Here is a 60,453-nt window from a genome sequence, read left to right as displayed (position 1 = left end):
ACCTCAAAAGCCAATACTTGAGAGACAGGTGCTGATGAAGGTAAGACAGTTTATTCCAGTGCCATCAGCCTGAGAAGATAGTGGACTCCAGTCCTAAAGACCATCTTAACATCTCAGTGCAGGCAGCTGTTTTTATAAGGGAGAGGGGAAACAGAACAAAGAAATCCGGGGGGGGGGGGGGGGGGTGAAAGTTCTCTGTGAGTGAATCAGCACAGTCCATTCTGATGATTATCTCAAAACTGGTCAAGTGGAGGTCCAGTTTTTATGGTTGAGAGTCAGCAAGTCTCCCAGAGACAGAATATCTGATTCCTGGCATCAGCCTCCTCCCCTGAAGCTAATTCCTGAAACCCTTACACAAATATGCTGCTTATCCACAGGTTACATAGCAATTCATCTTTTACAAAAACACTTTCAACAGAAACAATATTAAAAGAATAAAGGGTTGGGTTATGCACGATTTAGCCTGTCTTCTTTCCACAATGGTTACAGTGTGAAAGAATAAAGAGAAATTGTGAAAGAGTTGGAATAAAGGAAAAAGAAGAGCTGCAAAATAGCACAGATGGGTAAGCATGGCCCACAGACATTTGCTGTTGGAAGACATGAGCCATGCATTTGGCTTCTCTGGAGAAGAACACAATTATTTACTAGCCTTTGGCATCTTCAAGATTCAAATAAAAGATTTTCAGAAGAAGCCCAGTTTCAGGATACTGACTCTCAAGAGAATATCAGCAAAGAAAACTGAAATGTGGTCAACATTGGCTACTGCTGTGTCCAGTTGGGAAACTCTCTTTTAGCAATTCCAAAGCTCTTTGAACGTCAAAGTCCTTGATTTATTCTGTCTCAGCAGGACTGAAGAAGAGACAGTACAGACTGGGTAGCTTAAACAACAGAAATTTATTTTCTCGCAGTTCTGGGGGCTGAAAATCAGAGATCAAGACATCAGTTTGGTTTCTCTCTCCTTGGCTTCAGATATCCAACTTCTTTCTGCATCCTCATAGGGTCTTTTCTTTGGGTGCTCACACTCCTGGTTATCTCTTCTTCTGATAAAGACATCGGTCCTATTGGATTAGGGCCCTACCCTTGTGACATTATTTAACCTTAATAATTACCTCTTTAAAGGCTCTATATCCAAACACCGTCATATTGGGGGTGAGGGTTTGAACATATGAATTATAGGGGAACATAACTCAGTCCATAACAGTGTCTGTGTCCAAAATTTCCCTTATTATTAGTTACTTCTGCAATAACTCTATTTCCAAGAAAGGTCACATTCTGAGGTACTGAGTCCTAACTTTAACATATGAATTGGGGAGGGGAGCACAATTTAACCTATAACAAAAAGAAATGTAAAATAACACAATATGTATTTTATTAAGTTTTTAAAATAAAAACAAGGCACAGTGCTTACCACTAAGTGTTAACAATTTTAAAATTCAAGATGTACTAAATTATAGTACATCTTATCTTCAGCTTTGAGATTTTACCCTCCCTATGTTCTGATTTTTGTTTTGGAAGAAGTTGAGAGAATATCTGGTTTAGAACTAGCAGAGAAATGTATGAATTCATTCAAGTTAACATTTCAAAATTGGTAGCTCAGGGGCTAAGAGTCTAGTCACTGGATTTTGGAGTCTCACTACAATTTGTGTGATCTTTGTGATGTTAAACTCCTTATAATTCAGTTTTCTCATCTGTCAAATGAAGCTAATAATAAAGTCTGTCTCCCCAGAGAACAGGTTGGTGGTTGTCAGTGGGGGCTGGAAAAAATGAGTGAAGGTGGTCAAAAGGTTCTAAGTTCCACTTGTAAAATGATTAAGTTTTGGAGATGTAATGTACAGCCTTGTGACTATGGTTGACAATACCGAATTGTATATTTGAGAGTTGCTGAGAGAGTAAATCTTAAAAGTTCTTATCACAAGAAAACAAAATTTTAACTATGTGAAGTGATGGATGTTAACTAAACTTATTGTGGTAATCATTTGGCTATTTATACGTATATCAAGTCATTATGTTGTATACCTTAAACTGATACAATATTATGTGTCAATTACATTTCAAAACTGAGGGAAAGGGATGTGCTGCTGATACAACAAAACAACATGAATGAATCTCAAAATAATTATGCTGAGTGAAAGAAGTCAGATAACGTCATTTATAGGACATCATAGAAAACACGAGATGATCAAAAGTGACACAAAGCAAATCATCAGTTGTCTGAGGGCACAAATAAACAAGTTCATTAACTTGATTGTGGTGATGGTTTCACAGGTGTACACATATGTCAAAACTTAGCAAATTATATGTTGTTAAATATGTGCTGTTTTTTACATTTCAATTATAGATCAATAGGTTTGTAAGAAAATGTTTGCATAGTGTATGGGAGATTGGTGACAAAGTAAACAAGATTGGCAAGGATACCTCTTCTCTGTAGGAGCTGATGGATCAAGAGGACATATGTGGCTAACTCACATAATAGAAGGTGATTTTTAAAAACCACAGTGTGTGCTTATTTTGCATTAGTTACATATATCTCCCCACCACCTTTACCTCTTCTCATTTTCTGCCCCCAACCCTCTCTCTGATTGATTGAAAAGCATTATTATTCAACTGGATAAAAGGAAGAAAGGAAGAGAGGGAGGAAGGGAAGGAGGAAGAGAGAGAGAGAGGGAGGGGAGGAGGAAAGTGAGCTACCCAAAGTCCTGGAAAATGCTCAGTGTTCAATAAATATTAGCTATTATTATTTACTGGGCATCCACCAAGTACTAGGCACTGTACTTGAAGTTGGAAGTACATACAACAATCAGCTATGGCATACCAAGAGCTCCCACTCTGGCAGAAAAAGAACCTCATGGAAAAAAAGTTTTACAGTATCTAATGGAAGTGCGCTCAAGGTGTGGTATGGAGACCAAGGAGAAAGCTCAATTCTGCAAGAAGGAAGGGTACATCAGAAAAACTGAGCAGAGAAGGCGAGTTAGAGTTCAGCATCCAGGCCCTAGAACAGTGGAAGTCCCTGGAATGAGCTTTCATTCAGTCTGGGCACTGAAAATAGTTCTTTTTAACCAAAGTGTTGGGCTCAAAAGAGGCGAAATAAGAGGGACTTAACAAGGGTAGTCAAGGCTAAACCAGATAAGAAAGGAATAGACCATGAGGACCTGTACATGAGCCAAAGACTTTAAACTTTAATTTGAGTGGTAGTAGGAAGCCTGGGTAGTTAGAAACAAGGGAGCCTAGAGCAGTATTTCCCAAAGTGTGGACCCTAGAAGAGCATCACCAACAGTATTTGGGAAACTGATGGAAATAAAAATTCTCTACCCCAGCCCAGACTTAGTAAATCAGAAAGTCTGGGTATGGGGCCCACAATCTGTTTTAACACACCCTCCAGGAGATTCTGATACATCCTAAAGTTTGAGAACCACTGGAGTTGAGTTAGAAAGAACACCTAGGCAATGTGTGGCAGGGATTCTGGGTAGGAAGCTATCACGATACTCCAGGTGCGGGAAGCCACGGCTTTCCCAATACTGTCATAAGAGTGCCCTGAGGAACGCAGAAGGCCGGTGGACCTTGGGCATTGGCAGGGCTAACGCTAAGCACCATTGTTTGTTTTGAGATAGCGGTGGCTCGAAGCAATTTCCTGACCTAATAGCCTCAAAGTAAATGTTTACTGGACCCTACTGACCTCTACTGATCTTTATTGACCTTAGAGTCTGCTACCTGTTTGCCGTGCTTTACTGAGGGCATGATGTGTACCTAAAATTGAATAAAAAGTGGATAAGGCCAGGTTTCGGTGTGCCTCTCCAAGAGAGAGGTCTCCATCTGCCCCCCCCGCCCCCACGGCTTCTAATTCATATTTCTTGTCTAGTATTTTCATTTGTGCATCGGCCCCTCCTTCAGATCCTGAACCAGCGCCATGCAGATTGCGGCATCCTGGAAATGAAATGGTGTGGATTCACTGATTCACTCAACAAATAGTCCCTGACCATCTACTATGTGCCAGATACTGTTCTAGACACTAAAGATACAGCAGTGAACAAAGCAGAGAAATACCTATGTGGTAATGAATGCATATTCTAATGAAAATAATAACATCTATCATTTATGTAGTTCTACATGCTGTCCAAAATGGTTTATATTTATTATTTCATCCTTACAACAACTAGATAGGTACAGTTTTTGTCTTCACTTTACAGGTAAGAAAACTGTAGTTAAGTAAGCAACTTGCAGAAGGTTATGTTGCTAGTGTTAGGACCCAGATTTAAATCTAAGATCATGACTTAGACACCATACTACTGGCCACCATGGTATACTGCTTCCACAGTGTCATAGTGGCATTGGTGGGGATGGTAGTAGTGAATGTGGTGGTAAAACAGATTCATGTAGTATGTATTGCTTTAGTACCTACTGTGTAGTAGGCACTGTTCTAGGAGTTTCATTAATAAAATCTCTGTCCTTTGATTTCAGACAGGAAGGGAGAGGGAGAGAGAGATAGAAACATCAATGATGAGAGGAAATCATTGATCGGTTGCCTCCTGCACTCCCTCTACTGGGAATTGAGCCCGCAACCCAGGCATGTGCCCAGGCATGGGGAATTGAACCTTGACCTCCTGATTCATAGGTTTGACACTCAACCACTGAGCCACACAGGCTGGACTAAGATCTCTGTCTTTATAAAATTACACTGTAGCAGAAAATAAACAATAACATTAGAAAACAAGCAATTTAAATAGTATTAGATGACAATTGCTATGGAAAAAAGAAACACTAGAACATAGTAAGGAGGATAGAGAGCATGATGGAAGAGCAAAATAGAGAGGTAGGGAAGGGCAAGTTGAAACATTAGCAAAGCCTTGAAGATGAAGAAGTTAGCCAAAGGGATAACAGGAGGAAGACCCTTCCAGGCAGAGGGAGAAGCTACAAACAAGGCCCTAATGTGGGAGCTACTCTAAGCACAGCCAGGAGGCCATGGTGGCTGGAGAGGAGTGATCCAGGACTACAGAGCAAGGAAGGAGAGGTTGTGTACCAGTCTTGGTACAGGGCTTTGCTGGCCATGTAAAGACTCTGGTTTTTACTCTATAAAATGGAGAACCATTGCAGGACTGTGAGCAGAGGAGTGACCTAACCTGACTTATATTTTATTTGTTTGTTTGTTTTTGTTAATCCTCACCTGAGGATATTTTTTTCCATTGATTTTTAGAGTGAATGGAAGGGAGGAAGGGGGGGGAGAGTGAGAGAGAGAGAGAGAGAGAGAGAGAAAGAGAGAGAGAGAAACACTGATGTGAGAGACACATCGATTGGTTGTCTCCCTCACAAACCCTGACCCGGCCAGGGATGGACCTGCAATCCAGATATGTGCCCTTGACTGGGAATTGAACCTGAGGTGCTCAGGGCAATGTTCTAACCACTGCACACACTGGCCAGGGCCTAACTTATGTTTTATTTATTTATTTATTAATTTTTTTTATAGATTTTATTGATTTTTTACAGAGAGGAAGGGAGAGAGATAGAGAGTCAGAAACATCGATGAGAGAGAAACATCGATTAGCTGCCTTCTGCACATCTTCCACTGGGGATGTGCCCACAACCCAGGTACATGCCCTTGACCGGAATCGAACCCGGGACCTTTCAGGCCGCAGGCCGACGCTCTATCCACTGAGCCAAACCGGCTTCGGCCTAACTTATGTTTTAAACAAATCTCACTGATTATTGTATTGAGAATAGACTATGGGGTTCAAGAGAGAACTGTTGAGGATTATTAACCAGAGGGGATAAAATGATGGTGGCTTGGACTTGGGTGGCAGCAGTAAAGCCAATATGTTTTTGCCCTGGCTGGGTGTCTCAGTTGGTTGGAGCCTCATCCAGTGCACCCAAAGGTTGTGGATTCAATTCCCAGCCACAGCACAAACCTAGGTTTTGGTCCCATCCCCAGGCGCATAAGGAGGCAATCAAGTGACGTTTCTCTCTCACATCAGATGCTTCTCTCTTCTCTCTCTCTCTCTCTCAAATAAATAAACATATTCTCTGGTAAGGATAAAAAACAAAAAGGCCAACAGGCTTTGCTGATGGATGGATATTGAGGGTAAGAGAAAGAGTGAACTCTGGGAGGCATCTACTGAAAGGCGAAGACTGTGCAAGGAGTGGGTGTGGTGTGGGGGCATTTAGAGGGGGTTGTTTTGGACAATCAAGTGGATATGGGATATACAAATCTAGAGTTCAGAGAGAGATCTGGAAATCTGAGGCAATAAATTTGGAAGATGTAAGTAAACAGATTATTTTAAATATAATAATGAAGGTAATGTCAGGAAAAAATAAAGCTGTAGATGTCTTTTATTGTAGGTTTGCTAATTGTTAAGTATTTATGCAGGATCCTGTGGATTGGTTCATTTAATCCCAATAAAATGAGAAGGGAGGTAGGACAGACGCGAGATGTTCACTGTCAGGACAGAATCACCAATAGTCTCTGATCTCTGAGACACTTTTACAAGGAATTCTGCCTGGGCTTGAAGACCAGCAAATAACACTTTTCACCCTCCACCCCTTCTTGGGGTCGAGCCCTTTCAAGGGTCCCTCCCACACCGGGACCCACTTCAATGCCTCCTCCTCTTGGGACTGCAGCACCGCCCAAGCCGCGCGCTTGCGCACTGAGACTTGTGGGCGGGGGGCGGGACTTGGGTGGCCGCGCTCCGCTCGTTGCTAGGAGACGCAGGGGCGTCCTAAACCAAGGCGGTCGGCCTCTCGCTGCCCAGCCCACTGATCCCGAGAGGGGGCCACAGGCACCGCCGCGCTCTCCTGCGAGGTCCAGGTGGGGCGCCCAGGGAGGGTACCCGCGGAGGGCTGGGCCGGGGCGGGGAAGGCGGGGCTGAGGGGCCGCCCGCCGGTCCCGCCTCTGCGCTCCCCGGGAAACCCCCCCGCTCCCCGCCCCGCTCCAAGCCCGGCTCCGCCCCTTCCGTTTCTGCGCCCCTCGTCCATTTGGGGAGTCGTCGTGCTTGCTTCTGTGTGGATGTTACCTCGCGTTTGATCTCTTGACTTGCGGATTCTGATTCTCCGCAGTTTTCCAGCTGCCCTCACGCCCTTCGCTTTAGGCGCCGTGGTTCTGGGGCCTCCGTTCAGGGTTCCTCCGTGGGCCAATCACTGGATCCTCCGTTTTTAGAGAACCTCTCCCACCCCAGGGGGCAGTCCGAAGCTCCCCCCGCCCTATTGCACTTCCTTCTCTTTTTCCATCCACAGGTGTTAGGGGTGCATCATGGTGTAAAAGCTTTTCCTGCAGACTCCTGATCACTGTCCTTATGTTTCATAAACTTGACCCCTGATAAGTTTCTTTTCAGACTACCGGAACTGATACAGACACACAAAATAATTACAGCAGTCCCCCCGTTATCCGCAGTTTTGCTTTCCGTGGTTTCAGTTACCTGCAGTCAACCATGGTCTGAAAATATTAGTGGAAAATTCCAGAACAAACAATTCATGCGTTTTAAATTGCAGGCCGATCTGAGAAGCGTGATAAAATCTCTTGCCTGCCTGCTCCATCCCAGCCAGAACATCCCTTTGTCCAGTGTCTCCACACTACATGCTCCCTGCCCCTTAGTCACTCTTGGTTATCAGGTCGGTAATGCAAGAGAAACAGAGAGAGGGACAACTGCATACAAAATGTGATAACTATTTTTTTCTTGTGGTGGTCATATTTATTTATTTTTCTTTTTACTTTTTGACCCCCTTCACCCATTACATAAAAATGTAGCATTTTTATATGTATAGTTGACATGATTGTTTTGTTTGAAACTGACAAAAGGTTACATAGGTGAATAAACAATTACATGAACTAAAGGTTAATACTTGAATTTCAAATATTTGAAATTCGAGTGAATATGAGTAAAGCAAACATGACTCGGGTAAAGCAAAAATTAAGATTGTACCACTACTCTTAGAAAAAGTGTTTCATCTGTAAAAGAAATATAATACAGCCACTAAATTCATATAAAAACATGACTAATTTTGAAAATGTATTTAACATAGTGAATTAGCACCTTTTTTCCTTTCATGTTTCTTAGTGCCCTTTTTCCTAATATTATATATATATATATATATATATATATATATATTCATATGTTAATGGATTATTGGGCTATGCCATGTGTCCAACTCACTTGTTGGTCTTATCTGTCTCGTATGTTGTGCAGCAATGACACAGTGAACCTCACATTCAAATAAATAGAATTGAAGGACAAGAGTTTACTGAAATATGGTTTATCTATTATTTTGTAGGTATTCCAAATTTTACATAAATTTATACAGCAACATAACATTGTATTGTCTTAAAATGAAACATGAGCCTGAATCTAATTAATACAGATCAAAGATTTTAAAAATATCAAATTTATCATTACCTTAATTTTCTTTGGTCTAGTAAATATGTATGTTGGTATGCACATTGCAAAAAATGGAAAAAAACACTAATGATATGTCCACTTAGGTAGTTGCTACCTTGATCAGAGTAAGAACTGTATGACTCAGATGACTTCATTTCAATTCATTTCAATCTGGAGCTAAGTCCAAACAACTTTAAAATGTTAAATAAGTAATGTAACAAAAATCAACAGGAGGTAGGAGGAAGCATAAGACCAATGTCCTTCTTGTTGATAGACAAAAGTGAATTAGTATTTGTGTGTGATTTATACATGGAGTTAAAACAAATCACACAGCCTTCATTATGTTTTTTATTAACCACTAAAGGTCCGGTGCACAAAAATTTGTGCACTTGGGGTGGGGGGTGGTGGGGGGGCCCTCAGCCCGGCCTGTGCCCTCTCACAGTCTGGGACCCCTCGGGGGATGTCCATCTGTTGGCTTAGGTCTGCTCCCTGGGGGATCGGGCCTAAACTGGCAGTCAGACAACCCTCTGGCAGCCCGGGAGCCCTCGGGGGATGTCCACTTGCCAGCGGGGAGCAGGCCTAAGCTGTAGTCGGACATCCTTAGCACTGCTGAGGAGGTAGGAGAGGCTCCACCACCAGCCACCACCGCTGTGCTGGCAGCCGTTAGCCTGGCTTGTGGCTGAGCAGAGCTCCCCCTGTGGGAGCGCACTCACCACCAAGGGGCAACTCCTGCATTGAGTGTCTGCCCCCTGGTGGTCAGTGTGTGTCATAGTGACCAGTCATTCCCAGTTGTTCTGCTGTTAGGGTCAATTTGCATATTACCCTTTTATTATATAGGATTGAGGGAATTTTAGGCTCCATCTTTTATATTAAAGAAACATTTATCTGAAACTTAGCAATTCTGTCAATTTTATTTCCATTTCCTATTCCCCTCTCCCCATTAAATCCAGATAAAGCTAAATTTATTACACATGTAAAAACATTTATTATAAGACTCCTTTTAATAAAGTAAAAAAAAATTAATCTTTATTGTTGAGAGTATTACAGATGCCTCCCTTTTTTTCCCTATAGACCCCCCCCCTTCACCAGTTCCTGCCCCACCCCAAGCCCTTACCACCCTATTGTCTGTATCCATAGGTAAAACATATATGCATATAAGATCTTTGGTTAATCTCTTTTCACACCCCGTCACCCCTTCCCTCTGAGACTTGTCAGTCTGTTCCATATTTCCATGCCTCTGGTTCTGTTTTATTCCTCAGTTTATTTTGTTCATTAGATTTCTGGTTTGCTTATTTTGAGTTTTAGATTCAATTGTTGATAGATATGTATTTATTGCCATTTTATTGTTCATATTTCTTCTTCATCTTCCTCTTCCTCTTCTTAAAGAATACCCTTCAGCATTTCATATAATACTGGTTTGGTGGTGATGAACTCCTTTAGCTTTTTCTTATCTGGGAAGCTCTTTATCTGTCCTTCAATTCTAAATGATAACTTTGCTGGGTAGAGTAATCTTGGTTGTAGGTCCTTTCTATTCATCACTTTGAATATTTCTTGCCAATCCCTTCTGCCCTGCAAAGTTTCTGTTGTGAAATTAGCAGAGAGTCATATGGGCACTCCCTTGTAGGTTACTAACTGCTTTTCTCTTGCAGCTTTTAAGATTCTCTCTTCATCTTTAACCTTGGCATTATGATGTGTTTTGGTGTGGGCCTCTTTGGGTTCCCCTTGTTTGGGACTCTCTGACTCTCTGTGTTTCCTGGACATGTAAGCCTATTTCTTTCACAAGTACGGGAAGTATTCTGTCATTATTTTTTCAAATAAGTTTTCAATATCGTGCTCTTTCTCTTCTCCTTCTGGCACCCCATACTTCTAATTTGGTACGCTTGAAGTTGTCCCAGAGGCTTCTTACATTGTCTTCACATTTTTGGATTCTTTTTTCTTTTTGCTCTTCTGATTGGATGTTTTTTGCTTCCTCATATTCCAAATCACTGATATTATTCTTGGAATCCTCTAGTGTTTAATCCCTGTAAATTGTTCTTTATTTCAGTTAGTGTATGCTTAATTTCTGACTTGTCCTTCTTCATTTCTTTGACATTCTCACTAAGATCCTTGAAAGTCTCATTAAGTCCCTTAAAGCTCTCATTAAGTCCCTTGAAACTCATTAAGATCCTTGAGCAACCTTATAAGCATTGTTTTGAACTCTGTATTCAGTAGTTTGCTTACTTCCATTTGTTTCATGTGTGACATGTTTCTTTGTCTTCCCATTTTCGCTGCTTCCCTGTGTTTAATTCTATGTATTAGGTAGAGCTGTTATGTCTCCTGAAATTGGTAGAGTGGCCTTCTGTAATAGGTGTCCTGTAGGGCCATTGGCTCAGCCTCCCCAGTCACCTGAGATGGGCACTCTTGGTGCACCCCTGTGTGGGCTGTGTGCCCAGTGTTGTTGTAGTAGAGCCTTGATTGCTATTGTTATCACTGGGAGAAATTGATCTCCAGGCCAATTGGCTGTGAGGACCAGCTGTGACTATAGTGGAAGAGCTGTTCTGCAGGCGACACCTCTATGGAGCAGCACTTGGTTCATGAATTTGCATGTCATCTTGTGAGGGGCCATGCTAATCTTCTCTGCATTGTTTCAATTTTAGTATATGTGCTACTGAAGTGAGCACAGGTGGTGGGATATTATGATGTTCTACTGAGCAGTAAAAAATGTGTGATTTCAAAAATTTGTAAACTATTGCCTGGACCAACAGAATTAGTATCCAGCCTTTAGGAAATCACTCCATGACTGTGAATGCAATTTTATTTGATGAAGAAATAATAGGTTATCTATGTATTTTTCAGGACTTATTTTATTTCTAAAATAGAGCATGAATCCTTCTCAATCTTGGAATTGAATGATTACATTTTAATATATGTATTTTAACTTTTATTGATTTTATTGGGGTGACATTGGTTAATAAATTATACAGGTTTCAAGTGCACAATTCTATAATACATTATCTGTATATTGCATCATGAATTCACCACCCAAAGTCAAGTCTTCTTCCATTACCTTTTATCTCCCTTTTACCTTCTCCTACCTTCCACCACTCCTCTTCCAATTCTGGCAATCACCATACTTTGTCTGTGGGATTCTGGACTCTTAATTATTTTTAAATGCTAATTTTGTTCATTCTTAAAGGGACTTTCAAATTGTCACTATTATGTCATCTATTAATTTTGTTTTAACATCTTTCAGAATTAATTGGCAATAAGATCTCTGTAGCCATGGCTAGTTCTGACATGAAACCCAAATCAATAATTCGTGCCAAAAAATGGTCAGAAGAAATTGAAAATCTGTACAGATTTCAACAAGCAGGATATCGGGATGAAATTGAATATAAACAAGTAAAACAAGTTTCTGTGGTAAGTTTTATTCCTCTATAAATCTGAGCTCAAAATGAGTTTGTTCAATGGGGAAAGTTTTAAAATAAAACAAAGAACTAGAGGATAACTGAAAGGAAATTCTTATCCAGCTCTCTCATTTTATTGAGGAGTAGACTAAGGCCCCAAAAAAGTGATTTTTAGGCAGAATGAGGAAAGGGGTGGTCCCTCAGCATGGAAATATTAAGAAATTTATAGCTTTTATTGAACAACTATACTCTGCTAAATGCCAGTTTCATTTTAATTTTGACCACGAATTGTAAAGGGGTTAAATTCTGTTTATTATGGGGATTACATGTGACAAAAAACCATTAGAGAACAAGTCCTGACTTTGGTAGTCCTTTCTAGGTTCTCTTGACTTTGCTTTTCATAAACTAGATTAGAATCTAGACATGGCACCAGTTTATAATGGGGTTTTAAAAAATTCATTCTTTCTACCAGATACTAGGAGACAAGAGTTTTTAAGAATATGATATATAGTATTCATAAATGTGTTTTAAACATATTTTATTGATTTCTTACAGAGAGGAAGGGAGAGGGATAGAGAGTCAGAAACATCGATGAGAGAGAAACATCGATTAGCTGCCTCCTGCACACCCCCTACTGGGGATGTGCCCGCAACCAAGGTACATGCCCTTGACTGGAATCGAACCCGGGACCCTTCAGTCCCCAGGCCGACGCTCTATCCACTGAGCCAAACCGATCAAGGCCATAAATGTGTTTTAATGCTCAGATTTGGGGTTACAACAAAGTATTTATTCAATTATTTAATTTTTTTTTTTTTAGTATTAACTCTCCATTTTTTAGAGACTAATTCACATGTGTATTTTTCAGCTCTATATTTTCTTTTTCCTTTGATCTTTGCTTAATACTTCCTTTAAAAGTAGATAGGAAAAGAAATTGGAGGCATTACAGAGCTAACATATGCTAGACCCTTTAATGCATATTAATTTGACAGATATTAGTAGGGCTGGTGAGGAATGAAGTTATAAACACTGATAAAATTAATATTTGATGACTGTGATTTTCATATACAGTCATCCCTCAGTGTCCCAGGGGATTGGTTTCAGGATCCCTCAAGTCCCTTATATAAAACTAGAGGCCCGGTGCATGAGATTCATGCACTGGTGAGGGGCATGGCCTGCAGGGATTGGCCCACTGTGGGAGTGCTGCTCATCCCAGTCAGCCCAGCGGTGCTCCCACTGTGGGAGCACACTGACCACCAGGGGGAAGCTCCTGCATTGAGCATCTGCCCCCTGGTGGTCAGTACGTGTCATAGTGACTGGTCAACTGGTTGTTCTGGTCGTTTCACCGTTCGGTTGCTGGGCTTTTATTATATAGGATGGAATAGTATTTGCATATTATCTATATTTTCAGATAGGCTACAGCAGGATATACCTATACATCACTTCATTTGTGTGGATTCAGTGTAGTGCTTGGCATATGGAAAATTCAAGTTTTGCTTTTGGGAACTTTCTGAGATCATTTTTTCCAACATTTTCAATGAGCGATTAGTTGAAACTACAGATCCAAAACCCACAGATACAAAGGGTTAACTGTATCAATATTCTGACATCTCTTACCAAAAGGTATTCTTCATTACTGTATTATGTATGGATTTTAGACAGATAAAACACAAGCATGACTATTTTAATGCTATTCAAAAGCAAGCTTTATACCTTGCCTTAAGATTGGGATGCCCCTAAAAGGTATAAAAGACCCAGGATCATAGAGATGATGTGATCATATAGGCATAGCTGCACCTATACCCGCCCCCCCCCCCACATACACACACAATATTGTTGTAATTGAGGTAAAATCAGATTTAAGAGGACAATAAGAACATCCTTAAAGTGGAAGTCCCCAAAAGCACCTGAGAAGGTTGTGTGTGTGTGTGTGTGTGTGTGTGTGTATTATGAAGGAAAGAACAACCCTATTCACTGTATGACTTTACAGTTATGGAGAGTTTGCATTTCACTTCAGTAGTATGTTTATTGGGTACCTACCATGTGCAAATTTCTGTGCCAAGTGCTTTAGGAAATAAAAAATATAAGAACTTGCCTTCCCTGACCTCAAATTTGGTGGGCCAGTGGGAAGAGTACAGGATTTGCAATTGGTCTGTTCAAGGGTTGCGGCCTGGCTCTCCCCCTCACTAGCTGGGTAATCCCACACAAGGCTTTTAACTTCACTGAGCTCAACTGCAAGATTGTGATGGCAGTGCCTCCAACAGAAAATTGTCACAGGAATGAAATGAAGGCATGTGTTTAAAGTGCCTGACATTGCAGTGCTCAGTGATAATTTGTTGAGTAAATGAATAGTGTTTAATGAATGATAACATTTATTATTCTTATATCTTGAAGATTGAGAATGACAAAAACAATAAAACCTTATATGTCAAAATATATAGGGTATTCCAAAAAATGTATACACACACTTCAAATGATTACAAAGGCAGTGTTTATTAAATACATTTCATTTTCAAAATTGAGCTATCAGCTGTTAAAGTGTGTATACATTTTCTTGGGACACCCGGTATGCCTTAAAAGAAGCAGCACAGGAATCCAGAGGATGGTAAATATCACTTCCTTTGGGGACTTTCTTCCCAAAAGGGTTCATGTCCCCAGAGGCATTTGCTGTGGGCCTTAGAGGATGGATAGGGTGTTGACTGAAGACTTGCTTGGATTGGCATGTACCAGCGGTCTAAAGGGTATGAGTGAAGTTCCTTGTCCTGACCTGAGGCACTCACCTTTATGGGCAGTATTAGTGCTATTGCTCTCCCAGCCCCGGCTGAGGGGAATAGAGCTTGAGGACCTTATCTCTCCACTCCATATACTTTCAGGATGAAGATTTCCTAGATTGAATGGGAGTGATTAAGTAAAAATTCTAAGAAGAAAAAAAGATGAAATAGCAAAGATGTTGATAAGTGCAGAACCAATATAGCTGTTTGGAGGCCTTTTGTTCCATAGGAAGTAGTTTTGGATGTTCCGTAGAAGCAGCAGTTGTATATACTGTTTCTTCACTACATGAGATGATGTTCAAGACCCTAGTAAATGAACAAGAACCTGCTACTGGTCCCACGAGGAAGAGGGCTGTACGTGGTGACTTGAGAAGACCTTCCTTTCACTGCTGAGCGCAACAGAAGATACAAAAGACAGGCCTGACCTAAATGATAGAATTTATGACTTTTTTTCTATAGTGTATATGTCAGAGAGCCTGCTGAGGTTTTTCAGATATGCTGCCTCCTATTTTTGCTACTTGACAAATAAATGAGACAACAGAAGAAAATGAAAACGCACTGTTAAACATAAACGATGTGGATTCCTTTATATTCATGTTCCCATTGAAATGATGATTTATAAGAGGGGACTATGGGAAGTGAAGCTGCCTGTACAGATGGTGTTGAAGGACAGGGTTTTGTTTTCTAGACCATGAAACCTGAATAACAGACTTTTGGCAATGAGAGCACATCTCACAAAATCCAGAAAAAACAAACATACCTAACACACACAGAACACACTGACCTGATTAAGGGGGGCATAACATGAATTTGCAGAGGAATGGGAGAAAAATGTCCAAACTGGATCAGGCCAGACCATACAGTAAGCCAAGCAATAAGACATACTTGAAAGAATAGTGGGGGAAGGTAAGAAAGACTGCTGAGGACTATATTCATGACCTCCAATTTCTATTAAAAATTGACTTTCAAGGTAAACTCAATTCAGTTTCAAGTAAACTTGAAATATAGATGTGAGGAAATACACACAGCCCTTTAAATATATGAAGTCTAGCTGCTTCCTTTAGTCACTCTCGCACCATCAACAATCGGCTCTAGGTGCTTTCAGAATGGGGTCTGGGTGTAGCCCTAATCCCTCCTGGGGTATTACTTTTAGAAATTAAGAAGTAATAATGTTTGAAATCATTTTTAAACATCTGAATAAAGTTTAGAATATTTAAAATGTTTTTTCTATCTTGGCAAGTGAGTAAAAATTTAATCTAGAAATTGGAATCTAGAGAGCACCAAATTAGTCGTTTTGCTGTAAAAGGATATGACTTAAGATGTGTTTTGGGGTGTGTGTAACACTGTCATAAAAGGTCAAGTATTTTAAAACTTAACTCTATACTTTAACTTTTTATGTGAAAAATACTTTTAACTATTTGGTAGTAAAATATTATGTAAAATAAAACCGCATGACAATATTTGTATTCTGGTTTTTGATGTGTAGGTAGATCGTTGGCCAGAGACAGGATATGTGAAGAAACTTCAGAGAAGGGACAATACTTTCTATTACTACAACAAACAGAGGGAATGTGAGGACAAGGAAGTCCACAAAGTGAAAATTTATGCTTACTAGGCCTCTGTTCTTTGTGTTACTTATCATTACCTTTTAATATTTCATTGCTTCGTTCTGCATCATGTAAATGTTTGTCAATTTACAAAAGAATTCAAGATGTAGACTTCAACTGAATATTCTGAAACACAGAAGCCATGAAACTTGGTATCTGTTAGTCATCTCATTCTGTTCTAAAATGTAACTGCAGAAGCATTAAAATTGTACCTGTCTCGGTTCTGTTCTTTGGATTATTTTAACTGTGGCAAAATAGCCATCATGCACAGGAAAAATAGCCCCATTGGAAACTATCCCACTGGTTAGGCTTATCATGTATAGGTGACTGCTCTACCCTCACAGCCTTCAGCCTTTACCACTTTATAAGACCATGACTTTGAACGGCCAGATCTGCATTGTGCAGGCTGAGGAATCCTTTCTCTTGCCTCAGGAATCCTTTACCTCTTGCTGAGTAGACCAAAAATGTCAAGAGATGATGGCCTCTGGGAGCAACCTTCAGCCAATGACTGCTGGGGAGGAGATGGATAAATGCCCAGCAACCCAGCACCTCGGCAGGAATCCATCTCAAGTGTTTGTTTTATACGGGCACCCCATTTCCCCAGCAGAAACAAGCTTCAGTCACCTGCAGCTGCATCTGACTTGATCAAGGGGGATTTATTTTCAAGATGCAAGGCTGGTTCAATATTTACAAGTCTATTAACATGATACAACACATAAACAAAATGAAGAGTAAAAATTATACCAATACACGCAGAAAAAGCATTTGAAAAAATCCATTTATGATAAAATACCCTCAGCAGAGTGGGGATAAGGGAACATACCTCAACATAATAAAGGCCGTATATGACAAACTCACAGCTATCAGCATACTCAATGGTGAAAAGCTGAAAGTTTTTCTTTAAGATTATGAACAGGACAATTATTTCCACTTTCACCACTCTTATTCAGCATAGTACTCAAAGTCCTAGCCATAGCAATCATATATATATATATATATATACACACACAAATATATATGGCATCCAAATTAGAAAGAAATATGTAAAAATTGTCAGTTTTTGTAGATGACATGATACGATAGAGGGTGGTACAAAAGTAGGAAGACATCAGGTTCAGGCTGGTGACTCTAAAAACCCCTACCCAACTCCAGCAAGAGTAAAAACATCTCATACACTCCCCAAATCTGGGAATTATTTCTGGCTCCACTTCCTACTTTTTGCTTTGAATTATCTCCCTCTCCCCTGGATTTTTTTTTTTTTTTTGAGAGAGAGAGAGAGAGAGAGAGAGAAGTCATCGATGTGAAAGAGAAGCATCGATAGGTTGCCTCCTATATGCACCCTGACTGGGGATTGAACCTGCAACCTAGTATGTGCTCTGACTGGGAGTTGAACCCGCAACCCTTTTTGGTGTATGCGACAATACGCCAATCAACAGAGACACTGGCCAGGGCTCCCTGGATTTGAATCCACATTCTTTATCTCTGCATTGATGACTTTTTTGGATTGTGAGTCTTACTCTTTAATTCAGAGCATCATTTCTTCCCCAAGATACTGCTTCTCAGATTGGCCCATGGCTCCATGCACTGCAGCCTAAGAGCTGAGACTGCCCCAAACTGTGAAAGTTACCAGGTTCTCTGATACCATGACTGAACCTAGGTCTTACATGTCCAGGGGGAGGAAGGGGGGACTAAACATTAAGCCCGTGGTATGTAAGGTCATGCTACTTAAGAGATGGGAAACACTGGTAGAGCCTGTTATGCTAATTTTATGCTCGGCTATGGAGTTCCCAGATATTTGGTCAAACTTTATTCTGGTGTGTCTGAGAGGGTGTTTTTAGATGAGATTAACATGTGTCATGGTAGACTGAGTAAAGCAGATTGCCCTCTCTAATGTGGGTGAGTCTTGTCCAATCACTTGAAGGCCTAACTAGAACAAAAAGGCTTCCCTCCTGTGAGGAAGGGGGAACGCCTGCCTGATTTCTTGAGCTGGCCCATCAGTTTTCTCCTGTCTTCAGAGTGGAACTCCCCCAGCTTTGCTGACTGCAGATCTTGGAGCCTGTCAGCCTCCATCAATGCCTGAGCCAATTCCTTATAGGAAATTCCCTGTCTCCTGTTGGTTCTTTTTTCTAGAGAACCCCAAATAATACAACCCTCCTAGATCCCACAATCCAGTTAAGATAACAAAGTAAACTCATTATGTAATGAGTAACAGGGCCCAGTAGCATAAAGAGAAAAAGCATGAATTTTATAGACTAGAGAAATTAGGGAAAGCTTTTTTTGGAAAGTTTGGGACATGAGCTGAATTTTGAACAGATCAGAACTAGTTGTAGGTGCAGAACTCCCTAGGACTTACCAAGTAAATCTTAAATTGGGTTGGGTGGTCCCTTGGAGGGCAGGAATAATGGCTCATTCATGTTGGTCCCACTCTTCCTTCTCTGCTTAACTTGGCATCACTTCAGAGGAAGCCTTTCCTCATTTTCTCCAACTCCTTCTCTTGACGTGTTCTCACAGCACTTATTTTATTTCAGCACTTTATTACACTCTGTTTTAAAAGTCTATTTTCTTATGTTCCCTGCCTCCCTACAGGACTGAGTTCATGGAGGTAGAAGCCTACAGTGTTTATCTGTCATTGCATCTCTTAGCACCATAGTTCTAGTATGGATGGGTAGGTAGATAAATAAATGAGTAATAGAAATAATAACAAACTAGTAATAATATTACCTATTATTAATGAGTAACAAAATATAATTCTACCTGAGGCCCAGTGCACGAATTCATGCACAGGTGGGGGCCGGCTGGCCCGCCCTGATTAGGGCCAATAGGGCCGGACCAACCAGGGGAAGGGGCTGTGGGCAGTTGGCCGGCCGGCCCAGCCTCCTGGTCAAACTTCCAGTCGAGGGGATAATTTGCATATTAGCCTTTTATTAAAACTTTGATAGGACCCTATGATATAAAGGTAAAAATAATTTATTACCAGAACAAATTGTATACATTGGAAAATAGAATCCAAGTGGATTCCAAAATGGAAACATTGGATAAATATCTTTTCTTTTTCTTCTTTTCATTTGAAAGTGATACATGCTTATTAAAGAACATTTAAGAAAATACCCCAAGTAAAAAAATTAAAAATCACTTACGGTTCAATGCCCCAAACAAAGTATATTACAATTTTGTTATATTTCTTTCTGATCAAAAGGACTATAGTGCCCTAGCCGGTTTGGGTCAGTGGATAGAGCATCCGCCTGTGGACCAAAGGGTCCCTGATTTGATTCCAGTCAAGGGCACATACCTTGGTTGCAGGCCTCTCCCTGGCCAGGGCCCTGGTCAGGGCTCATGCAGGAGGCAACCAATTGACGTGTTTCTCTCTATCTTTCCCTCTCTTTTCCACTCTCCCTAAAAATCAATGAAAAAATATCCTTGGGTGAGGATTAACAAACAAAAAAGGACTATAGCTAACATTTGAGACTCATGATAACTCACAATAGGTTCAGTAACCGGCTCCAGGTCACAGAACTGGCTAAATGTTAGAGCCAAGCTATGGACCCAAACATCTTGGGTTCAAAGCCCTCACTATACCATTTCTATTCCTTTTATTATTGCACATAATCTATAAAACAAGGATGAAAGCTGTTTTTTCTCATGAAAATCCACCATGAGAGCCATCTGGAGACCCACTGCTGACAACTGCTGAGCATCTTTGTTCTACGGTCTTATTCCCCTGAAGGTACTAGGCAGTTTATGGGTGTCTTAGCATGAGACTTCTTGACCAGGCACAAATAAAACACACAAAATGAAAACCACCCCACAGAGAATGTTGTGACTTGCTGTTCAAAGTGTTAGATGTACAAGGTTTCTCAAAATTGCCATTTCTGGCACAGGAAGTGATTTCTTTCTTTTTTTCAATCTTTAATTTCTTTATTGATTAAGGTATTACATATATGTCCTCATCCCTCCATTAACCCCCAGCCCTCCCCCTCCCCCTACTCATGCTCTCATCCCCCTGTTTTCTGTGTCCATTGGTTAGGCTTATATGCACGCATACAAGTCCTTTGGTTGATCTCTACCCCTTACCCCCACCCTTCCCTACCTTCCCTCTGAGGTTTGACAATCTGATCGCTGCTTCTCTGTCTCTGGATCTGTCCCTGTTCATCAGTCTATGTTGTTCACTATATTCCACAAATGAGTGAGATCATGTGGTATTTATCTTTCTCTGACTGGCTTATTTCACTTAGCATAATGCTCTCCAGTTCCATCCATGCTATTGCAAATGGCAAGAATTCCTTCTTTTTTACCGCAGCATAGTATTCCATTGTGTAGATGCACCACAGTTTTTTAATCCACTCATCTGCTGATGGGCACTTAGGCTGTTTCCAAATCTTAGCTATGGTGAATTGTGCTGCTATGAACATAGGGGTGCATATATCCTTTCTGATTGGTGTTTCTGGCTTCTTGGGATATAGTCTAGAAGTGGGATCACTGGGTCAAATAGGAAGTCATTTCTGAAGTGGTTCTCAGAAGGCATGGAAATTAGCATGTTCTTATATTCAGAGAATTGGCAACTAAATTGGACCCTATGTTTCTATCTCTTATGAAAAACAGCTTCCTTCATTCTTACATTGTTACAGAAGACCAAAGAAATACCAAGCACGCTTACTAGAGAAAGGGAGGGACCCCGTTTATTAATACTAGTGGACTCCAGGAATAATTTCCAAATCAGAGTGAAGAAACACACAGAGGGCTTCACTTTTTATAACCTTCTGGGGTCTTTGTCTTGCAGATATGGTTCCGCCCCCTTTCACGGGCTTACAGGAAGGCCCCAGGTGTTGAGGATCCCCAGGCCATATCCAATGATCTGTCCTGGGGCCAGCGATAATGAATCCCGCCCCCGCCAGGGCAGTGCATTGTTCACAGTTTTTATGGCCTGACATGCCTTGCAAGACCAGTTTCCTCCTCAACATTTATCAAGGAAGTTAAGTATTGAACTCACTTAACAATTTTACTGACTGTGATATTATATATGTAGCAGGAATATTGCTAGAAATTAGTGGTTCCCTAATTTTTAAGGTTTATAAATTTGGATTTCTGGGCATATTTAATCAAAATAATAGGTGATTGTACAGGTCAAATCCTTTTATGACTTTAAATCTAGGCATCTAAGCATGACTGATTCCTTTCCTTATCATTATTAGAATATGTATAGTAACAAAGAGGTAGGGAAGGAGGAAGGGAGGGAGGGACGGAGGAAGGAGGAAGAAAGAGAGAAGAAAGAGGAGGAGGAGATATAGAAAAGGAGGGAGAGATATAGAGAAGGAAAGACAAGAGAGGGAGGGGGGAGGGGAGAGAGAGAGAAAGAGAAAGAGAGAGAGAGGGAGAGAGAGAGAGAGAGAGACATCAATTGGTTGCCTCGTGTAAACGTCCTGACAGGGGATGGAACCTACAACCTAGATATATGCCCCGACAGAGATCAAGGCTACGACTTTTTGGTGCACAGGATGACAGACACTCCAGCTAACTGAGCCACACCAGCTAGGGTGAAGCATTGATTGTTAAAGCTGGAGTTATTCAGTGAACCTCCTAGAGGTAGGAGGTGAGTAGGAGCTAGGAGAGAATGCAGTGGGGAGGGGGGACTTCTAGGAACACAGAGAAACAAAATTATAGAAAAGGAAGCCGCAGAGCAGAGAAAGTTGGTTTGTTAGAATGCTGACGTTCCAAGTTCTGGGAATGGCGCAAATACCACCATCTCCTGTGCTCACCCGTCAAGAGCATCTTACTTTCTTTCTGTGGTGCAGCATTGAGACCCCAGGAGGAAGTGTGGTGGTAGAATTGAGCCCTTGGTAAGAGAGGGGAACCACAGGCATATAACCTACCATTTTCCAACTTGAAAAGTCACAAAAATCAAAGGGTGTTGTGTGGCAGGGAAGCTAGGGAAATTCCTGGGAAAGTGGAATGGGGAAACCGAGATAAGAAAGTTAAACAAGGCCAAATAGTTTGGGCAGCCTGCAGCTAGCTTATGAATTGCAACCTTATCTTCCCCAACTAAGGCCACTTTAGAGGAAATGATTTATAGCTCTCTTCCCCAACCAGAGAATATGTAGCTTAAATCATCCTGGCCTAGGAAATGTTGAATAACGACACTTACCCAGCACCCTCCTACAGTGATTGTGTTTGTGCAGCGGCTGCAACAGGGCCTCTTCCTGAGGGGCCCACTTGGCCACTCTTCCTCCTACTTTCCTGGCCTTCCTATCCAAGTCTCCATGGCAGCTTTTTTTCCTGCCTACTATTTAAATACTGTGATGCCCAAGGCTCTGCCCTAGTCCATTTTCTTGTCACTCTTAACCTGAAATTCACCGGCTGTCAGTGAGTCCACAGGTGAGTTTGGTGAAGAGAGCTCAGGACCTCCACCCCCCAAAATTGCACTGAGCAGCAACACAAATATGCATGGCCATTTCTTCTAGGAAGAAGGTCTACGTTGATTTTTGGTGCTCTCTGACCCACTCCCCAGTTAAGAACCTGCTTTCTGCTCTCTCCCAGACCATCTCAGTCTTTCCCTTACCTCCAATCTCCCCTTGATGAAGACCATCCCCAAAAATCTCCTCTCATATATGTTCCTCAGATCCAGATCCTGTAGCCAAACAGTTTCTGATAATCTCCCCTTGAAGGCCTTCAAACTTAACACATCCCAAACTAAACGCATCACCTTTTCCCCAAATCCACTCCTCCTCTTGTGGTTTCTATTTCAGTAAATATGTATCCAGCTGCTCAAGCCAGAAAGCTGGGAGTCAACCAGATTCCTCCCTCCCCCATCTATACTAATAAAAGAGTAATATGCTAATTAGACTGGGAGACCTTCCTGAGACCTTCTGTAGACCTTCCAGGCATCCTTCTGGACAAAGCCAGGGGTTTGGCCGGCCTGCAAACCGCCCCACATGGCCCTCAGCCCCTCGCCCAGGCCCACCTTGCCCCCAGCGGGGACCCTCACCCTGATGGGGGCATGCCCAGCCTGCAAACAGCCATCAGTCCCTCGCCCAGGCCGGCCATGCCCCCAAGGGGACCCCCACCCTGATCCGGAACCCCCTTCAAGGCAGACCAGCCCGCCCCCACCCATGCACCAGGCCTCTATCTATACTAATAAAAGGATAATATGCTAATTAGACCGGGAGACCTTCTAGGAGACTTTCCAGACGTCCTTCAAGACAAAGCCATGGTGGTGGGGCCAAAGCAGAGGCAGTTAGGGGGTGATTAGGCCAGGGGGGAAGGGCAGTTGGGGGCGAGCAGGCTGGCAGTGGGGGGCAGTTGGGGGCAATCTGGCTGGTGGGGGGGCAGTTGGGGGTGATCAGGCTGGCAAGTGGGGGCAGTTGGGGGCGAGAAGGCCGGCAGAGTGGTTAGGGGCGATTAGGCAGGCAGGCAGGTGAGCTGTTAGGAGCCTGTGGTCCCAGATTGGGAGAGGGATGTTTGACTGCCGCCCGATACCACAGGGATGGGGCCTAAACCGACAGTCGGACATCCCCCAAAGGGTCCCAGATTGGAGAGGGTGCAGGCTGGGCTGAGGGACACCCCTCCCCCTTGCACGAATTTTGTGCACCGGGCCACTAGTCTCTAATAAATTGCCAAATCCTATTGACTCCCAGGGCTGAAGGACCTGGGGAATCCAGCCTCTTCTGCAGTCCCTTAGCATAAGGATGGAATGTGTTAGTGCTTAAGAGGACAGACAGTTCCTGGGGCCAGACTGCTTGGGTCTGCTCCCTGTCCACATGTGTCTTTTAGTCAGTCAATTAACTCTCTGTGCCTGTTTTGTTCATCTGCAAGACGCAAATAATAACACCATCATTTTTGTGCAGAATTACTTACTTAATTGTGAAAAATAAAAAGCTGAATACATATTAAAAGCATAGAGCAATGCCTGGCCCTTAGTAAGTATTCAATAAGTGTTTGCACATTTTAGGATTCAGCCAGATCACCATCCTTTCTGTCCTAGATCATTACAACAGACTCCTAACTTACTCTTTCCCTCACTAGACCTTGTAACCCAAGCCATCATTTTGAAAAGCAACTCTGGTCATTGTACCTTTCAATGGATTCTTATCATTCTTAGGGTCAAGTCCAAGATCTTAAGATGAATTCACTGTTAAGATCAATTTTAAATCTCTTGCTTACAAGACCATTCACAACCCGTCTCCTACTTACTGCCTTGCTTTTTCTCTCACCACCTGCTCATCCATACTCTACTTGCCAGTCACAGAGAACTCCTTTTGTTTCCTCTGGGAGATGAAACATGCTGTTCTTTCTGCCTCTTTCTCAGGTCGCCATGCCCTTCTTCTCCGTTGCTGCCAGGTAGCTACTCCTCTCTTAGAGATTGTTTTCTCTGTGCCCACTGAATGACTAAATATTCCTCTCTTCTAGTTTGGATGACTTATGATGTGTTTCTGTTCTTTTAAGGACTTGCCTTACAAATTAAAGCGTGCATAATTATTAAAGTCTGCATTTATTAAAACCTCTAAGATAATAACATAAGGATCTTCCTTTCCTCACTTCTGACATACATTATTTTTGTCTGGTATTTTAATTCCACATATATTTTAAGGCCCATTAGATACTACTATTTTATACAGTCAATGTCCTTTACACTTGCTCAAATATTTACCACTATTTACCACTCTGTTTTTCATTCCTTTTTACAGCTCAAATCTTCCATCTGCTATCATTTACTTTCTGCCCAAGTATTTTCTTTAAATTTTTATTTAGAGAGTGTCTTCTGGCAACAAACTTTGTTTTTACTTGTCTGAAAATGTGTTTAGTTTACCCTCTTCCTTAAAAGTTGTTTTGAGAATTCTAATTTGGCAATTTTCTCTTTAGCACTTAAAGATATCATTATACTCTCTTCTGCCTTTTCATATTTCTGTCTAATTGCTCTTCCTTGCAAGATAATAGTCAACCCTCACTTCCTCCTTGCCTGGCTGCTTTCAATATATGTTCTTTGTCTTCATTTCTTTTTTGTTTTGCAATTTTATTACAATGCCTCTGTATGTAGATTTCTTCCTTTTTAAATGATTCTTCTTGGAATTCCCTGGGCATCTTTTACCTTTGGACTGATATCATGCTTCAGTTCTGGAAAAATCTAAGCCATTGTTCATCCTCACCAGAGGATATTTTTTCCATTGATTTTGAGAGAGAGAGAAAGAAAGAGAGAGAGAGAAAGAGAAACAGTACATGCCCTTGACTGGGAATCAGACCTGTGATCCTTCAGTGCACTAACCACTGAGTCATACTGGTCAAAGTTAAGCCATTGCCTCTTGAAAACTGCCTCTCCTTGATTCCCTTCTCTCCTCTGGGACTCCAATCAAATACACGCCTCTAGTGGTTTTCTCTTGAGAAGAGTCAATATTATATTTGCATAAAGATACCTCCAGTGTTCAGAAATGACCCAGGATCTTGATCATGAGCCATCAGGACACATCTGTTAAATAAATTTGAACATTGGGTTACATTTTAATCCAAGTCCAACTGATCATGAGATGTGCCAGTCAAAAATAAACAGACACCAGAAAGACAGGTTTTACCTATTTTAATTGGAAAGTGTGGGATACATTTAGCCTAGTTTTATTGAAGCTTTGTAGATCAATAACAGCCCTCAGTTATAAACACTGAAAATGTATATTTATCACTCTTGATTGTCTATTTTCCTTCTTAGAAGTAGCCATCTTTTTCTGTATTTTACACCGTTGTCTGAGAAGCAACCTAAGGAGTCATCCAGGTGGTTCTTCTGAGGGTTTTACTGGCTCTGGGCCATCATTACAAAAAGAAGATTCTGGAGACAGATTCCTGTCTCTGTGAACTGAGCCTCTGTTGACGAAGCCTTCCTGGCACTCCGGTCCGCTCACCACCCTAAGGGCTGAGTAGGTTGAAGGATTTGCCTGGGCCCCAGGGCTGTTCTGAGACTCGCAGCTGAGGACTGAGACAAGGTTACTTCTTGGGATTCGAGGAGCTCCGGTGTAAAGAGGTAAAAGCCTTTACAAATGGCAGACCTTTTGCTAATTATTTTTCTTTTCTTTTCTGAGTACTTGCTGCTCACTAAATTGGAAATCTGGCACAGTAGCGAAGTCTTTTTTGGACTTCCTATCTCTTCCTTAAGATTGTAGAGAAAATATAACTATTTAGGAAACCAAAACATTTATATTTTAAAAACAAACATTCCCTTCCTATCCCAGTTTTCTGGTAGGCACTGTTTTCTGCTTGATTCACCTGCAGGGTTGTTCAGTTGTTAGAGTTTTAAAATGTTGCACCTTTTCTCTCTGTATTAGCTGGAGGCTCGGTTGTGCTTGGAGTACATCAGTTATGTTGCTTCTAACCCACTTCTTTTTTTAAATAGGGGTTGAAACAGTAAATACAGTCAACAGATTTAAAAAGAAATCTGGTCATTCTTCTGTGTGCACAAGAGGTATTGAATTTGGCATTGACTCACAAGCTGCCAAGACCAGCAATTGTGCACCATCTCCTCACAACATGGAAAAAGAAAACAAAGCTGGGGCAGCCAGGTACGCACTGGGTGCAGCCTGGGCCTTGCCCCCACCCCAGGTGCTCCAACGCTCTGCTCTGTAAGGCCACCTTGTCAGACTGAGAGGGGCTTCAAACAGAAGCCTCATTTGGTGTCCATTGCTTCTAGTGCAAGGCATTGTTAATGTCACTACCCACTCACTTTGTACGACGGTATTGAATTGGTAGTGATTTAAAGTGAACGTGTACATCCACGACTTGGCTGGAGCACTTGTGTGGATGAGGAGAGGTGAAGGTGAAGTGCACTTTTCACACCAAAGTGGAAAGGAAGTTCTTGTCCCTGACCCTCTAATCCAGTGGTTCTCAACCTTCTGGCCCTTTAAATATAGTTCCTTATGTTGTGACCCAACCATAAAATTATTTTCGTTGCTACTTCATAACTGTAATGTTGCTACTATTATGAATCGTAATATAAATATCTGATATGCAGGATGGTCTTAGGCGGCCCCTGTGAAAGGGTCGTTTGACTGCCAAAGGGGTCACGACCCACAGGTTGAGAACCGCTGCGAGTCTAATCCAAAGCTTCCCAAATATGCTCTCTACTTCTTGCCACTTAGTGACCCACTTGTATATTGTGCTGAGAATATGGGAAAAGGGTTAAGTCAGGACACTGAGATCAAAGCTGCCCATAAGCTGTTTAGATAAAACTAATCCCTAAATTGTGAAAAAGGCAATTACTGAATTAACATTTTTATCATTTTAAATGTGCATATTAAATGTACTTGCTAAATGTTATGTAGAAATATTTGACTATTTTATCTATACTCTAAAAGTTTTCATATTCAAGTTGTCAAGAACAAACCATAAAACCTTTTTGCGGGGGGTGAGGGGGTGTTCTTATTGGAAAAATTGACACTCACTTTATAGTTGAACATATTCTCCTTATAACTTATAATGATTTCCATTAAAACACACCTAATTCAGTTTGGGTGAATTAATTGATATGTGTAATGTTAAGTGTATTTTTCTTTTCCCCCAGGAATGAAAAAGTTGTGAGCTGCTTATACCCAAAGCCTAATGCAGTTTTTAGGCTGATCTGCTTTCCCTGGGCAGGAAGTGGCTCCATTTATTTTGCCAAATGGGGCGAAAAGATGAATGACTCACTGGAAGGTACGTTAACTTTCAATACCATCCAGGCAGTTTATATGGTCAGATGGCCAACACCTATAGGAATTCGAAGCACAGTAACGATTTTCCATATTGGGAGATACACAATAAGTTATTCAAGATTACATTCTAATAACATAAATTTTATATTTCTAAAGTAAGAAATTCTGTTACCTTTATTCTGTTATTATTGGAGCTAGAAGGACTTTTTAGGAAATGGTATTCTAACCTTGCACTTGTTTTTAATGTAATTATTGATATGGTAAAATGGAATCTACTATCTTACAGTTGTTTTCAATTTGTTCTGTCTGTGAGTTATTCCATTTTCCCTGTTTTGTCCTTTTCTTTTGAATGAACGTAATATTAAAACATCATTTTTCTTTGTACTTCCTCTATTGGCTTATAAGCCATATTTCTCTTTTTAGTGGTTGTTCTAGAATTTACAATAGACATCTTTCACTTGTCACTGTCTATCTTCAAAAAGCATTATTCTTGGTTAAACTTATTCCTAAGCATTTTATTATTTTTGATGCTATTGTAAATGGAATTGTTTTCTTAATATCTTTTTTGGATGTACATTGTTGGTCTACAGAAATGCAACTGATTTGTATGTTAATTTTGTATCCTGCAACTTCACTAAATTTGTTGATTAGTTCTAACCATTTTTTTGGTGGAGTCTTTCTATATAAAGTCATGTCATCTGCAAACAAAAATTTTTTTACTTCTTTCTTTCATTTCTTTATTCTTACTAATTGCTCTGGCTAGGACTCCAGTATTATGTTGAATAGAAGTCTTGAGAGCAGGCATTCTTGTCTTAATCCTGATCTGAAAGGAAGAGTTTTCAGCTTTTCACCATTGAGTTTTATGCTACCTGTGGCCTTGTCATATATGACCTTTGTTATGTTGAAGTACATTTCTTCTAGGTATATCTCATTTGTTGAGAGTCTTTATCATGAAAGGAAGTCACATTCTTTTTACTCACCTATTGAGGTGACCGTATGAATTTTATCCTTCATTCTGCTAATGCAGTGGTTCTCAACCTTGGCTGCACATTAGAATCACCTGGGAATCTTTTTAAAATCCTGATTTCTGGGCCTCATCCTCTGGAAATTCTGTTTCTTAGTTACTAATGTTGTGGCCCCATCCCATAACAAAGAAACAGAATTTCTGGAGGATGAGGCCCAGAAATCAGGATTTTAAAAAGATTCCCAGGTGATTCTAATGTGCAGCCAAGGTTGAGAACCACTGTGCTAATGTGATGTATGAAATTTACAGATTTGTGTGTGTGTAACTATCATTGCACCGCAGAGATAAACCCCCTTGGTCTGGTATATGGGTAGTTCAAACAGCAGTTTTTCCAAAGGAGGGACCACTATGCTTCAGTTATACTACTTGATTCTATCCAACAGCACACTGCTGTTTTATTTCATGTAACTTATAACAACTTTAAAACTGCATGCTTCTATTTCCCCTCCTGTCCTTTTGCTATTGTTGTCATACGTTTTATACTTCTACAGTAAATTTTTATTATTTTTTCTTTGAATAGTTATAATTTTTAAGTGTTTAAATGAGAAAAACAGATTTTATATTTGCCCACATTTTTATACTTTTTAGCATTTTCTTTCTGTATAGTCTGAATTTCTATCTAGAATAATTTTCCTTCAGCTTGAAGGAAATATTTTTGTAGTATATATTGGCTGGCAACAAATTTTCTAAGGAGACTGCAATTTTCTGTATTTTTGCCTTGATTTCTGAAAGCTTTATAATCTGGATATAAAATTCTAGGTTGACATTTTTTCCTTTATCATTCTAAAAATGATACAACATTGTTCTCTGACCTGTGTTGTTTTCTATGAAAAGTCAACAATACTTATTATCTTTGTATGCAATTGTCTTCTTTTCTGTAGCTGATTTTAAGACTGTCTCTTTATTAATTTTAAGAAAAAGGTTATGATGTGCCTTGTTGAATTTTTTGTGGGGATCTGTGGATTTACAATTGTTATTAAATTTGGAAAATATTCCAGGCATTGTATCTTTGAAAATTATTTTCTACATCTTTCCTGTCTCAATTTGTTGGAAAGTAAATATCAGTATATGTTATGCTGTATCACAAATCAGCGAGCTGGACAAGACGCCTAATTAGCCAGTTAGTTAGGAGTCATCTTTATTGCACGCAGGTTCAGAGCAGATTACCTCTGTCAAATTCTGAACAAACACAGGAGGGAGTATTTCCTTTTTATATCCTTCTAGTTCTTTGTGTAAGACAGCTTGTAACCTTAAATACATATCGTATCTAATCAAATACCTATAATATCTATACAGACAACTTATAATTTTGAGTACATATTATATCTAATCAAACACCTGTAACCTTGGATGAACAAACATTTGGCAGAATATGTGAATTAATATAGTGTATCAGCCCCTTTAGATGGCTAGCTTGCAAGGTCAGACAATTAAGTTTATCTTTTCTATTCAAGCAAAAAACAAAGTTATTTTACACTCTAAAAATAACAGAGTTGACCTACAGAATAAGAGACCAAGAATAACAGAGTAGTTCAAACAGCAGTTTTTCCAAAGGAGGGACCGCTATGTTTCAGTTATACTACTTGGTTCTATCCAACAGCATACTGGAGTGCTTCATTTTTTAAATCCCCACCCAAGGATATTTTTATTAATTTGACAGAAAGAGAGAAAGAGGAAGAGAAAGAGAGAGAGACAGGTGAGAGAGAAACATCAACTGGTTGCCTCCCAGACCCATCCCTAGCAGGGATTGAACCTGCAATCTAGGTATGTGCTTTAACCAAGAATCAAACCCTCAACAATTTGGTGTATGGGATGATTCTCCAATCAACTGAGCCACCTCGCTATGCTGGGGTCCAATCCCAGCGGGTCCAGGGGTCCCCAAAGGTGTGGACGGAGTCGGCGAAGAAGGAATGACACGAAGACAGCCTTCAGTTGATCAGCAGCCTAGCAAGGACCTCTAGCCAGGATCTCCAGCCAAAGTTCTGGTCAGAGTTCTGGTTAGGAACTGATCAGGATCTGATGTTTATTGTCTTGTTACATCCGTATTTATACCAGCCGATTTTAATCCTGTCAATTTCTATTACAAAGGTTAGGGCGTTTCTTATCTTCATTCCAGGGAGTAAAGATTATGTAGCTTAACTACCCGCCTGGCACTTAATTAAGGGGTTGTATCCCCTCCCTAACCTCAGGGAAAGATCCCCACCTGGGGAAACAACCTTTCTCGGAGAGGTGACCTTGGTTAAAACACATGGCGCTTAAAGGGAGCAAACATATTAAGAACAATATGCCATATATGCCAGGTCCATTGAAACATATGCTGTGCAGATGTTTCTTTCCTGCAGCGACTGTGTCAAGCAGCGAGGATGGACCGGCTCCCGGCAAATTCCCCCTTTTTTATTTTTTAAATGATAGCGCATGCAAATCAGCAGCCACCTCTCAGATTGGGCTGTTTAAGACTCGGAAGAAGACTGGCAAGCAATGACAACAAGCATAGCTATAAACATAGTGGATGGAGCGCACAAGGAGCCCCGTTCCTTAGGAGGTTGCCGGCCTCTTCAGTCAAGAGATTTCAGCTGTCCTCAAGTTGTTGGTTTGATTGTCTTTGTTGGTCTGGTTAGCGGGTGGCATCACTGGCGACAGGCTTCCCGAAGTGTTAGTGAGTTGAAGGGCTGCATCAAAGGGTCCATCAGGGCCGTGCTTGATGGTGGCGTCGGCGTCCAAGGAGGAGCAAGCTGTGTTCTCTGGGTCAGCTGTTATGGAGGATGGAGGGTAGTAGAGAGAAAAAGAAAAGAAAGCAAAAGAACTACAAGGCATGGAAGCGTTCAGAAAAAAGAGGAAGAAGAAAGGGAAGAAGGCAGCATCCTGCTCCAGCCCTTTCTTTCAGCTGCCCCTTTCCCTGTGGTCCAAGGTAGAAATGGGAAACAAGTCCTGTTGCAGTGAAAGGGAAGCTGCTGTCAGCCAGGTCTCTTATCTAGGTACTGATCTCAGCTGGACCAAGTCTCTTTCTGTTCCCGATCTGAGCTGGGCCAAGTCTCTATTCGTTATCTGGGTTCCTATCTGGGCTGGACATGGAAAGCGAGAAGCAGCCATGGGGGAAGGAGACCTTCCTCAGAAGGGGCGAGTGTTCAAGCCCCTGCACCATTGGGGGGGTGAGGATCTGTGCCCCACCTCTGTTGAACCCCAAGTTCTCTCCTACTGGCCCCTCTGTGACTGTGCCTGTCTTAGGTTGTTCATCCCTGAGGAATCTTACCCGTCTTTGACTAACCAGCCATGCTCCGGGGCCAAGCAGGGTGATGTGAGGTTCAGTTCTGTCTCCTTGGTAGTCTATGTCCCTCTGGCCTCCATGCCCAACAACTGCCTTTGGATCCCCTCGCCTGCTGGCGGGGTCCCGGCATTGATCACATATCTTGGGGAACCCAGGTTTCTTCTCCAGAGAGAACCCAGCTCACTCCATTGGGCGAGAGACAGATCTATGGTACCAGCCACCGTGACCTCAGCATTAACAGAGAACTCAGGCAACAGCTGTGGGCAATTGGATTGTGAGAAGAGGGTCCCTCTTGACACAAGGGCAAGAGGGGCCAATATAGGACAAAGGAGAGTCCCGGGATAGGGCTTTCTCAGCCCAGGATGTCAGGCTCTTGGCACAAGACAACTCCACGTATGAGGCATATACCAAACACCCCCAGTCACGGCAGAAAAGGGAGGTTCCCTTCCTGGAACAGTAGGGTAGGGAGATTCTAGAAAAGGCTGTGTTCAGGAGAGAAGGAGAAAGGCCAAAGAACCAGCAAACAAGTAGTCAGATTAAGAAAAAAAGAAAAAGGATAGGAGATGTGGGGCAAAGCTGGAACATAAGGACAGACAAAAAGGGGGCCCATGTGATCCTTCCAATGGACAGGTGGTTCCAGCTCAGGGCTGCACATCTGCTGCAGACGGGCACTGGTCAGGTGTGCTAGGGTGAGGTGGAAACGGAGGGCGGTGAGACATAAGGTCGGACTAGACGGTCTGGAATCCACACAGGTGAGTCTGCATCCTGTGGAAATATACAAGCATATCCTCTCCCCCGGGTTAAAAGTACATCAGGTCCCTTCCAGGCTCCTGTAAGCAAGTCTCTCCATTTGACGAGGACTTTAGGTTTAGTTAGATCAGGGTTCCAATGCCTGTACATCGGGAAATTTCCCTCAGAATCTACATTTAGTATATTAATTACAAATAAAGTATGTTGTAGAACATGATGAGGAGAGGAATATTTAAACTCATTTTCTTGTAATTTTTTAATTTGTGTTTTTAAAGTTTGGTGAGCCCTTTCTACTATTGCTTGGCCTTGAGGATTGTAGGGTATTCCTGTAGTATGTGCGATGCCAAATGTAGAGCATAAGTTTTTAAAAGCTCTAGAGGTATAGGCAGGCCCATTGTCTGTTTTAAGTGCCCTTGGTATTCCTAGGTAGGAAAAACATTGGAATAAATGTTGACTTACATCTTTAAAGGCTTCTCCTGTACGTGCAGAAGCAAGGATAACATGAGAAAAGGTATCAAAACAAACATGCACATAGCAAAGTTTGCCAAAAGATGGGACATGAGTAATATCCATCTGCCATAAGTCACAGGGTCTAAGTCCTCTAGGATTAACTCCAGTAGCAGGGCTAGGAAAATGAGTAGGACAATGGCTGCAGTCACGCACAATACTTCGAGCAGCTTCTCTAGATATGTGATAATATAGACGGAGAGCAGAAGCATTTTGATGGTGAATGGCATGAGACCGCCGGGCTTCTTCTAGAGCTGTACAAACTACTGGGCGAGTTAGTAGATCCGCCTGATAATTTCCTTCGCTTAAGGGTCCTGGTAGGCAGGAATGAGCTCTAATATGTCCAATATAGAAAGCCTTTTCTCGTTTATGAATGTAAGTTTGTAGCTGAGTTAACAAAGAGAAAATGGCTGTTCTTCCTTGTGGGAGAGAGGCGGTCTCAATATGAGGAAATAATTTAACTATATATTGAGAGTCAGTGTACAAGTTAAAGGGAACCTGTTGCAATTGTTCAAAAGCATAAATGACTGCCAAAAGCTCCGTTCTCTGGGCTGACGTCTCTAGGGTTTGTTGAACATGGGTTATTGAGTCAATGATTGTTACTGCCTTACCATTAGAGGAGCCATCTGTGAATACTAAGGAGGCAGGAGGTGATAATGGCTCTTTTGAACATTTAATAGGAAATATAAATGGATGTAGGGAGAGAAATTGCAATATAGGTGATCTTGGCAAATGATGTAAAATTTGTCCTGGGAAGTTACCTATAGCTATTTGCCACTCTTCTTCAAATTGTAATAGTGTGTCTAATTGTTCTCTTTTATAAGGTATTATTATCTCAGTAACTTCTCTTCCAAAGAGTTCGATACTGCGGCGTCTACCTTTGATAATGAGAGTGGCCACTAGGGAAGGATAGGATGGTACAATCTTCCTAGGAGTGACAGGTAAATGTATCCATTCTAATGGTCCTTCCTGCCATAAACATCCTGTAGGAGTATATTTAGTGGATAGAATAATCAAGGCCCAAGATTTGGAATAATCTAGATACTGTAGTTGCTGTTTATTGATGGCCTGTTCTGTTTTTGCTATAGCCTTTTCTCCTTCTACAGTTAATTGTCGGGGAGACTTAGGGTTAGAATCTCCCTTTAAAATGTCAAATAGAGGTTTTAAGTCAAGAGTGGTTATTTTTAGATATGACCTGACCCAGTTGATATCACCTAATAGTTTCTGATAATCATTTAATGTGTTTAAATGATCTTTTCTTAATTGTAAAGGCTGATGGGTGATAGTAGAGGTATGTAATATTCTGCCTAAGTAGGAAAAAGAAGGTTCAGTCTGAATCTTTTCTGGGGCTATTTTTAGACCATGATCTTCTAAAGCAAGGACGGTCTGAGTAAGAATTTCCTGTAAAGTAGCCCGATCTTTATGAGCTAGTAAAATATCATCCATATAATGAATAAGATATAGATCTGAAAATTTCTTTCTAATAACTTGCAATGCCTGATCTACAAACTTTTGACATAATGTAGGACTATTTTTCATCCCTTGTGGGAGAACCTTCCATTGATATCTCTGATAAGGCTGTTTAAAGTTTTCTGATGGTATGCTGAATGCAAATCTTTGACAATCAGCCGGGTGAAGAGGTATAGTGAAAAAACAATCCTGTAAGTCAATAACAACAACACAATACTCCTGTGGAATTGCCACAGGGGAGAGCAATCCAGGTTGTAAGGAGCCCATATCTTCCATAGTGTCATTTATAGCTCTTAGATCTTGCAAAAGTCTCCACTTGCCTGATTTCTTTCTTATTACAAATATGGGTGTGTTCCAGGGACTATTTGATGGCTCTATATGTCCCTCTGCTAATTGCTGATCAATTAATTGTCGGGCTGCTGTTATTTTCTCAGATGTTAAGGGCCATTGCTCGACCCATACTGGTTGTGATGATTTCCAGACTATGGGATCAGCAGTCCTATGGGCAATGGCTCCAATTATAAATCCTGTCGAGGAGTGTGAGGTATTACTTTCTCTTCCTAATTCCTTTTCTGGATTAAATCCCATGTCTAGCATCTGTGATGTTACTCTATCACTGGGGCTATATAATAGAACTCCCATTTGAGACAAGCTATCTCTTCCCCATAATGTAAAGGGGATAGTCGTAATTACATAGGGACAGAATGTTCCTGAATGTTGATCTTCATCAGCCCAAGTTAAAATCTGAGAACTCTTTTTTACATTAGATGCCTTGCCTAGTCCTACTAGGGAAGTGGAGGTGGTGTGTGTGGGCCACGAAGAGGGCCAATCCTTCCCTGCTATGCAGGAAACATCTGCTCCTGTATCCAATATACCTTCAATTGGTTTTCCCTGAATTTGTAAAATTTTTGTAGGTCTAGTAGCATGGATTTCTTGTATCCAAAATGCTGCATCACTAGATCCAAAGCCTCCGGCCCCTCTGGCTTCCTGGGTAACAGCTGTCCCTATTTTATGTATTGGTAACAGGAGTAATTGGGCAATTCTCTGGTTGGGCTGAATCTGTATAGTTGTGGTGGGTGGGGAAAGTAAAATCTGTATTTCTCCTGTGTAGTCTGCATCAACAACTCCTGGGATGACTAAGATCCCCTGTAACGAGGTGGAGCTCCGCCCTAATATTAATCCTACAGTTCCCTCAGGCAGCGGCCCAGACACTCCTGTAGGAATGGCTGCTACTGGCGAGTCTGGGGTTAGTATTGCGTGGGTGGTTGAATGGAGGTCCAATCCTGCACTGTCTGGGGTTGCTCTGAAGAGGTCACTGACGGATTGAAATTTGCAGCAGAGGGGTTGAGGGTCGATGCCCCTATTATTGCAGGGGCCTGGGGCTGGCCCCTTCTCAAGTTTCCCAATTGAGGTGATGGGATATAACCTCCTTGGGAGCGATTTGTAGAATTTAAAGGCCGACCATTTTTATGGTATTTCGATCTACATTCCTTTGCCCAATGGAATCCTTTCTGACATCGGGGACAAACGGTTTTTGGAGGATTAATATTATTCCCTGATGTATTTCCAGGCTGTCGAGGAGCTTGCCATCTGGCTTGAGTATTATTATTTCTATTTGGGCATTCTCTGCTAAAGTGCCCAGATAAGCCACAAGAGTAGCAGTTCATATTTCTTTTATTACCTGTATTATTGCTGGCTTGTCCTATGCCCTGTACATATTGAGGGTATGTCTCCCCTTTGAGAGCTGCAGCTATAGCTACACCCTGTATAAATGCTGGACTTACATCAGCACACTGTTTTATAAAATCACTTATAGTTCCCGTTCTGCGAATCGGCCTTAATAAAGCCTGACAGGTATTATTAGCATTTTCAAAAGCCAGTTGTTAGATTAGGATATCGGCAGCCTCTTCATTATTGATTACTCTCTTGACTGCCTGTATGAGGCGAGAAAGGAAATCCTGATATGGTTCCTCGAACTTCTGTTTAATCTCTGTAAGGGAGGTTGTTTTTCCTGCTGTATAAGGTAGGGATTTCCAGGCATTTACTGCACAACTGTTTACTTTAATAAGTGCCTCTTTGGGCATATACATTTGCTCCTGAGCCATGTTAAAATCACCTTCTCCTAATATCATGTCTAGGGTTACTCCTCCTCTGGATTTTTTGCTAGTGGCTACAGCTTTCTTAGCAAGATCGTCATATTCAGTTTTCCATAATAAGTAATTGCCTCCTGAGAGACAGGATTTACAAACCTGTGACCAATCATAAGGAGTCATCCATTTATTGGCTAGGGTTTCTACCAAGGTTAGTGTGTAAGGAGCTAGAGGTCCATATTCAGAGCAGGCCAATTTTAATTCTTTAAGTATTTTGTAAGGTATAGCCTCCCAGGTGGGGCTTTCGTCCTCATCAAACTCATTCTCATATGCAACTGGGAAGCAGAGTGAGAACTCAAGATCTCCATTAGCTTCAGCTTCTCTTATCGCCCTTTGAAATTTAGACATGGAGCTCCTAGGAGCTGCAGGACCTGGTTTAGGCTTCCTTTCTAATTTAGGGAGCCTGTTTTGAATGGGAGGGCCTCTCTCCTCTTTACTGACTGGAAAGGAACAATGATCATGTTTATGATATTTATTCTCCTTCCGATCAGTAGGCATAGCTAAATTGCTCTTAGATTGAGCTGGAGACAATAATGATGTGTCCTCTCTAGGTGGATCTGAGGGACTATTTAAAGTTTGAGAAATTTCAATAATTTCTGTCTCTGGTGCCAAGATGCCACGAATTGAATTCCAGAGGGAAAAGGTATTTTCCGGGACCTTCTGGTCCTCTGGATGGAAGGTGTCATAATACATAACTTGCTCTCCTATTTTAGTCCAAGTTTTTAAATTAACAGTTCCATCCTCAGGAACCCATTGACATGCATATTCTATAAAACTTTCTATCTGACTGGGAGTAACCTTAACTCCTCTGCTAGCAAGCAGATGCATTAAAAGATTAATACAGAGTCTTTTTTCTTTAGACTCAGTGTGACCCATCTTGTCAATCTAAGTTCTGTACTAACTACCCGCTTACCCTACTTATCCTCTATAGGAGGGGTCTGCAGCACCCTACGGTGCAGTCCTCTCCATCCCAAGTACTTCCCAAGTACGGGGGGACTTACCTAGATGCCCCACGTTGGGCGCCAGTTGCTGGGGTCCAATCCCAGCGGGTCCAGGGGTCCCCAAAGGTGTGGACGGAGTCGGCGAAGAAGGAATGACACGAAGACAGCCTTCAGTTGATCAGCAGCCTAGCAAGGACCTCTAGCCAGGATCTCCAGCCAAAGTTCTGGTCAGAGTTCTGGTTAGGAACTGATCAGGATCTGATGTTTATTGTCTTGTTACATCCGTATTTATACCAGCCGATTTTAATCCTGTCAATTTCTATTACAAAGGTTAGGGCGTTTCTTATCTTCATTCCAGGGAGTAAAGATTATGTAGCTTAACTACCCGCCTGGCACTTAATTAAGGGGTTGTATCCCCTCCCTAACCTCAGGGAAAGATCCCCACCTGGGGAAACAACCTTTCTCGGAGAGGTGACCTTGGTTAAAACACATGGCGCTTAAAGGGAGCAAACATATTAAGAACAATATGCCATATATGCCAGGTCCATTGAAACATATGCTGTGCAGATGTTTCTTTCCTGCAGCGACTGTGTCAAGCAGCGAGGATGGACCGGCTCCCGGCATCGCTAGGGTGAACTCTGTTCATTTTTTAAAGCCACTTTTCTCTGTGCTTCAGTTTGAATATATTGTCCTGTCCTTCCTAAGATCTTTCTTGTTGGTGGGTTGTAAAGTTGAATTTTTTTTTCTCACAGTATTGTGAAACTCAAACACCATTCTTTTTTTTTCAATAATTTTCTGTTTTATTTTCTTAATTTCTTAATATGCTAACTTAAGAATAAACCAAATGCTTTAAGGGAGAAAGCACTGTACTTCTTGTCTCTCTGAGATCATGGGCTCCTAAATTCTAGCTGCTTTTACAGTACTGTATTTCCATTTTTGTCTCTCTAGCTCAGTGAGAATGCAGAAAGCTCTGCTGGTATCTTGGTCTCTTAGAGGTAGTCCTCAGCTTGGAGTACAGAACTCTTGACCTGTGCCAAATAATTGACATATTTCCATAATGGAAAAGAGGCTGGAAGAATCTCAGTTCACTTTTCTAGAATCCTCTTCTCTCCAGGCAAGTTCTGATTGCCTCAGCAGCTTACAGATGCTTTCAAATAGCGCACGCGTGTGTGTGTGTGTGTGTGTGTGTGTGTGTGTGTGTGTGTGTGATTCCGTTTTCTATTTGTTCAATCAGAGCATTGGCCTGATGTGAGCTACTTCTGAATAACCAGAAGTGAAAAGCTGGTATATAAAGTAATATAACAAACCATAGTGTATCAACTACCTGCCTTTCAATATTACCTTCTTTTTAATCCTCACCTGAGGATGTCTTTATTGATTTTAGAGAGGAAGTGAGAGAGAAATATCAGTTGTTTTCCTCCTGTATACTCCCCAACCAGGGATTAAACCTGCAACTTTCTTGATGTACAGGTCAATGCTCCAACCAACTGAGCCACCTAGCCAGAGCTCAATATTACCATTTTAACATTATTTGCTTTAAATTCTTTTGCTCCTGATTAAATAAGGTCTCTATTTAATTTTTATTGTAAATACAATTATTTATTTTTTTTATGTTTTCTCCATTTACTTTTTTTCAATTATAGTTGACATTCAATATTATTTTATCTTAGTGACAGGTGCTCAACATAGTGGTTAGGCAATTATATCCTTTAGGAAGTGCTCCCCCTGGTAATTCTAGGACCCAGCTGGTATCGTACATAGTTATTACAATAGTACAGGTCCAGTGCATGAAATTTGTGCACGGGGGTAGGTCCCCTCAGCCCAGCCTGTACCCTCTCCAATCCTGGACCCCTTGGCAGATGTCTGACTGGCAGTCAGACACCCCTCTTACAATCCTGGACCACTGGCTCCTAATTGCTCACCTGCCTGCCTGCCTGGTCGCCCCTAGCTGACCCCCCGCCCATGCTGGCCTGATTGTCCCTAACTGCCTCTGCATGCCAGCCTGATCGCCCCTAACTGCCCCCCTACTGGCGTGGTCACCCCTAACTGCCCCCCGCTGCAACCAGGTTGCCCCCAATTGCCCCCTCCCTGCCAGCCTGATTGCTCCTAACTGCCCCCCCTTGCTGGCCTGGTCACCCCCTTACTGCCCCCCCTGCCAGCCTGGTCACCTCCAACTGCCCCCCTCTATTGGCCTGGTTGTCCCTAACTGCCCCCGCTGCCGGCCTGGTCGCCCCCAAATGCCTCTCCCCCACCGGCCTAGTTGCCCCTCACTAACCCCCCTTGCCAGCCTAATCGCCCCCAACTGCCCCACCCCACCAGCCTGGTCACCTCTTACTCCCCCTTCACCCCCCGCCTGCCTGGTCACCCCTAACTGCCCTCCCTGCCAAGCTGGTTGCACCCAACTGCCCTGCCTGCTGACCTGGTTGCACCCAACTGCCCCCCGCCAGCCTGGTCGTCCCTCACGGCCCCCCCCCTCCCGCCAGCCTGGTCACCCCATGCAGCCTGCTGTTCAGTTGTTTGGTTGTCCCTCACTAACCCCCTTACTGGCCTGGTCACCCCATGCAGCCTGCTTGTTCAGTTCTTTGGTCGTCTCTCACTAACCCCCCTGCCAGCCTGGTCATAGGCAGCCATCTTGTGAGGGCATGAGGGTTAATTCGCATATTACCTCTTTATTATATAGGATTACTGACTATATTCCCTATGGTGAGCGTTACATCCCTGTGACTATTTTATGAATACCAATTCTGTACTTTTAATAAGTACAATTTTAAGAAATGGTTTCAGATTTACAGAAAAGTTGGAAATATAGTACAGAGTTCTCATGTACCCCTCACCCAGTTTCCTCTCTCATTAACATGCTATATTCCTATGGTACATTTATCACAACTAAAGAACCAACATTGGCACATTATTGGAAGGAAGTCTAACTAAACTCCACAGCTGATTCACATTTCACTACTGTTTCCTTACTGTCCTTTTTCTGTCCACTTTGGATACCACATTATTCAATCATCCTATCTCCTTTGACTTCTCTTGTGTTTGGCAGTTTCTCAGACTTCCTGTTTTTGATGCCTTGACAATTTTGAATAGTACAGATCAGGTATTTTGTAGCACATCTCTCCATTTGGATTTTTTTGATGTTTTTTTCTCGTGGTTAGACTGAGATTATGGGTTTGGGGGAAGGAAGGCCACAGAGGTGAAGTACCATCCTCATGATGTTATGTCAGTGTAGGTACATTAACCCGATTAATCACAGATGATGAGAAGTTTGATCATCTGGCTGGAGTTACATTTGCCAGGTTTCTCCACTGTTAGGTTACTTTTTCCTTCCTCCATCTTCTGCTGTTTGGAAGCAAGTCACTCAAGAGATAAGGAGTTAAGCTCCATCATTCTGAGGATGGAGTACCAACATAAATTATTTGGAGTTATATTTCAGATATTTTTAGGAAAAATTCTTATGTATACTTTCTACTTCCATTCCTTTTTTTTTTCATTTAGATGATTTGTATATAAGGTATTTCTTTGCTTATATTTTGCAGGTTAAATGTGTCCAAAGCCACATTTATTAGCTCTTAGAAGCTAGGAAGTCTTATAAAATTGTATATTGACTTTTAGGCTTGGTAATTATAATTTTCTCAATTGTAAAGGGAGATGTTTGGACTGAGCTCATTTCCTAACCTTCCTCCAACTCTAATATTCTCCCGTTTTCAGGAGCCAACAGCCTTCCTGTTTGGTTTATTTGAAAGTCAGCTCTAGAAATTTCACCTACAGTTACATTTCCCAAAGTATGTGAACATGTACGAACAGGGCTCTAAACTATATAGTTTTTAGTGACAAAACAAATAAACTATAACTTCCCTCCAAAAGCCCTAGGAAAACATCAACATCCATGAATAGAAAATTAGTTAAATGAAAGAGCATAATTACAACTGCCACTAAGAAAAAATGAGTAAAGCCTGCATGTGTAGGTATGGATTACAGTTTGTTGTATAATTGATGAAAAAAAGCTAGTTGCAAACAGTGTTATGGTATGCTCCCATTTGTGTAAATCCCTAAAAATGCACACATACACACACACACACACACACACAGATTAATACAATGGAAGCATACACAGAGGAAGGTATGGATGCTACATGAAAACATGGCAGAACACACAAAACTGATAACAGTGGTTTCCTTTGAGGCGACGAGGAAGGATTGAGGAAGTGGAAACATTTTGCCTTGTATTTAATGCATTTTTATATTTGTTGGGGGGGTTTTTCTTGTCATATGCCTGTTTTACTTAGAAATGGAAACATTATTTTCTATGCTTCCACTCTAAAGAGGTAAGGAAGAGAGAGTTTTCTCTAGGTCCCAGCATTAGGCAGAGCTGTTTCAAAGTATTTTGGAAAATGTAAGCCACTTTATAAACGGGAACCATTACTGCTGTTTGCAAAGAGGCTGGCCTTGGTGAGAGCCTGCCCACTCGTGCACACGGTCACACAGGCACACCTGGAAGCTTCTTGCTCTCCGTGCCATTTTTACACCACCCCCTACATCCATTTGCATGCTAAGAAAGGTTTTTCTAGAGTTCTTCTGGTTTTTTTTTTTTTTTTTTTTCTTTTTCAGTCATTTCATACTTGGGAATAATTGTTAAAGCTATTTCAGAAAAAGAATTTGAACACTTTCCTTCTTTTTCTAAGCTCTGGAGAGTTTAAGTAGCGTTGATATTATGTCCTGTGAACATTGAGAAGAATTTCCCTAGACCCGTGGTCGGCAAACTGCGGCTCGCGAGCCACATGCGGCTCTTTGGCCCCTTGAGTGTGGCTCTTCCTAAGCCTTAGGAGTACCCTAATTAAGTTAATAACAATGTACCTACCTATATAGTTTAAGTTTAAAAAATTTGGCTTTCAAAAGAAATTTCAATCGTTGTACTGTTGATATTTGTCTCTGTTGACTAATGAGTTTGCCGGCCACTACCTACCAGTGATGTTGAACCTTTTGAGCTCGGTGTGTCAGCATTTTGAAAAACCCTAACTTAACTCTGGTGCCGTGTCACATATAGAAATTTTTTGATATTTGCAACCATAGTAAAACAAAGATTTATATGTTTTGGTATTTATTTTATATATTTAAATGCCATTTAACAAAGAAAAATCAACCAAAAAAATGAGTTTGCGTGTCACCTCTGACATGCATGTCATAGGTTCACCATCACTGGACTAGACAGTCATTTAGGCCTACTGGTTTTTTTTACATGAAGACATCAACAACTCCTATTTCTTCTATAAAAATTATATGTTTAAATTTCCTATTTTTACTGGGATCAATTTGGTAAGTTGTATTTTTAAAGATACACAAATTACATGTAAATTTCCAAACTAATTGCATAGAGAGCTGCCAAAAGTCTCTTTTGATTTTCAAAATTTTCCTTGAGTTTAAGAGTTGTTTCCTCTTATTTTATATATTTTCACTTTCTCCTTTTTTTCTTAAATTGTTACAGTGATTTTTCTAAAAAAAAAAATACTGAATTGGGGCTAATTAATATTTTAGGAGAGTATTGAAAGGAGAAAATCAAAATAAAATAACCTTGTTAGAATAAATTCAGATGGGTGATCTGAAGATTTTACAGTTCACAGCCAATCATGGACTATTACTACTTAGGAAGAAAAAAAGTCCTCACATCATAAATAGTGCCCCTTTATTTATAAGAGTTTGCCTGAGTGTTAGGTTATGGCTAAGAGACTGTCATGAGAACCCAGGGGGAATGGAAGAATTGGAAGTTTTAATTTTTATATGGTCACCTCTTGAACCTTTCATAAGGGACAGCAGAAGTCTCATTCTCTTCTTTTCAAAATACATTGATGGTTTGGACAAGTGGACCATCTCATATTCAAATAAATCTGTAGGCGGGGGGGGGGGGGGGGGCTGGGGGGGGAAAGGCTGCTCCTTTAAACCAATTTTTCAGTAGTTCATATGTAAAAATGTATAAAGAATAATACCTCAAACTTAACCATGGCCACTGCTCCCCTTGAATAATAAAACATTACAACTGAAAAACATTTACGTCTCCATGTACTCCCTTCCCAATTGTATTCACTCTCCGTTTCTGACCTCCTCAAATATCTAAATAGGATACAGGATTATTTCACATATTTCTAACTTTATATAAATGTGTCATATTATAAACATTCCTCTGAAACGTGCTGTTTTCTCCTAAACTTATTTTTTAAGATTTATCATGTGTATCTCTATTTCATTGACTTTTAACTATTGTATATTATTCCATTATATGACTATAACACAATTTATGTATGTATCCTTCTCTTTATAGACATTAAGGTCATTTTATTGTTTTTATGTTATAATAATGCTTCTATGAGCAGTCTTTTATATATCTTCTTGCATACATGTGTAAAAAAGTCTGTATCTAGGAGTGGAATTTCTGGGTGATAACGTATGAATGTCTTCAACTATATGAAATACTAGAGGCCTGTTGCACGAAATTTGTGCTTGGAGAGGGGTGTGTTCCTCAGCCCAGACTGCACCCTCTCCAATCTGGGACCCCTTCAGGGATGTCCGACTGCCCCGGTGGGATCGGGCCTAAATGGGCAGTTGGACATCCCTCTCACAATCCAGGACTGCTGGCTCCCAACCAGTCACCTGCCTGCCTGCCTGATTGCCACTAACCACTTCTGCCTGCCAGCCTGATTGATGCCTAACTGCTCCCCTGTCGGCCCAATTGCCCCCAACTGCCCTCCCCTGCCAGCCTGGTCCCCCCCAACTGCCCTCCCCTGCAGCCCTGGGTCCCCCCCAACTGATTTCCCCTGCAGCCTGGTTGCCCCCAACTGCCCTCCCCTACCACCTAGTCACTCCTAACTGCCCTCCGCTGCAGGCCTGGTCACCCCCAACTGCCCTCCCTTGCAGGCCTGGTCCCTCCCAACTGCCCTCTCCCCTGCTGGCCATCTTGTGGTGGTCATCTTATGTGTTGGAGTGGTGGTCAATTTGCATATTACCTCTCTATTATATAGGATTGCCAAATAGTTCTTCGAAAGAATTGCAGTGACTTACACTGTCAAAGAAGTATATGGAAAGAAAATTCTTATTGCTCTATATTCTTGACAATACTGTTAATGCTAAATTTTACATTTTTTTTTATAAATCTGTGCATGAAATTACTCTGATTTTATTTTTTTCCAGTTTTATTGAGATATAAGTAATATTTAACATTATATGTTTTAGGTGAACAACATTATGGTTGTATATATAAATACATCAAAATGATTACCACAAAAAGTTAACATCTATTGCCTCACATAGTTACAATGTTTTCCTTCTTTTTTTTTCACAATTTTTAAGAGCTACACTCTTAGCAACTTTCAGCTATACCATATAGCACTGTTAACTATAGTTACCATGCTGTACATTACATGGTGACTATAGTTAATTATAATAATCAAAACAGAATGCTATTGGCATAAAAACAGATACATAAACCATTGGAACAGAATCAAGAGCTCAGAAATAAACCCATGCATATCTGGTCAACTAATATCTGACAAGGGAGATAGGAATATTCAATGGAAAAAAGACAGTCTCTTCAATACATGGTGCTGGGAAAATGGGATATTCACATGCAAAAGAATCAAACAAGACACCTATATTATACTCACAAAAATTAACTCACAATGGATTAAAAACTTAAATGTAAGAACTGAAATCATGAAGCTCCTGGAAGAAAACAGAGAAAAAGCTCTTGGCATTGGTCTTGGTGCTGACTATTTTTATATGATACCTAAAGCACAAGCAACAAAAGCAAAATAAACAAGTGGGACTACATCAAATTAAAAAGCTTTTAAAGAGCAAGTGAAACCATCAACAAAATGAAAGAGTAACCTACTGAATGGGACAAATATTTGCAAACCACACACTTGATAAGAGTTTATATCCAAACTCTATAAGGAACTCATACAACTAAACAACAATAAAAACCAATCCAATTAAAAAATAGGCAAAGGACCTGAACAGACATTTTTCCACAGAAGACATACAGATGGCCAACAGGTATATGAAAAGGGGTTCAACATCACTAAACATCAGGGAGATGCAAATTAAAACCACAATGAGGTATCACCTCACACATGTTAGAATGGCCATCATCAAAAAGAAACAACAAGTGTTGATGAAGGTGTGACAAAAGGAAAACTTTTTGCAGTATTGGTGGGATTATGAATTGGTATAGTAACTATGGAAAACACTATGGAGATTCCTTAAAAATTAAAACTATAACTACTATATACGATCCGATAATCCCACTTCTGGGTATATATCCAAAGGAAACAAAATGGCAACCTCAAAGAGAGGTGCGCTCCAGTGTTTACTGTGACAACATGGATGGATCTCGAGAGCGTGATGCTAAGTGAAATTGAAGCAAAGTGGTCCCTCCTTTGGAAAAACTGCTGTTTAAAACTGCTGTTTGAATTACTCTGTTATTTTTAGATAGTCTCTTATTCTATAAAATATAACTTTGTTTTTTAGCTTGAATAATAGAAAAGATAAACTTATTTGTCTGACCTTGCAAGCTAGCCATCTAACGGGGCTGATACACTGTTACTAATATTAAATCACATACTTTGCCAAGTGTTTGTTCATCCAAGGTTATAGGTGTTTGGTTAGATACCATATGTATTCAAGGTTACAAGCTGTCTTACACAAAGAACTAGAAGGATATAAAAAGGAAATACTCCCTCTATGTTTGTTCAGAATTTGACAGAGGTAATCTGCTCTGAACCTGCGTGCAATAAAGATGACTCCTAACTAACTGGCTCATTAGGCTTCTTGTCCAGCTTGCCAATTTGCAATACAACAAAATAAGTCGAAGACAAATACCATTATGATCTCACTCATATGTGGAATCTAATGAACCAAATAAACTGATGAACAAAAATAGACCCAGAGTCATAGAAGCATAAACACACTGTTGAACCTCAGAGGAAAGGCAGGGAGGGTGGGTGGGAAGAGATCAACCAATGAACTGGTATGCATATATGCAGAACCTGGGGACACAGACAATGGGGTGGTGAGGGCCTGGAGGGTTAGGGGAACGGGAGCGGCCTGGAAGAGGTTAATGGGAAGAAAAGGATCTACTAGTATGTAATACTCTCAACAATAAAGATTAAAAAATAAATCAACAAAAACCAAAGTCCAGTACCACAGAGTTATTTTTTTCAGCTTCATTTTCATCAGATTACCAAGATAATATCAATTTAAACTTCAAATTTGCATAAATGCAAGGCTTCGGTTAAAAAAATATAAGGGCAGACTTTTTCCATTCAGAGCCAAGGTAAACACAGAAAGTTATTATCTCCCTTTGGCATTAGGAAGATTTTTTTTTCCTCGTCTACTTTTCACTGAGAGTTTAGAGCTCAGAGTCCCTGGCTTTATGTCAAGGGCTCTGTTATAGGTCACCCTTGAAACCTGATAGTTTGTTTTCCTGATGTAGGCAATAGGTGTCAGAGTAGCCATTCCATTAGTACATGCTCACTACTTTTACTGTGAGCTAACCTATTATATGGATGCTTCATTTAGTATTTCTACGTGTTTTGTAGTTGGAGAGTATTTTTCAGATAGTCTTCTGTATATTATGGTACTGCTTTTTCTCAGCAAATCCTAAATCTTTTATATCACTGGATTTGACATTATTCATTTCTTTGAAATTATTCATGTCATGTTAACATAAGCTCCTTTACAACGTCACAGTATCTCACTCACTCACTGATGCATTCACTTGTGTTTTCTGATCTCCAGTGCACTCCATAAGGCTCGCTGGGAGAGAAAGTCGATTTGAAGAGCCTTTTGCCAGTGACATGTGCCAGATAGTTGGTGAAATTGTTTGTGTTCTGCTGCCAGTCCTCCAGGATAAACCATTTGCATTTTTGGGCCACAGGTATTTAAAATCTGTTTTAAAAGCCATTTCCTCAATCACAAGTCGTTGGGAAATATTGTTCTTTGTGTCTTGTGAGATGCATACTTTTTGTATTGTTACACTGCTTCATCACTGCTTAAAGGAGTGAGTGATTAAATATAGCTATAGCTAGTCTCAGACAAGAAAGTTAGACTGGAATAGTGCAATAGGGACCATAAAGATATAAATGCCAGGTTGTGTGATGAATTGTGAAAATCCTGGGCTCCTGGCATCTTCTCATTGGAAAATAGTCCTAGAATGTTGAACAATTATGGCCAGTCACAACTCTTACAATTGGCTGTTTGTATAGTAATTATATCTTTAGGCAAACAACAAAAAAAAACAGGACTTGTAAAATCAAGATTATAGCAGTAACTTATATTGCACTTATTTTTAATTTTAACAATTCTATAAATAGTATGTGCTAGATGTATAATTTTAAGGTTATAATGTGAAACCTGCAGTTTTAACTGCCTCTTAGCCAGTTTGACCTGGGACAAATTCCTACGGTTTTTGAATTAGTTTCCTTCTCTGTAAAGCTGGAAAAATAATAGTTCCTTCTTATGAGGATTAAATGAATAATGATCATAAATTATTTGGTATGTGATAAGAACTCACTAAATTTTGGCTACTATGTTATATAATATTTATAGATATGGTCAGGCAAAAAATAAAGTGTCATCCTAGAACAGGACTGGGCAAACTTTTTGACTCGAGGGCCACAATGGGTTCTTAAACTGGACCGGAGGGCCGGAACAAAAGCATGGATGGAGTGTTTGTGTGAACTAATATAAATTCAAAGTAAACATCATTACATAAAAGGGTACGGGTTTTTTTTTTTTTTTAGTTTTATTCATTTCAAACGGGCCGGATCCGGCCCGCGGGCCATAGTTTGCCCATGGCTGTCCTAGAAAGTATTTTAAAATTTTGATGTGGTTCCATATATGGTCCTGCTTTATATCTTTTCCTGACTTTCTTTTACTTACTATTGTTGTGAAGGTCACATTGCTTCATGACCTGTTTTATCATTTTATTAATCTCCCTTTGTGGACATAGTTACTTTTATCTTTTTCTGTTAGCCAAAGAGCATATATACATAGCCCACGGACACAGACAAGAGTGTGGTGATGCAGGGAGGGGGGGGATAGCAGGGAGAGGGTGGGAGCTGGGTAGAGGTGGGTAAAGGCGGGGAAGGGGGACATCTATAATGGTGTCAGCAATAAATATAATTTTTTAAAATAAAAAGAAATGTCTTTAAAATTTTTTCAATGAACATTTTTATAGAAAATTTTGTATATATCTCAGAAGTTTCTTAGTATAAATCTTCAGAATTTCGGTTAAATGATATGCCCATTGTTAGAGCTCTTAATATACATTTCCAAATTACCTGCAATTTACGCTTCCTCAGCAATGAACATGGGACTGAGTTTCCCTTTTCCTCCCCTAAGATATTTACCAAAGTAATCTCTGGTGGTATTGTTTACAAAACATATCTACATAATGTCTACTGTAGCTCACAAACTTTTTGGTCCCAGTACTGTTTTAATACTTTTAAAAAACATTGAGGACCTTAGAGAGCTTTTGCTTATGTGTGATATTATGTCAATATTTACTATATCAGAAATTAAAACTAAGAAATTTAAATATACACATGTTAAAATAATATTAATAAACCCGTTGCATGTTGTCACAAATATAGTTTTAAGTAAAAGACTGTATTTCCTCTCAAAATTAGTGAGAGGGAAGGCTTTTACACTTTTGCAAATCTGTTTATTGTCTGGCTGAATAGAAGGCAGCTGGATTCTCATTTCTGCTTCTGCATTCAAACTGTTGCAATATCCCAAGTCACATAGCCTCAGGAAAACTCAACTGTGCACTCAGAAGAGGATGAGAGTAGGAATATAACATTTTGGCATTGTCATGAAAATAGCTTTAACCTCATAGACCACATGAAAAGGTCTCAGGAATTCCCAGGGAATCCCAGACCATACTTTGGGAACTGCTGATACATACTATCAAAGGCCTAGGGATAGAGAGCTGAAGGGACAAAAGGAAACTGAAATAAATTTCAAGGCATTGTGGAATAAGTACTAAATTTTAGCCTTAACTATCTAGGATGTCTTAAAAACACTTTTTATGCTGATATAAGTTGTTGAAAGTATACTCTCATAAATACATTTATTATTTAAGTAACTTATACTTTTCTTTGCAAATGTCACGATCATTGCTGTTTTATGATCCTTGTCTTTATACACTTTCAGTGGATTACCATGACTTTGTTGAACAGCTGTTATGTTTTTCTTTCCCAAATTTAGTATGGGGGCCTACATTGCTTTTATGACTGCACTACACCTAAAAGAAAAACATAAGCTAGAACCGATGCATTTATTTGTGTCAAGTGCAACTCCTCCTCATGTAAGTAATTTCATTTTCCTTAGGGTGAGTGGTGAAGAGGAGGGAAATGAGGGGGAAATCACAATGCTATTTCCCTATATGGTGAATTCTGGCCCAGCATGGGGGATGATGGTGAGACCCTACTGGCTCATGAAAACACCCTCAAATTTCTTCCCATATCATCTCCCCTTTTCTCTGAAATGCACTTTAACCATTTCCTGGTCAGTCCCCGGTATTGACCCAAAGTGCTTGTTCTTTCATTCTGAGTCAGGTGGGAACTTAATCAACGTTCAGCTAAGTAAGTGGGTCAGAGCCAGGAAGAATACTTGACATCTCTAAAGGGGAAAGTGACCTCAACGTTTCGTGCTACACTGGCTCTTCAAGTCAGTGCTGCTGTGCTGCCCACACTCCTGCCTTGCTCTCCCTTCCCCCTCTGAAGGAAGGCCCGATGGCCCCCACGGTGGCATTACGACACTGGGTCCTAGGGTAGGGGAACTTTCTTCTCCCTGCTTTTCAAAAGAAGGAGGTCTGCCCCGGAACCTGTAGATAAAGAAGTCCACTTCTGACCGACTTGATGGCATTTCCCTGGAGAGGGAGCTTTCAGTTTATGAACGAGTAGGTTATATGAAATTAGACTTATGTTGTTCATGTTTCAAGTCAAAGGCCAGGCATCGCATTCCTGAAGATAAAGAAGTGTCAGAAGAGCACCTTCGCTCTTTCATTTTGACTTTTGGAGGTACTCCCATGGATTTGATTAATGACAAGGAATTTTCTCAACAATATTTGCCCAGACTGATGGCAGATGCACGCATTCTTCGCGATTACACGTAAGTGACTGAAATACATGCTTTTTTGAAAAAGAAATAATTATCTGTAGAAAAATATAGGTTGGAAATTCTCTGAGACTGCTTATTCAGGAAGACGACATCCTAAGAGTTTGATTTTATTTCCTTTAGAGCCACTGTGATATTTTTACTGGCTCAGAATGTGATGATCCACGTCCTGCGTGGTTCAGGGTTCGGGATCTGGAGAAGGGCTGTGTGCAAATGACAGAGATGAGACAAGAAATAATAATTTGGAAATATTGGGGGCCAGGCAGGAAGGCCAATGCAAGGGGAAGGACTTCCCCTCCTGCCCAGGCCTTACCAACCTTTTATTCAATTTTGGATACACATCTAGCTCTTACGCAGGTAACTGACAGACTATCTTAAAGGTCAGTGAATATTAGAAAGATTTACTCTGAGACTATTTGGTCAGGAAATTGCTTGAGCCACCATTGTCGGGACTAGACAATTGGTGCATGGTCTGGCCCTGCCAGGACTCAAGGTTCACCAGCATTCCGGGCTCCTTGTTTACACATCTCTGATAGTGAAGACAATGGGTGGCTTCCCACAAGAATGGAGCGTGGGCACAGAAATTATATAAATGAAAGATAAATAGAGCATATCTTTGTTTTAAATATGTGTGTGTGTATGTGTGGCTCAACATACATGTTTTATCATATAACATGTGTTTGTTGAATAAACTAACACCAAGGCACCCTCATCCTCTCCAAGGGCCAGAAGCAGAGCCCTACTTTCTGAGTTGTGTGGAGGTGAAGCGGGGAGGAAGGAGTGGTTGGCTTTTTTGTGAATTCTGTTCCAGAACTTGTTTAACCCTCTGGCATCTGACCATTGCTTTGGGATGTATGCATTGGGGCTTGATGTCTGGAGGCCTGGAGACCTGACATTCTGTAAAGCCTCCCCAGTCATCTAAACCTGCCCCTGGCTCTAACTTCCCCATCGCAGTGAGTAGGGGCCGGCCTTCGGTCCTTAGTCACCATTAGATTCTGTCATGCATTCCTCCAATCTTTCCTGGGCTGTGTCTCCTCTACATACGTCCCTAGAAGGCAGATGCTTGGGCCTATGTTTCTTCTATTTCCTCCACAAAGGCTAGACGTAGGCATAGGGTCACCATGACAATGTTTGTGATGAGAAGTTTATACAAATATCTACAAAAAGTGGAACGTACTTGAAGCATCTTGAGAACAGAGACAATCCCACTCACCTATGACACATCCCTCCGTACACTGCCATCTCCAATCTAGCACTCAGTCCACCAGCTGCCCTCTGGTGACCGGAGTCTGTTCCTCTTGCCATTCTGTCCCAACCATCTTTGCCCAAGTGTGAGTCTCACAGGGATAAGCTGTCTGTGTCGCTGTCTGAGCACAGAGTCAGAATCAAAGAAACCAGTCTGACATCACGTCCTTCCCTGCCCCCAAACAGAAAAATAATCCAAGTCACTGTGGACATTCAATGAAATACTGTAGGCAAAAGCTGGTTTTTAATCATTAAGCCTCGCTCAATGGTTAAACATGCTGTCTGTACACTCTGCCTCCCAAGATCAAAACCCTCTGCCCGTGGCTTACCAACTGTGACATTCAGAGCAAGTTTCTTTAACAGTTTGTGTCCCACCTGTCAGAGGAAGGAATAAAAACTCCCTCCAGGTGTTGCGGTGAGGACTAAATGAGGTCAGATTGGCAACGTAACTAACTACCACAATTGAAAACACACAAACAAAATTCACTACCAAAGGCTGTGGCTTTAACATCTTAGCAGAGCCTCAGGGTGTCGGTGGTGGGCCATGTTCAACCACAGCCCGCCAGAGGAAGTGAAGTAGGGTGATTACCCACGAGCCCTGGAGGAGGTCCACGGCACGCCTGGAGGGCCCAGGGCGGGCAGGGCAGGTGTAGGCAGACAGTGTGGCAGGACGGGGGCACACACCTTTATTATAGTGTCTGTGGTGGATGCTTTGGGGTTCCTGGGCCAAGGCCAGATTGGTCAATTCAAACAAAAAAAGTGGGGTTTTGTAAGCTTCACGGGGGTCTTGTCTAAGGGATGCATGAAGGGAAGGCTCTGGGAGGCAGGAGAGACTGTTTATCACAAAGGCTGTTGGGGACTTACCCTTACTTGTGACTTTGCAGCTGTCATCTAGGCTAGTGTCACTCAAGGCCCCCACAGGCTGCTTAGCCACACAGTGGGTGCCACGGCAGCAACATTAGCCACTCTCTCAGCAGCTCTCAGAAGAAACCTCCCCTACACCAAAGTAAAAGAGAAATCACTCACAGGGATATTGCACTCAGACAATAGAGAAAACCTTCTTAGCACTCTCCTCCTCCCCCCAGTAAATCCGAGTGTAATAGCTACTCACAACATATGCCCCCACTCTCCGAACTCCAAACATTCTCTCCAAACCCTGCTTTCCGGATTCTTCTCCCCTCTTTACTCCCGCTCCTTCAATCTACTCCTTCAGTAGTCTGTCTGTTCTTTCTTCTGGTCTCTGCAGCTCTCAGCTGTTTCCAATAAAAATAAAACCAGGCCTATAGCGCCCCTCTCTGTTTCCATGACCTCAGGGCTAAGAGCCTAGTGCAGTGGTCGCAAACTGAGGCTCACGAGCCACATGCGGCTCTTTGGCCCCTTGACTGTGGCTCTTCCACAAAATACCACGTGCTGGCGCACACGTACAGTGCGATTGAAACTTCGTGGCCCATGCGCAGAAGTGGGTATTTTGTGGAAGAGCCACACTCAAAGGGCCAAAGAGCCGCATGTGGCTCGCGAGCCGCAGTTTGCCAACCACTGGCCTAGTGGCCAGAATGGAAAATCTGTGGCAGGTGGGAGCTGTGATGGCTCCCGACTCACTCAAGCTCCTTGTCTCCTGCCTGAGTGTTCGTGCTGTTCTCTTGTCTCCTCCTAGAACCTGATTGTATACTAGTACATGCGAGGCTGTTGGATTTTGTCCCTTTGGGTCTGGAATAGTCTTGCCTTTTTAAACTGCCTTTCTTTGCCTTTCAGTTTGGATAATTCCTGTTGACCATCTTCAGGTTCAGTGATTCTTTCCTCAGCTGTATCCAGTCCACTGCTGGGCCTGTCAAAGGAATTCATGTGGGTTACAGTTTGTTCCTACAATTTCCACTTGACTTTCTTATAGTTCTCATCTCTCTAATAAACTTTCCCATTTGCCTACGTATGTTGTCCACCCTTTCCACGACACCCTTTGACATCTCACACACAGGTATTTTAAATCCCTGTCAGATAGTTCCAACATCCGGGTCTTATTGAGTCTGATTCTTTTCGTTGCTTTGCCTCTTGACAATGGAGTTATTTTTTGCTTTCTTATGTCTGATAATTTTTGTTTATTGAAGGCCAGCTATTATGCATAAAACAGAGACTGCAGGATATATTTTTACACCTGGACCTGAGCACATCTCATAGGCTATAAGTATGGGGAGTTGAGTCGATCTAGACTGGAGATGACCTGTTTGGCTTTTGTTGTTACTATTGTTCCTCAGGGCAACGCTAGCTTCCAAGTCCCCTAGTGTTACGTGTGCTCAGCATGGAGACTGGGCTGCTGGAGAGTTTTCCTCAATGCATCAGTCTTTCCTGTGTCCCACCTGTCAGAGGAAGGAATAAAAACTCCCTCCAGGTGTTGCGGTGAGGACTAAATGAGGTCAGATTGGCAACGTAACTAACTACCACAATTGAAAACACACAAACAAAATTCACTACCAAAGGCTGTGGCTTTAACATCTTAGCAGAGCCTCAGGGTGTCGGTGGTGGGCCATGTTCAGTTGTTACCCGACCTGTGGTGTCAGCCTTTGGGGTAAGACGGGGAGTTGTTGGACGTCCTAGAGTCTTGAGCTCTCATCTTAGGCAGGTCCCCTGTGCCTGGGCCCTGTGAGTGGGACTCTCAGCATGCCTGCCCCTTCTTCCCCTGTCTGTGGTTGGTATAGATGTGGGCCCTCCCCAAGGGTGGAGGGTCAATGCTTCCGGGCCCTGCAGCTTGGTCTTCAGTTGTAAGGGAGTGAGTGTCTGATGCCCCACCTCCAGCAGCTTGAGACTTTTGCTTAAGAAAGAAGGGTCTGGGTAGGGCTGGGATTTAGTGCCCATTTTATGGCCTATCTGCCCATCTGCCCCACCTAGGGGGCTCTTTCTGGCCTCTTGCCTTGTTCCAGTCTTTCTTTCTTTTTGATTTGATTTTTAAAAATATATTTTTATTGATTTCAGAGAGGAAGGGAGAGGGAGAGAGAAACATCAATGATGAGAATCATTGATTGGCCGCCTCCTGCACGCCCCCTACTGGGGATCGAGCCCCTAATCTTGGCATGTGCCCTGACCGGGAATCCAACCCTGATCTATGAGCCTCACCAGTGAGCCACACCGGCCTGGCGGCCTGACGAGTCTCTATTGTTTTAAGCCCCCTGGTTGGTGGTCCCTGTTACAGAAGCCCCAGCAACAGACAAGAGGAGGTCAGCGGGAAACGCAGTCAGGACGGTCCTGTGCCTCACCGCCCAGGGCCCCCGCAGGCCGCTGAGGGGGGAATGCTTGGAGGGCCCTAGTGGACCACAAACACTACAGGCTGAGTGGGCAGCGATGGCAAAGGAGAGGCAACCAACCGCGCTCTCTGCCTCGAAGAGGCACCCTCTGCTGGCCCCGTGGGTCTCCTCCTCCCTACGTCCATCTTACCAGACAGCCAGCAGCGCCCATCCGGCAGCGTGGAACTCCAGGCAGCTCTTGGCCAAGTAGCCGGAGCCCAGGCCAAGCAGAGGGAGAGGTTTGCTAAAATAAGGCCAGGCCACTGGTGACCTGTGAGTTTCCATCCGCCAGGAGAGCAGGTTGCTCAGTTACCATGAATAACCAAGACAGGTGTCTATTCCAAGGTACATGACACTCCCCCCTTCCCCACACACAGAGGGCACTGGCCTGTCCATCTCCTGGGGCAGACACAGCCGCCGCGCCCCCCCGCCCCCGCCTCCCTCACACCGTCGGGGAGGGGTGACCTCCGGGAGATGACCGCCACCCGGCACTGTGGCCCTGGGCCTGCCGTGCGGGGCCACACCTGCGGAGAACACACCGGGTGGCGCTGCGGTCCGTGGGCAGCACCGGCACCGCAAGGACGCAGGCACCTCTGAGGTCCGAGGGCCTGGGTGTCAGGAGCATGAGCGCCCGCGGGACGGCAGCCACCCCGCCGCTCACACGCACATCCGAGAGGGGGCGGCCCGGGGCCCGCCGCTCACACTCCCGCTTCGGCACCGGCCCTGCTGGCGAGAGCCCCGCCGAGGGCTCCCTGAGCAGGTCTAGTTCCTCCGAGCTGTGACCCCCACTCTCTTCTGGCCGGTCCGCACGTGCAGCCCCGCGCGCGCCTTGGCAGGGAGCCCTCGCCCTGCTGGCGGCTGCCCACCAGGTAGCTGCCCGCGCGCTGCTGGTGCTGGAAGCCGCTCGCGGGGCAGCCGCCCACCCGGGCGGAGAGGAAACTTCCCTCGCGGGCCGTCCCGCCACCGCCGCCGCCGCCGGTTCCTCCTCCGGCTCCGGCTCCGGCTCAGGCTCCTCCCGCCGCCGCCGGGCCGGCCCCGCCGAACGCGCGCGGGCAAGAGCTGCCGCACCAGGCGCCCGTGGCCGAGACCCGCCCCCAACAAGTTCTTCCTCGGAGGGTCTCCGGGCCCCTTTCATGGGAAGGGGGAGCGGCGGGGGGCTGTCGGGGCCGGGTCCCCAATGCCGGCGCCTCCGCAGCCTCCTCCCCGCCGCCGGTGCGCGCGGGCTGGGGTGAGCTCCTAGCCGGGCGCGCGGAGGGCTGCAGGCGCCCTCTGGGCGGCCGGGAAGAAAGCCCATTCCGTCTGGATGTGCAGAGGAGATTCAACCCGGGCGCGGGCGGCGGGAACAGCCTTCCCAGTCTTTCTTGTGAACCCGCAGTGAGGCCGGTGGGAAAAGGCCGGCGAGAAACGTGGATTCTATCTGACGACACCCCCCGCCCTCCTGCTTGATCTTCTGCACGCGGTTAACATTTTAGCTGATTTCTTCTTCCTGAACGGCCAGCAGACACCCCTTCCTCCTGTGCTTTGTGTATGTGAGCCAGTCTGCACGCCTCACATCTCCTTAAAGGTGCCTGACCCTCCTTGGAATTTCTTTTCTAGTTTGCCTTGCAGACCCAGCTCTCTGATGAGTTCAAGGAGTTGTGATCTTGTAGTTTGTTGGGCTTTTTCTCATCATCAGGTTGAAAGAGGCACTTCTAGTTTTCTACTTTCTGGGCAAGAGTGGGGATTTTTTTTTAAGAGTGGGAATTCTTGCCTGGACTATTGAAAGAGCCAGTGTCCCACATTATACCCAGATGTATGAAGTCAACTTTTTTTCACAGAGCACTTGCCTTAAATCCTTTGGGTGGCTTCCTGTCATTCTAAGGGTGACCAAAATCCTCTATGAGGCCTAGACTTGGCCCTTACCCATCTCTTTTACCTTAATTTGTCCCAATCCCCCCTTTACTCTCTGAAAGTCATTGGTTTGTGCTCATTCTCTTCCCTCTTCCCCTGCCACCTCTCTCCCCTTTTTCCAAGTTTTGTCCTATTAATTCAGATCTCAGATTCAACTCCTTTTCCTCGAGACCTTGCTTCATGCCACCTCACCCCCAACTGTCAAGTGTTCGAAGGTCCTCCTTGGCAGCACTTACAACATCTCTCTAGTTATCTAATTATTTCATTTATGTCTGTCTCCCCAGCCAGTTTCTAAGTTGCAGGAGGAAAGAGACCGTGTTTATCCACAAGTTCTTAGTGGCCAACATGGCAGCCAGCACCACACTCAATACATGTATGTTGCTGTTGGGATTCAACTAAGAATGGGTGGAACCAACTCAGGGAACCTGCTTGCACGAACCTGCTTTTGTTCTGCTGGTTGCAACTCTCTGGACCATGGAGAGCTGGCTGTCTCTGGGGAATGGCAGTTAAAGGGCCTAGTTGTAACCAGCCTCACCCTGAGTTGGACTGGAGGCCCAGGTGCCATCCAGCTGCCATCTGTACTGTTCTAGAAGTTAGATGGCCGGAACCACAGTCTGACATGGGGAAAAACGGCTGGTAAAAATTTTTTTGAATTGCTAGATACAGCAAAAGAGAAAGAAGTGAGGACACACCCAGTTCCATTCAAGTGACACTGGTAATACTTCAGGAAAGGTCCTGGGAAAAGTTACTAACTGGCTCTTTTCTGTTTACAGCTTTAATGCACCATCTGAGGCCCTTCTATCTTGTGACTTGACATGCTTTGTTGGATCTGAAGATGTAGTAGAGGATATAGAAGGTGAAATAATTTTGAGTATTTTATTGAGATAAAGTTCAACCAGCAGTTACTGCAATGAGTAGAAAATGGGCCCAAGTTTTAGCTGTACTAATAAAAGGGCAATATGATAATTAGACCGGGAGACAGGACATCTTCCGACCATGCGACTTCCTTCCAGACAAAGCCACGGTGGTGGGGCAGAGGCGGTTAGGGGCAATCAGGCTGGCGGAGGGCAGCTGGGGGCCATGAGGCCAGCAGGGGAGGGCAGTTGGGGGCCATGAGGCCGGCAGGGGAGCGGTTAGGCAGCGATCCAGATGGTAGGCAGGCAAGTGGTTAGGAGCCAGTGGTGCCAGAGTGCGAGAGGGATGTCCGACTGCCAGATTGGAGAGGGTGCAGGCCGGGCTGAGGGACCACCCTCCCATACATGAATATCGTGCACCGGGCCTCTAGTTTCATATAAATGGAGAGATGTTGGTCATATGTAAAATGAGAGAATGCAGGTACTACTACTATATACTGATAGGTCTTAGAGAAATTAAAAATGCAGGACTTATAGAACATGAGACCTTGAAACCAACTTGCCACTGGGCTCAGATCTTTGAAAGGTAATATCTGGAAGTAAATGTTTTGTTGTTTTTGATGTCATTTGTTACTAAATTTATAATTTTGTTTATTTTTAGCCTGGAAAGATGTAATCAATGGAAGTTTTCATATTTATGTGCGTCCAGGAAATCACTTTTATCTCATGGAAACTTCCAATGAGACCTTCATCATGAACTACATAACCAAGTGTCTAGAAATATCAATGCTTACCTGACTAGATGTTTTTCCGGTCTTAAAAAGTCAAAGTGATTATATGATAGTTTGAAAAGTTTTTTTCAGAAGTAGTTCATTGTTTTCATTCAGAAATTGGAAAGTTATACATCTGCTACTGTCAGGGGATTTGTTATATATATACACCTGTATCTGGGGATAAAAGTCAGATGGGTCAAGCATACTTCTGGTAGGGCCTTTGTCTTTGTATTAGAATCTCATCTGAGTCTCATCTGTGGGAAGTTTGTCAACAAAATTCCTGCTTAGTAAATGATCCATTTTTACATTCAATTATTTTAACAGTGAAAATGGCAGACAGGGCATATGCTTGAAATTAAATTATTGTTTCATCCGCACACGGGTTCAAAGCTTGATCTAATCTTTTAAAATGTAGGTTCATTCCATTTAATAAGAAAATGTAACCTACTGCTTGGTTAAAACAAGATGGTCCTAAGCAATCATTGCCGGCTGCTCTGTTGGTACTCAGAGTGCCTGGGAGCTCTTGCCCTCTTCTTTTTTTTTTTTTTTTTTAATATATTTTATTGATTTTTTACAGAGAGGAAGGGAGAGGGATAGAGAGTTAGAAACATCGATGAGAGAGAAACATCGACCAGCTGCCTCCTGCACATCTCCCACTGGGGATGTGCCCGCAACCAATGTACATGCCCCTGACCGGAATCGAACCTGGGACCCTTGAGTCCGCAGGCCGACCCTCTATCCACTGAGCCAAACCGGTCTCGGCTCTTGCCCTCTTCTGATGGGTTCCTCCTACATCGACAGCCCTGTGGCTCTGGGTGGCCCTGCTGCTGCCCTGGCAGTGACTGACTTTGGCTGAGGGGGAGTATGGAGTGGCCAAGTACAAACGCCATGTCCCATAGGCACCTCAGCCTCACCCTGTGAGCGTTTGATGTTGACAAGAGGAGGAAGTAGAACAGCTGGAAGCAAACTGGAGCTAAAAGGGGGAAAAGCAGAAGTAGGGAAAATGAGCTCAGTCAAAACAATGAAGCTTACAAATGGGAACCGCAGATGCTCCGGATGAGAATGAAGAGGCCCCGTGTCTCTGAGCCGTGTGGATCCTGCAGTCTCCGGCAATTCCCAAACTGTTTGTCCTTGGAACCCTCGCTATTCTCTCAGACATCCGGATTTCCTTATTTCCTATGGATCTTCACAATAAACTCTAGTGTTTGATTGATGTAACCGATGTCTCTTGCTTATGGCTAAAACTGCTTAACCCAGCATCATACATTAAAATGTTAACTTTTAAAGCATTGATATGTTTATGATCACATAATATGGGTTCATGTTTTTTAGCAATTTTAAAATCGTATATAAAGTCTTAG

General features: G+C 42.3%; 2 protein-coding genes and 1 non-coding gene across 3 annotated transcripts; 2 read left to right on the top strand and 1 right to left on the bottom strand.

Moving 5' to 3' along the window:
• The first annotated feature begins 6,710 nt into the window (after window positions 1-6,710).
• On the top strand, window positions 6,711-16,252 carry MEIG1 (meiosis/spermiogenesis associated 1). The gene is made up of 3 exons (XM_070408000.1): window positions 6,711-6,793; window positions 11,590-11,756; window positions 15,998-16,252. Exons 2-3 carry the CDS (start codon window positions 11,619-11,621, stop codon window positions 16,124-16,126), a joined length of 267 nt encoding a protein of 88 aa, XP_070264101.1. The 5' UTR covers window positions 6,711-6,793; window positions 11,590-11,618; the 3' UTR covers window positions 16,127-16,252.
• Window positions 10,913-11,017, bottom strand: LOC139000294 (U6 spliceosomal RNA). The gene has a single exon (XR_011469557.1). It is a non-coding gene; the product is annotated as a U6 spliceosomal RNA (small nuclear RNA).
• Window positions 16,253-21,839: 5,587 nt separating the features above from the next.
• Window positions 21,840-59,621, top strand: OLAH (oleoyl-ACP hydrolase). The gene is made up of 9 exons (XM_070423119.1): window positions 21,840-21,952; window positions 22,477-22,487; window positions 26,485-26,650; window positions 27,649-27,779; window positions 47,675-47,813; window positions 50,147-50,246; window positions 50,883-51,052; window positions 58,239-58,321; window positions 58,981-59,621. The coding sequence occupies exons 1-9, from the start codon at window positions 21,840-21,842 to the stop codon at window positions 59,115-59,117; spliced, it is 1,050 nt and encodes a 349-aa protein (XP_070279220.1). The 3' UTR covers window positions 59,118-59,621.
• Window positions 59,622-60,453: the final 832 nt, after the last annotated feature.

Source organism: Myotis yumanensis, unplaced genomic scaffold (assembly GCF_028538775.1).
Source record: "Myotis yumanensis isolate MYYU_CA2020_CCGP unplaced genomic scaffold, mMyoYum1.0.hap1 SCAF_1, whole genome shotgun sequence".
NCBI lineage: Eukaryota > Metazoa > Chordata > Mammalia > Chiroptera > Vespertilionidae > Myotis > Myotis yumanensis.
Note: the sequence above shows the minus strand (reverse complement) of the source record. Positions and strands in the feature narration are given on the sequence as shown.

Coding starts and splice junctions, on each gene's coding strand:
- MEIG1 (XM_070408000.1), top strand. CDS start 11,619: ATGGCTAGTTCTGACATGAAACCCAAATCAATAATTCGTGCCAAAAAA. Junction 11,757..15,997: donor AAGTAAAACAAGTTTCTGTG/GTAAGTTTTATT, acceptor TTTGATGTGTAG/GTAGATCGTTGGCCAGAGAC.
- OLAH (XM_070423119.1), top strand. CDS start 21,840: ATGGCGCAAATACCACCATCTCCTGTGCTCACCCGTCAAGAGCATCTT. Junction 26,651..27,648: donor AACAAAGCTGGGGCAGCCAG/GTACGCACTGGG, acceptor CTTTTCCCCCAG/GAATGAAAAAGTTGTGAGCT. Junction 47,814..50,146: donor TTTGCATTTTTGGGCCACAG/GTATTTAAAATC, acceptor TCCCAAATTTAG/TATGGGGGCCTACATTGCTT.